This window comes from Podarcis erhardii, assembly GCF_964252035.2.
Source record: "Podarcis erhardii genome assembly, chromosome: 10".
NCBI lineage: Eukaryota > Metazoa > Chordata > Lepidosauria > Squamata > Lacertidae > Podarcis > Podarcis erhardii.
In genome coordinates this window covers 40,103,834-40,175,922 of record NC_138500.1, presented here as the reverse complement: position 1 = coordinate 40,175,922, position 72,089 = coordinate 40,103,834, and the positions used below count along the sequence as shown (strand labels likewise).

Genomic DNA, 72,089 nt, shown 5'->3' with positions numbered 1-72,089 from the left:
TCTCCCCCCCCCCAACACCCGGCCGCATTTTCTCTCTTCTCTCTCTCCAGGGCTCAGCTATAAACTGAGACCTCTTGAGAAGTCTTTCCCATACAAGGACATCACATCAATCCACAGCATAAAAATAATCAGTTTGTTCAGTCATGCAATCCCATACTACAGAAATGTCTTGGACATGGCACAGAGTCTGCATGAATAATAAATAAAAGAATTTTTTAGCCAGCATAACCTACTTTCTGCAGTTCAGCAGCTCAGTTCTTAGAAGAGGAATTTTGAGAGTATTTTCTATGACTGAGCAAATGTTTTACCATGATCAAAGATTAATTCCAAATGAGTGGATATTTGCTGGTTTTTAAAAGTTAATTGTCCATGACATTGTGATTTACTGAAGGGCTGCATATTCGTGGCATATCAACACTGCACACTGGTAGATGTTCCGTATTTAAAAATATATTTGTTTTCTTTTATTAATAATGTAAACAAGCACATATGAATAGAGGTGACCCACATAATTCACCCACTGCAATCTACCCACCAACCCATACAAAATTTTGTAGGCTGTTTGAACAAGCAGTCAGATCTAGTAATCGAGAAATAGAAGATGAAAAATGGCATACAGGGGGTTGGGGGGGGGAGAGAGAGAGAGAGAGAGAGAGAGAGAGAGAGAGAGAGAGAGAGAGAGAGAGAGAGAGAAGTGTAGCAACAAAAAAAATCTAGGTTAAAAAAAGAGTTACTCCTTAGAAAAATAGAGAATACCAATTTAAGTGTGACAGAGTCAAGCTTATTATTATGTGATCGTTTTCTTAGCATAAAGGTAAACTGCTAATACAGAGATCCACCAATGAGATTTTTTTATACTGTAAATTGCCCTGTGATCCTCAGATGAAGGACGGCATGGAAATTTAATAAATAAGCAAACAAATGTGGAATTTCCAGAACTGGAAAATGTCCCTTTTGCTCACCAAAACAGTGCTATAAATCCGAAGAGCATGGGAGTGTATTTTATGAGCAGACTCTGAACATGGAAGACTCAGCTCAGCTCGAGTTGATGGGAATCCCAAATGGGGTGAGCCCTGCTGTGCTCAGGTCTTGCTTGTGAGCTTGTGCATGAAATGCTAAGCAAAACTGAGGCTTGGAGAGGGAGGGGAAAGAAAAATATGCCATCAGATATGGACCAAGAGGAAAATTAATAGTCAATAGTTTACTAACAACAGTTAAAGTATGTCTAGTTTTGCATACCAAAATGAAAAGCTTGGACTGGAAATGATTTTTCCTTAAATGCGGTGGACATATGTGTGTATTTTGTAAGCAAATTCAAAACAGGTTGGGCATACATTTTTCTTGCAACGCTACCCAACAAACTAAATTAAATTAAACTAAATTCCCAAGCCATTTGTTGAATTTGGATATTGGTATGTATGATCCAGGAATGCTTTTTAATTAATGGTCACTTTGAAGGAGATTTTTGCTAATTAGGAACATGAGTAGTATCAGGTTTGCACATGAGACAGAAACCACTATAGTAAGAATCTCATTTTCCCATTGCGTTGCACATGATTGTATAGTTCAAGAATGATTTAGAATGGCTCGTGTGCAAACAACTAACAGGTCTATGCATGTCAATTCAGAAGTTAAGTTCCACTGAGGTCAATGAGATTTGCTTCCAGGTAAAGTTGTAGGGAATCACAGCCTAAAATAACCCTCTATTTTTTAAAAGGATCCTGTGTGCAAAATTACAGAAGTCTTACTGCGTGCTTACCTTTTTTGCCGATATAAGTAAATTTATTTTAATTTATTTGCACTTGGCAGCATTTCATTTTGACAGACAGCTAGCTGAGAAGCTTGAAATATTTTGACACAAGACCTTTAAACCCTTCCTCTCTCTCCCCTTTGCAATTGTTTTTAAAGTAAGTTTGCCTTTTAATTCAATGAGTTGACAGGATGTATAACTTATCTGTCAAAGAAGTATACATTCAGCGTCACATAAGAGACTTCTAAATGCTGGAAAAGGTTCTGAGGATTGTTCAATTTTCAAATACTTTGCAGAGACAGAAGGGATTTAAACTTTGTTTTCTGTCTGGCAGATAGGGGAATGGAAAATTTGGGAACAAGGCAGAGTCCAAAACAGTGTCAGGCTTCTAGGCTATAGCCCTTTACATCACTTTACAAGACAAAAATATATTATGGAACCCTGACATGTAGTTTCTTCACACACACACACACACACACCCTGTTTGAAGTGTTTTGCCTGAAAGCTGTTCAAACGCCTCCATAGCTTTTTCACTTAATTGGTTGGAATTATGTGTTTAGCCCACGATAAAATCTAAATGGCTTCAAAGCACTGACTGCAGAAGTTTAATCCAAGGGTAAGATTATGGGGAATGTTCTTGTTTAATAGACCTACGATTCCTTCTGCAGCCAATGCGGTTGCCAGGGAGGGCAGCAAGGATACTGGCACCTTTTGTTATTGAGTGCATGCACGCACTTGCATACACTGGTGTAGGGTAGGGAATGTCCACTGGGATAGCCAAATTGGTAGAGCATGAGACTCTTAATCTCAGGGCCGAAGGTTTGAGCCCCATGTTGGGCAAAAGTTTCCTGCATTGCAGGGGATTGGACTCTTGCTGCCTTCCAGCTTTATGATTCTATATGTCAGGAGCCAGCCGGCAGTAAATCACACTGTTCAATCTGGAGTTAACTCTTTATTAGCAAGTACACAATCTGCACAGACTTGACGGAGTGTCACAGCAGTTCATCCCTAGTAAGTCTTGTCCCATGGATGAGTTGCTGAGACCAAAATCTCTGCCTCCCCACAGTCATCAAAGCCCCCTCCTCCCCAGGGCTTTCCCCAAGCAATAGGAGGCTATGCCTGCCTGAAACCATCCTCTCCCTCACCCTTTTCATGCCTCTTCTGGTTCTGGGAGACGAAGAGAGAGATGAACTTGTCACAGAAGCATGGGGCAACACCGTGACTCTTCACCACTCTGACTCATCTCTGTCTCTTGGCCTCTCTACCCCATTCTCCTGCTTCTGCTTCTGCCTCTGAGTATGGACTTATCTCCACCACGGACTCTCACAGCTCACTAACCATACCCTCCGACGTTCCAGTGGTGAAAATAGAGATGTTCGGCCCATATCGTGCATCTTACCCCTCCCTGGATCCAGTAGTTATTTTGAGAGAAAACACACATTTTAATACATTTCAAATATGCATTTTTCCGATGAGGTGTTTTCTTGAAAAATCCTACATTTGAATTTAGATGCAGAGTCCGAATGGGATTGGGGTTAAAAGCATGTGAGTGTGACACAGGCCAGAAGCAGACAGATCGGCCCATCCTTAATTACATGATTGCATGGAGAAAAATGAGCAGCGTTTGTATGCTTGAACTCCCCTTGTGACCGGAGGAGTGTGTTCTATCAAAGGATGCACCACTTCTCCTCTGTCTGTTGTTGTTTATGATGTATGGAAGGTCTCGAGGCATTTACCCCAGCTTTGTTGGTTGCTGAGACATATTTCAAGCTTTAGCCGATAGCAATGAAATGCTACTAAGCACCCAAATGTTTCAGCTCTCTTTCCCCTGGAGCTTGTCCTTCTGACTGTGGCTGCTATCATCTTTGCAAATGTGACACATTAAATGCCCAGATCCTTTAAACGATCAATTTCTACTAGACAGAAGAAATGAAGTGCAAATAACACATAAGGCTGGAGCCCTAGCCAAGTGTGACACATGCTAACCATTTCAGTAAGCCCTTTGATATAGTGTCTCATTGAATCTTACTCTCCATATTCTCTGAAGTGGCAATGATAGAATCCCTCCTATTGGACTGGAAGACAAAGAATTGGGGGCGGGAGGGAGGGGAGAGGATGTTAATATTGAATTAAAGCTTCAGAGGGGTAGCTAGCAGGTATTTAGATACTTATTAAGAACATATTCATTAAGCTATATTTCTTACAGTATAATTGTGGCTATCATGCCTTAGCATATGTTATATATACCTCACATTGGGATGGGGAGAATGCATCATTTATAGGGAGGAAAGTGGCATGTGACAAAATTATCATGTATCAATCCTCCTTTGGTGCAATTGTTATCAATTAATGCACAGAACTACATGTACAAAATGATCACAGCTCAATTCCTTTTGCTGCCTTACTTCTACCATTGTGTGGAGGCAGGCAAGCATCCTCTAGAGGAGGATGCTTGCCTGCCTCCACACAATGGTAGAAGTAAGGCAGCAAAAGGAATTGAGCTGTGATCATTTTGTACATGTAGTTCTGTGCATTAATTGATAACAATTGCACCAAAGGAGGATTGATACATGATAATTTTGTCACATGCCACTTTCCTCCCTATAAATGATGCATTCTCCCCATATCTGAAGAAGTGTGCATGCACACGAAAGCTCATACCTAGAACTAACTCAGTTGGTCTTTAAGGTGCTACTGGAAGGAATTTTTTTATTTTGTTTTGATCCTCTAGAGGAGTCATCTTTCATCAAGAGAGTAGCCACATACCATAGACCAGATGAACATTACTATGGCCTTTGACACTTCAGGTGTATATTTCTATAACCCAGCTATTTCTGTGATTTTTAAGTTGCTTTGCTTTATTTTTAATGTTCTGCTTTAAATTGTTCTAACTAGCCCTGGATGGGTAGCAATTTGGGTGGGAGCTTTATGTATTTTATTTTAATGAACAGTATGTGATATTGTGCAGTCATCCTGGAGAAGAGTGACTAGTGGGGTGCCACAGGGTTCTGTCTTGGGCCCAGTCTTATTCAACATCTTTATCAACGACTTGGATGATGGACTCAAGGGCATCCTGATCAAATTTGCAGATGACACCAAACTGGGAGGGGTGGCTAACACCCCAGAGGATAGGATCACACTTCAAAACGACCTTGACAGATTAGAGAACTGGGCCAAAACAAACAAGATGAATTTTAACAGGGAGAAATGTAAAGTATTGCACTTGGGCAAAAAAAATGAGAGGCACAAATACAAGATGGGTGACACCTGGCTTGAGAGCAGTACATGTGAAAAGGATCTCGGAGTCTTGGTTGACCACAAACTTGACATGAGCCAACAGTGTGACGCGGCAGCTAAAAAAGCCAATGCAATTCTGGGCTGCATCAATAGGAGGATAGCATCTAGATCAAGGGAAGTAATAGTGCCACTGTATTCTGCTCTGGTCAGACCTCACCTGGAGTACTGTGTCCAGTTCTGGGCACCACAGTTCAAGAAGGACACTGACAAACTGGAACGTGTCCAGAGGAGGGCAACCAAAATGGTCAAAGGCCTGGAAACGATGCCTTATGAAGAACGGCTAAGGGAGCTGGGCATGTTTAGCCTGGAGAAGAGGAGGTTAAGGGCTGATATGATAGCCATGTTCAAATATATAAAAGGATGTCACATAGAGGAGGGAGAAAGGTTGTTTTCTGCTGCTCCAGAGAAGCGGACATGGAGCAATGGATCCAAACTACAAGAAAGAAGATTCCACCTAAGCATTAGGAAGAACTTCCTGACAGTAAGAGCTGTTTGACAGTGGAATTTGCTGCCAAGGAGTGTGGTGGAGTCTCCTTCTTTGGAGGTCTTTAAGCAGAGGCTTGACAACCATATGTCAGGAGTGCTCTGATGGTGTTTCCTGCTTGGCAGGGGGTTGGACTCGATGGCCCTTGTGGTCTCTTCCAACTCTATGATTCTATGATTCTATGAAATGTGTTTACAGTGGTGCCCCGCAAGACGAACGCCTCGCAAGACAGAAAACCCGCTAGACGAAAGGGTTTTCCGTTTTTGGAGGCGCTTCGCTAAACGAATTTCTCTATGGGGTTGCTTCGCAAGACGAAAAAATCTTGCGAGTTCCCGCATTTCCCCCCGCTTTTTTCCGCCCTTTCCCTAAGCGCTAAGCCGCTTATCAGCTGTTCCGCTGATAAGCCGCTTCTCAGCTGATCGCTAAAAGCCGCTAGACCGCTAATAGCGCTAATCCGCTAAGCTGTGAATGGGCTTGCTTCGCAAGACGAAAAAACCGCTAGACGAAGAGAATCGCGGAACGGATTAATTTCGTCTTGCGAGGCACCACTGTATAGTATAAGAAACTACTATTTATGGTTATGCTTTCACTACGCTGTAGATCACTTACATACCCTTTGTGCAACAAGTCACTAACAAGTGTGATTACTGCTGTAGCCAAAGGGACGCCAGCCCCTAGGGGTTGACTTCTATGCATTCCCCCCCCCCCCAAGACTAATGGGGAAGTGGATTACAGTTCACAAAAAAGATTGCAAATCAGAGAAGACTTAAACAGCAGAAATCCAAGGACATACATCATGTCAGCAGCATTCATCTTTCCTGCTATGTTTGCTTGTTAGAGCCTCCCTAGACTGGGTCCTTGTTCTGTGTATGTAAGTGTATCCCATCCTTTGTATTTATGAATTAGGGTTAGTGTGCTAAGCGGAATGATTCCTTCACTCCATTCTCTATTCACATTTTTTCTAGGGCTTTTCAGATCTTCAGCTTCCAGCACCTTAACAAACTAGAGTTCCCATGATGTTCTTAAGTCTGTAATTTTATCAGAAAAGGTTACTTGTTGTTTCCTGCTGTACCATGAAAAAAAATAAAAACAGCAGATAGATAGATAGATAGATGATAGATGATAGATAGATAGATAGATAGATAGATAGATAGATAGATAGATGATAGATAGATAGATGATAGATAGATAGATAGATAGATAGATAGATAGATAGATAGATAGATAGATAGATGATAGATAGATGATAGATAGATAGATAGATGATAGATAGATAGATAGATAGATAGATAGATAGATAGATAGATAGATGATAGATAGATAGATAGATAGATGATAGATAGATAGATGATAGATAGATATAGACAGATGAAAGATAGATAGATGATAGATGATAGATAGATGATAGATAGATGATAGATGATAGATAGATAGATAGATAGATAGATAGATAGATAGATAGATAGAGATAGATAGATGATAGATAGATAGATAGATAGATAGATAGATAGATATAGATATAGATGATAGATGATAAACAAAACAAATTCCTTCCAGTAGCACCTTAAAGACCAACTAAGTCAGTTCTTGGTATGAGCTTTCGTGTGCATGCATACCAAGAACTGACTTAGTTGGTCTTTAAGGTGCTACTGGAAGGAATTTGTTTTGTTTTGACTATCGTATCTGAAGAAGTGTGCATGCACACGAAAGCTCATACCAAGAACTGACTTAGTTGGTCTTTAAGGTGCTACTGGAAGGAATTTGTTTTGTTTTGACTATGGCAGACCAACACGGCTACCTATCTGTAACTGTAGATAGATGATAGATAGAGATGATAGTAAGGTGTGGCTCTGCCACAGGATTCTTCGAGTATTACACACAAATTCATGTTTTTTCTACCATGAAATAAAGAATATTTGCAACATGTGCATACCCCCAAAGGCAATAATTTCTGATTAGTTTTCAGTCCCGGAAGCACTAACTGCACGTAGAAAATAAGTAGTGTTAAAGGGTGAGGGAAGAACAAAGGATGCACAATCTGCAGGCCACCTCTCTGCCAAGCTATTGGGTAGGCATTACTCACTTGTAATAGCTGAGCTTCACAGTCTTGAGTGAAAATCTTTGGCCATGACATATCTATTTGATAAAATAGTATTATAACAGAGAGGTGCTGGGTGAGGAGGTGGGGGGGGGGAGTTCCTGGAATGGCAAAGAGAATTGAGTCGATATTATGGATTGCTGGGAGGGAGAAAAGGGTGGTGCACAGCTGGATATGATGGCATGGGACAGGTGGAGTTCAGTTACATGCAGCCATCCTGACCAAAGACACTACTCAGGTGATTTTGTGGGTACCAATGAAGGTAGAAAACAGATAATCTGTACGCATTCAAACTTTAAACTATTCTGTACAATAAATGCATGGCTTACTACTGCCACCAACTGAGCAATAAGATATTATGCACCCAGAATCATGCTGTTGATGTGCAATACAGTGAAATTAACTAACATTTCCAGTGCATTGTAAGGCAATGTTTTTTTCTATATAATGCAGATTGATTTGATTAATAAATTAACTAAAGCTTTACTTTGCAACATCAGCTTTAAGGGCAGGAAACTAATTCCATCAACATTTGCAAAAGCGTCCCAATTCATTAACAGCAGTTTTCAACCTGGCACTCACCTGAATAATCTCTTCCATTTCATTTTGTTTTTATTTCCCCTGACTTCATGCTGTCCAGTGATGCCTTGCTATTCTCATTCATTCCACTGCATAGACTTATTCTTTGCATTAAACATTTTACAACATGTGTTGCCTCCTCCTTTTCTCCCACCCCACAAATGTGATCTTATTTTCCATAAATCATATACTCAGGATCTTGTCAGCAAAACACTGTTTTGTTTTGAAAGTGCTATGTAATAGAATGAAGTATGCATGGGAGTGCCTGCCAACATAATGTGGCATGAGTTTCATCACCCAAACAATGCCACTTTTTAAACAGGGTGTCATTCCTCCCTCCCACCCACCCCTCTGATTTTTTCCCCATTTTCTTTTTTCTTCCTCTCAGCTCTATCAGATGTCTGGCGATTTCTCCCACCTACCCATGATTCCTACCAAATTTGGAATCTGCTGGACTTCAGAAAAAGAGATGGCTGATAAGGGTGACCTAAATTGACACACTGCAGTGTGGAGTGTTCTCACTGAGCAGTTATGGGAGGTGTTTGCCCCTTGGCATTTTCTCCAAAATTGTCCTTTCCCAAACCTATGGATACCTCCCTCTTATGTGTGGGTGGTGGCATTTTGGCTACATACACATCTACACTCAGAGAATGAATTCAACAAAACCATGTGCCTGACAGGTCAGAGCAAATTGCAGCATAGCTGTCAAGTGTCCCTTATTTGAAGGGACAGTCCCTTATTCCAGCGCCATGTCCCGCTGCTGTCCCTTATTGATGGATGTCCCTTAAATGTCCCTTAAATGAGGTCCCTTAAATTTCAAAGGAAGCAGCTCCTCTCCCTCCCTCCCTGCCGGCCAGGGAGGAGGGAGGCTCCAACTGTGTTGCTTGGCTGTGTTGCTCACCCAATAAGAAGTCTAACAATGACTGGGGGGTGGAGCTTGCATGCCTTGTGTGTAGCTAGTTAATGCAAGCTGAGGGGGTTTTTGAATGCTGGATGCCATTTTGTTGCACGTGCTGCTGCAGACTTTGCAGTGCAAAGCCAGGCTGGGGAGCCATCTTAAGTTGAGGCTGCATAGGCCTTGTGGTGCATGTGATTCAGATTCTATTCAGTTGAACCTCTGGTTACAAAGTTGGTTGGACAGTGTTCTCGGAGCTACCCAGCATGAGTTTGACCAGACTGCAGAAGGACAGGAAGACTGAAGTGCCTGGAACAGGTGAGGCTTCAGGTCCCTTATTTTGGCTGCTGGTCCCTTATTTTCAAGGCTGCTGGTCCCTTATTTTCAAATCTGTAAATTGACAGCTATGAATTACAGCCACAATAAGAATTTTGTCATCAGCAAAATGTGCTACAGAGCATATAAGATCTGGAGAGCACATTTAGGAGAGAACTGAGAGCTGGGAAAAGCAGTCTTTTCAGGAGATATAAAAATTTTAAATACCAAAATGTTTCAAATTTAGATTGAATGGAGAGCAAGAGATTTGGGTAAATTTTTAACATGCTCTTTTGCAAAAAGCACATTGGGGTCATGTGGAAAAGACTGAGGTTTTAAAGCCATTCAGTGGATGTTAAAAATGAAGTGAAGGCAAAGCAATTACTTTTGTAAAATATTTAACAAGAAGAGGTAGTCCATGGCTGGGAGAAACCTAACTCCAGTTTTTAATTATTAAATGATGGGGAAGCACTTTGCTGCTACAAAGTTAATGTTTTAATAATATTTAGCACTTTAAAAACGCTTGACACATAGAAGAGGAGCAGCTGGTTAAACTGTATAATAGATACAACTGTGAAAGGATTCTGTGGCAGAGCATATTATTAAACTTGTTTAGTGACTGGAGTATAGCATGCAAAGTTGTTTAAACATTAAGAAACTTCCCATGGCAACAGCAGCATTTTAGGAATGGGAAAAGTTGCCTTATTTTGAGACATTCATTCATCAAGCTCAGCATTCTCCCCACCTTCCTGGAAATGCCTGAGATTGGCTTGGAAGCAGATGGTCTCCCATGAACCACTATCCCTATTTTGAAGGTGGAATAGGGCTGTCATTCTAAGGCTCAACAACTTTGGGGTTTACTTTTTGAAATATGGCAACCCTAAGGGTTTCTTATTCCTGCCAACCTAGCAGTTTGAAAGCATGTCAAAGTGCAAGTAGATAAATAGGTACCGCTCCGGCGGGAAGGTAAACAGCATTTCCGTGCGCTGCTCTGGCTCGCCAGAAGTGGCTTAGTCATGCTGGCCACATGACCCAGAAGCTGTCTGCGGACAAACGCCGGCTCCCTCGGCCTATAGAGTGAGATGAGCACACGAGCCCAGAGTCGGACACGACTGGACCTAATGGTCAGGGGTACCTTTACCGTTACCTTTTAAGGCTATTATAGCATGATGATAAAATCAGAACAGGATCCTACCAGCATGCTGAATGTCCCTGATGAGATTGGGGAGCAACCTTCCCAGATTCCCCAGATATCCTGAATGTTTGTATTGGGCTGCTTCCAGTTCAGGTCACAAATGCAGCATAGTGCAGCCTTCTGAGCTGGTACAGAAGTACTACATTAGGCAAATGTATGGGTCTTTTTTCAGGACATGTGGGATATATGCCAATTACCGTCATCTCCAGAACTCAGGCGATGGAGTGCCAACAAAATTGGAGCCGACACTAAACCACTGGGGGGTGCTTCACTTTGTCTCAATGGTGGGCCAGCTCTGGTTACTGGTTCCTCTGCTCTCCTCTGCGAAGTTCCTTACTTCTAGGTGTTGGCTAGACTAAACTCTCCCACTTACATGCATGCATTTGGTCCCTTTCATTTGAGCACCAATTGCATGTATTAGCCAGGCAAGTGGCCGGCATGTATATTGGCATCTAGGGTGCAAGGCTACTCAATCCACTCTAAAGAGCCCTTCTTTGCATTTGGTACCCACAGATGCTGAATGGCTGAAGTGAGCTGGTATCAGATTATTACATCAGTTCTGTTAAATCAGTTGAAGCATGTAATGTTGTTCATGGTGACAGTTCTGTGATTGTTTTACTAACCAAGTTGGCTGCTTTGTCACCTGTGTAAATGTTTCTGTATTGTTAAACTATGAGAATATAGAAGAATGTCAAATGTACTGTAGTTAGTTCTTAAAAAAAATTCATTTCAAGCATGCTTAGTAGTTCTTATTGCACAAATAATCATAATAATGTGCTTTATCTTTACATTTTTCTTAAGTGAAGCAGAACTGAACCAGTTGGTTCATGTGCATCAACCTGATTTTAGAACTTTAATCGGCCTGAAACAGAATGAAACAGAACAGCTGCAATGGAACCTCTAGTGAATGGGAAAGTATTGCCCTGATTGAATTAGGATGTGGGTCTCCTGAGCTTTGAAGTGATGTTGGGATCATACTTGGATAGGCAAGCTCTGATGCAGAAGGAAAGGGAAGAAGAAATAGAGGGGGGATGAATTGAGAAAACCTGGGTTGGGCCTTCCCTTTCCACCCCAACTTCAATCACTTTGGAGCAGGCATGCCATATTCCACCCCATGTTGTGGGTGCCCGGTGTGCACATATGCTATCACACACATTGTATGCATGACGCCACATAGTGCACCGTGGTGTGCACATGATGTGCTTGTTGTGCCCTCCAAAAGGCCCGGGTCTTTCAGAGGGCACAACGGGCTCCATCAGGTCTCAGCACACTGTGTGATATCATGTGTGCACCATGTTGGGGCACCCAGGGCTCCTCAGAGATGGTGCCTGTACTTTGGACAGGAAGCAGGAGTGCTAGCTATCCCCTGTGACCTTCTTGCAAAGCAGAGTCTCAATGGAGGCTGGGATGGGCTTTGATCAGCAGAGGGGAAAGCCAAAACAGGAGGCGGAAGCAACTGGATAGCAGCTGAACAGAAGGTTGCAGCCTTTTCACCTAGAACAAGGCACTGCTTTCACAGATGGGAACAGACTCTCAAAATCTTAACATTCCCACAAGGTGAGAGAGTATTGCACATGAGCACACCACACAAGCTTAGCAGGAGGATGGAGGGGGATATTGGGAAATCTGTGTCACTTCCATCCAGTTCCAAGCTTCTTGGGTACTCCTCAACTGTATTTTGACTCCTGAGTCCTGTGCCTGCTGCAGAGCCTGCAGAGTCTGTCTTGTTACTTGCCGGAATGAAGTAAGAGCATCTGTCTAATGTGTTTTGCACTGGAACCAAGGTGGGGGGGGATTTGGGCTTGGCATAACAAGCCACTGCCTTTTCTGCAGTGGTTCCCCATTGGTAGAATGCTTTCCCCAAGGAGGTTTGGCTGGCACATTCCTCTTTAACCAGGCCTTTGGGTGCTTGACATCTGATGCCATTTTAAAATGTGCTGTGGAAGGGGAATTATTGGGTGGTGGTTGTTTTTGTTTTTATTATGTATTTTCTGTTTTTTATATTGTGATTTTATGTTGTAAACTGCCCTGAGATCTACAGGTATAGGGCCTTATACAATTTTAATAAACAACAAGAAGAAGACAACTTCCATAGCTCAGGCTGATTAGGGTTAGAGCTGGCCACCATTTAATGGGGGGAGGTGTAATGATGAAAGCTTGTTTGAGCCTTGCTGTGCACAGTGGCAACCCTCTATTGCTACACAGAGCACAATGGCCACTGATCAAGGCCAGCAGATACTCCATGCTTCCCGCTGCCTAAATACTTTCCACTGAGAGACCAGCGGAAAAGAGGGCCACAAACTGTGCACAGCCTCTGTGCAAAAGCCAGTGGCCTGGAGTTTAGGCCAGGCGGGATCCAATCTTGCAGTCTTCTGATGTGAAGTCAGACACAGTTTGCTTTCCTTCACAGGCCCTTTTTTGCTGAAAGCAGCTTCACTCTACCTCTAAATATCAGAGCAGGATTTGCACAGCTACACAAAAGCCTGGCTATTTGGAGACAGGCCCAGAATTCAGCAGGCCTCTTTTCCAGCAATCAAGAACACAGACACATTGGTGGTTCCATTCGTCTGAGTCTGTTTTCAAATATGCAGCTTCTTTGTTCAGCCTGGCTGTCCTGCAGCGACATTGGTACATCCCCTACACTGCCTAGTAGATGTATTAAGTATGAAAGGCCCTATCAGTATTGGCATTCTGCTGGCTCTTGAAGACAATGCCTGTATAGACAAGCAGTTCCCTGATCTCCAAACTTTAACCTCTTGTTTTAATTGTTTTCATTGCTGTTTTAATTTATGTGCTGGTTTAATGGGCTTGTTTGTTGTACATTTTAATTATGGATGTTTAAATAGGAATACTTAGCTCCACGAACCTGGGCCAGCTAGGGGCCACCTGCCCCAAATCCAGCCCCAAATTTCCAGAAAGTACAAAGAAAACACCTTTCCACACTCTTTATTCCTAGATTAAATGTAATGGTATACAATTTTTAATTATCACCGACTTAGGAGGGGATTTCTTTTTTGCATAAAACAAGCAAAACAGAAAAAAAAACAGGTTTAAAGCCATCTTGCTTCAGGGTTTGAAGCTGTTACATACAACATTACTATACATATGTACATTACAAGTATATTATATATAAATATAATATATATAATCTTGTAACCACAATAAATATTAGGAAGGGTTTTTATTTTTATTTTAGGCACACAGCTTAGAAAAATGCAGAATCTGCACAATCTTTTAAGAGTCTTGGAGCGACTCAGTCTTACATAATTTTCACACTGAAAAAACCAAATATAGTATGTAAAATACAGCCACGCCATATGCAGTTCCCCAGAGTGTGAGGAATTTTGTGTTTCCAGCATCATTATACTTGGTTTTCTAATACTATTGCTCTATACAGCTATTACATGTAAGAAAATAATCTGCAGGGTTTAAAATTTGTTTGTTTTGCTTTTTTTTACTCAGCTAATAGCCTAAGGAATTGCGAGTGCTTAAAAAAAGTACAGGATATCTACAAAACGTATGTACAAATAAGTGCAGTCAATACAGGATTGGCGAACTCTTTGGAGCTAATTTTTATTTCCAATACTGGGGGGAGTTAACTTGCAGGAACAAAGAAGGAAATTCCAGTTACAGCAGTAGAGAAATATGAATTCACTTAAAAAATTGTTACAAACTGAGGTAACACCTGTACTTTAAAGATAGAAAACTTTCAAATTAAATGCAAAAATAATTCTTTAAAAAATTGGCAATCCTGGCAAGGCTATGCCATCACTGACTGATATTTTTATGTGCATTCCCTTCAGTACAAATGGAAACCAGAAAAAAATCAAGCCAAAGGGAATTGTCAAGCTGTTTGTTTGTACCACATGTCAGGATGTTTTTAAGCACAGAGTCATGGGGCACCTGAGATTGCACTCTGGTAAGTGAGGCTGACCACTTCTCTTAAGAGAAACAAATGTTCCAAGAACAGAGGCATCAACACTGCATTGCAGCTACAAGTCAGACTCTGGCATATCCGACATGTTTGCCATTATGTAACCGATACCATAGCGGCCATTGGGGGCAGTGTCCACAGTTGGAGAACCAGTCTGTTTCCGGTATATGTTTTTCCCAAAATTTGGAGATGGCACCTCGCTTGGACTCTTGCCATGGATCAGGCTGGTGTCATCTCCCTCGAGATTCACAGGCTCCTTTATAATACGCCCCCTTTTGTAGGAAACCGCTGCCAAGCTGCCAGAGCTATCGTCGATAAGGTTGCAGCGGCGAATCAGGTAGACTACCGGGACAGGGAGCATTGCAAAAACAATCAAGGACACACAGACTATCAGCCCCCAGGTTGGGTAGTTTTGAAATTCCTCGGTCGCCTGCATAGACCAAGAAAAAATTCAGAAAGATCATTCGCACATCTGCCTTCCTTAAGCCTAGCCTTGTACTGCTCTCTCAGAAACCTTTCTTTTTTAAGTTGTTTCATTAATTCCTCCCCAAATTGTAAGTGCAGAAATAGAGGTGTTTCCAAAATTCTCCTTATCCAAATTTCTCCCTGGTTTTTGGAATTCCAAAATTCCCCTGCCCCCCCCCCAGTACAAGCGATCCATTAAGAATCTTCTGTTCTTCTTCTTTTTTATGTTGCAAACTGTGTGCAGTTGTGAACTATGTGCCCACAGTCTGCCACACAGTTCCTTCCATTAATACAGATCTTTTACAACCTCCACACCACCAATGCACATATATGAGCATTAATAAAACACTTAAAAGACAACCTTCATGCAATTGTAGGGTGATTAGATCAAGTCCCTTTTTGTGCCATATAGCCTTGTATGTAACAATTCATCTCACCGCCATTGACAACAAGGGATTCATGCAGGCAAGTGAGGAAGCTGATAGAGCGGGTGGATGCCCCCTTCTAGATCATTCTGTCATTCTTTTGCAAGTCCTCTTGGTTTCTGTGCCAGTAGCAGAGGAAGATAAGTCTCTTCCTTCACAACAAGCATGAAAACACAGTAAGCTAGTGGAGGAAGAATGGATCACTCCATCTCTCTCTCACAAGTCTGTTTTCCAGACTGTTAAGATGTCCTATTCTATGTTTCCATTCTGGCTACAGAGGAGGAGAAATGTCCCCTTCTCAACAGCTACTATAAAAATACAGGCTATTAATCTCTCTGCAGAGTTTATTTTATTTTTGTAGGGTTATTGCTGCAGTGATTTAGCAGCACTGAGCACTTTGTGTGCATTTATAAAATACAATGCAAAAAGAATCTATGTGGTCATATACGCACTCTATATGCCTAAAACTTACAGTCATTGATGATGCATGTTCCTTTTTAAAAATAATCACTCACCTTATCTTCAATCCATGCATTGTAACCAGGGGGACTTAATATCATTTGGACAATGCTAGCTACCAGCAAAGATAACAAAACAATTGGGGAGATATATTTCCATGTATAGTAATAGTACGGATTTGGCGAAAAGCCAAGCATATCCTTTAGGTCTTCCATGAATCTGGAGTGGGAGAGGCAGTGGAGAAAAAAGAACATCATTAGCTCCAGTGGGCTGCTGCTAATGTATGGTTTTGTGATGCTCATAATTGCCAACAATGTTAGCTATATGAACAACTCAAGATGTGCACTTACTTGTCTATCCCGTAAACATAAGACATGGCAATGTTCTCCAAAATGACGACAATAAGCAAAGGCAATGTGGCTGAATAGTCATCAAACATAGTTACAAAGTAGTTACCAGACCGCTGTACAAATATTAAGCCAATGCAAAAGGCCAGAAGACAGCAGACAACTGCAATAAAGCACATAAGTAAGATAAGGGAAGAGATATCAAACATCCATTCATATTCTTGATATATTCTAGATACAGTGCTTCTCAGATTATTATTATTTTCTTGGGTTAGTGGATATGGTATCTTTTCCTCTTGCATGGAAGTGGCTATTGTAAAGTAAGGGTCTACAAGAGGATTGTTCTCTCATTTCTTCCCTACTCTTCACCTCCAGATGTGGTGAGACTGAGAATGGACTTGAGCCTTTCCCCACTCTGACCCTCACACCCCTCAAAATGCTAGAAGTGAACACCTGACATGGGAGATTTCATGATTAAGTGAATGTGGTACCTCCTCTAACTGTAAAAATGATCATGCTCAACTTGGCCATGGTTTGGGTTGGATTTGGATCTGCTGTTATATATATATATATTTATGGATGAGCATTTTATGTTCCTATTTTATTCTTGCTCTTATGCTTGGTTTCATGTTGTATGAAGAGACACAAATACTGTAACTACAGGGTGAGTCTTTTAAAAGAGGCCCTGTGGAACATGTGTACTCCGTATCCACTGGGCCTCTTTTAAAGGACCTACCCTGTATAAATAAGTACAACAAACAAGCAAACAAATGTAGAGATAGTGGTTTCAGTATCCAGAATTGTGAAGAGGGGTACTCTTGCATTCAGAAACAAAACAAACTACTATATCTCCTAGCTGCCAAGTCAGACCATTGTGTACACATCCAGCCCAATATTGTGTACACAGGTTGGCAGTGACTCTACAGGGTTCCAGACCAGGGGCATGCCTAGCCCTCCCTGGAGGTGCTGGGGTTTGAACCCAGGACTTTATACAATGCAAAACAACTGCCTTACCATTGAAATATGACCCTTCAACTAAATAGTTCAGGAATGGATGAATGGTAATCAGAACAGGAGAAAATAGCACTCTGCTTTGAAAAAGAAAGATTTCAGGCTTCTGTACTAAATTATGTCCTTGAATGATATATCCATGTTTCCTTTGCCCTTTACCATGTTTCTGAACAAACCACTGTCAAATATATGAGTTCAGAATATGTGGCTCACTTGTCACTCTTTTTAATATAGGAACCCCTAATATATTTAGGTCTCGTTTATTTTTATTTGTGAAGAATTATGGGTGCAAAATTTTGGCAACTTGTTTTGTGTTGGTAGAAATGGAATTTTATGCCACCATGTCTCCAAGCGGATCATTTTGATTGTTAACATTTCCTAGAATGAAGTAGAACTGAAGAAAAGAAATCCGTAACAACTCACCAGTCAGAATTTCTTTTCTCACTTTGAAAGTATCAACTATTGGTGTCGTAATGCCTTCAATGGTTCCAAACATGCTTCCAAGCCCCAAATTAACCAGCATAAGGAAGAACATCACTGACCAGAAAGGAGAAGCAGGAAAGTGGGTCATGGCTTCTGTAAAGGCAATGAAAGCTAGACCAGTTCCTTGAACAGCCTGTCAAGGAGAAAGCCAAAGGATTAAACTTGGGTGACAAAACAGGGGCAAATCAAGTCAAAATATTGTATAAGGTGGGCAAAATCAATGAAGAGAGAAGGAGGAGGAAAGAGGGAGCAGAACAATGGAGTCAGAAAAGCTATTAGGAAGTGGAAATATATATATAAATATCAAAATTGTCCTGCAGTCAATAAGGATTATTAAAACATTCTGTAATCTTTGCATCAAAGATGGAAGTGTTACTCTCACCTTGTCAAGTTCATCTTCAATCTGGCAAGGTTTTAGACCAAGGGGAAACTCTTCTTCTTTGACCTTCCGGATTATATCATAAACCAAATTATAATCTTCTGCTGTGATGCTCGATAAATTAATATGATGAGGTATAATAGCCTTGCTCAGATTGCCGACATTCAGAAGATTGACAATCTTCTCGGAATTTCTGCAAAACACAAGGGAATATAGGCATGCACACCATCAATACAAAGAATTGCTGTGGGAATTCCTAAGTGAAATATACTATAAAAATGGATAAGGAAATGAATATTCATACTGGATAATGCATTTCTCATTTATGATATTTGCTTTGAAGCCCAGAACAGCAAACACCACCAAAGTTGCCAGCACAGAAGTGAAAAAATTGATGAAGGACACCAGAACAGCATCGAAATGGCAGTTGTTGTCTCTCTTGTTGTAGCTTGAAAAGGCAATGACTCCACCAAATCCAAGCCCTAAGGCAAAGAACACCTGAGTAGCAGCTTCTCTCCAGACCTTGGGCTCCAGCATTATTTCAAGCTGTTTGAAATTAGACACAATACATGTCAGCTACAAAATACAGCATTTCTCCTAAATGGAGAGGCAACAAATAATCCAGGAAGAAAACCCCCAGCACCCTAAATTTTACACTCAAATGTTCAATCCACAAGCTGAATTTGCATTCTGTACATTGTCTCATTCTTTTGCATTGCAGGTTGGTCAAAATGTATCACAAGAAATATATCAATCAAAAATCAATAGATTTGCTAATCACACACACTTTAAAAACAGCTTTCATCAATGTCAGTCAACAAGGGTTTTGTGCAGCTGTGTTTATAAGCAGCAAAAAAATATTTAGACAGTAATGCATTATTATTAATTCTATGTTGTTAATTGAATAGTGTGCAAATTATCATCGCTGCCAAAACAACAGGCAAACTATCATTCTGTTTTCCAAGCATTATAGGAATGCTATTGTTTTAATGTACTGTACTGGTGTTTGACTGTAAATTGCCATGTGATCATAACTGATGAAGGATGGTTTAGAAATTGCACATGAAAATACAATAAATAAATAATGAAACTAGGACAGCTAATGTTGATGTGAGTATGTGAGATTTCTTCTATGAAGGTCAAAGCAACTAAACAAATTTTTAGCAAGATAAAGGATTAAGGTGAATTTTAAGATATATTTTAGATGTCATTAGTATTACTATAATGCAGTACTATGCACTCCTACTTGGAAGAAAGTCTTACTGAGTTTAATAGGTTTTCCTTCTAGATAAGCCTTCTAATAGTAAATAGAGAGTAACAAAACAAACCATTGTTCCATTATTTACATCTCTATTAGGCATTATGATTTCTATTAAAAGCAAATGTTTCAGCTTTACAAAACTTTCTAAATAATCTCCTAAATCTTTTCCACAGCTAAAACGAGATTTTTCTGTACTATAAAGTATAATTAAAAATATTTAGACAGGAAACTTTCTCCACTGAAACACTACACAGTGCCACAGATGAGGCAAATCATCACCGTACAGTTATAGCAAAGTTTGCTCACTAGATGGTGCTAAATATACATACTTCATTCTGTTTGAATTTCCACCGGAGGTTAACTGGGATGTCATCCTTCTATATGCCCACTGCTTTGAAGAAATCTAACTAAGGCTTGGGGAATTATACATGTAATTGGAAAAGCTCTCCCTAGCAATTTTGCCCTAAATGAGAAGTTTAGAGGAATGGTTTAAACCTTCCCTCCATATCTAGAGTCCTCATGAAATCTTCCTGCTTCTTATGCAATTAAAATTAGGGAGGGGCTCCCATTATCACTATAGGCTTAAATATCCCCTCCCAGCAATCTTGATACACCATGCTTGTTGTTGTTATTACCACTAATCACATCTTTAATGTCACATGTAGTTAGGCCCCAGGTTTCTGGGCCCTGGGGCAGAGGAATGGAAGGGGTGTTGATAGAGGTTGCTTTGCAAATTCTTACCAATGTTTTTGTTTTTGTTTTCTTTCTTTCTTTTGCAAACTTTTGTTTGCTTGACCCTTTCGGGGGGGGGGGGCAAGCAGCAAAAGGTCAGAAACATTCTTTGTTTCTCTCCTTCTTGAAGACAATGGAGAGGTAAAATGAAGAGAGGGAGAAGGAGCTACCTTGAACTCCTTGGTGGAAAGGTGGGATCTAAATGTAGCTAGAAGTAACTAGAAGGAAAAGCAGCATTTTGTCAAGGAAGCAGTTTACCCAATGGATTTTGCGATCAGCTCTGTCTGCCAAAAGACCATTACTTCTCTGTAAACCTGTCCACACAAAACTACTTGTTTAAGGTGTGCATAGAAAATGTGAAAGAAAAAAATTCTTACATACTGTCAGGAGTTCCCATCTACAGAGGGATTAGCAAGATCTCAGTTCAATCCAGCTGCGGCTTGAGACTTCCCGTGTGACTTTTCCTAAATCTCTTAATCATTCTCTGGCTTAGTTTTTCATCATTAAGACATGAGTAATGCTCCCAAGTCTTCTACCATGTATTTGTCTACAGGGAAGGGAGTGTCTTTTTAACAGACACTTGTGGCTACTTTGTATGAATGATCTTGACTAAGGACTTGTGAGTTTTCCGCAACAGAAACTAGAAGATAGTGAGTAAAACCAACCATTTGAATACACAAGTAGATTTTATAACTTCCTAACAGAACAAGATTTCCAGTGCAACCTCATTCATGTCTGCTCAAAGGAAGCTCCACTGTGTTCAATGGGCCTTATTCCCAGATTACAAGTGGGGAACCTGTGACCCTCGAGAGTTTGTTGGGCACATATTAGCCCCAGCCAGTATGACCAATGCTCAGGAATGAGGAAGACTATAGGCCAGTAACATCTGGAGGGCTACAGGTTCCCTGCTCTAGAGTCTTGCCATCATTTTATCGTGCTGTCCTCTTCTGGACTGTGGGAGTGGAATGGTCTCCCTTGGGAGGTTGTGGACTCTCCTTCCTTGGAGGTTTTTAAGCAGAGGTTGGATGGCCATCTGCCAGGGATACTTTAGTTGAGATTCCTGCATTACAGAGGGTTGGAGTAGATGGTCCCTTCCAATTCTATGATCCTACCTGACGCTTTCACATGAACCCATTTTGTTACAGGACAGAGAACACATAAGCCTTTGCGTATGCAGGAGTGTGTGGACGTAGGTGAATAAGCACAAAACTGAGTTGTGAGGCACATGTGGCTTCTAAACAGTGCAACTGAAAATCCTGATTTCTTCAATAAATGCAGTAAAATAAGAGAAAATGTTTCTAGAATGTATGTAATGTGGGAGCATAACTTGACCCTTCCCCTTTGGCAAAGTCAATGAGATTGTTGTTTGAGTGGATTTTGACATGCTAAACCTATTTCATGTTTCATGAATGATGCAGGAAGCCTCCATATTCTAAACTAAATATGAAACCACTCACGCTATGGTCAGGGGAGTTCAATCAGTCATTGGTCACGAGGTGAACATGGCCAAGTCACTACCTTTCAGCCTACCTCACAGATTGTTATGAGGATAAAATGGTATGGGGAGCAGATCCATGAAAACTACCTTGAACTTCTTGGGTATTGAAATATAATAAATAAAACATCACATCCTTTTTGGCCAAGATGAGGTGGGGCAGCCATTGTGGAGAGTGAAATTATGAGATGAATGCTGAGAAAAGGAAGAATTGTTGGATGGGAATTTTCCAAGAGGGTACTGCATGGAGGCAGAGGCTTTGTGTTTTATGGGTCATGCTGTGGGTCACTTTTGATATTCCCCTCTTAGAATCTTTGTCCAGCACTAGCACAGGAAGCACTTTGTACCAGAGGTGAATGACTCTGCCTGGCATAAGCAACTGTCTGTAGAACCATATTCAAGACTGTTGAATTAGTTACCCCATGCTACCCTACTATGTAATCCCAATCAGATTGACTGGATATGTTTATGGAAGAAGTGGAGGCTGTAATCTGAAGTAGGTTTCCTACACACACACACACACACACACACACACACACACACACACACACAGAGCAGCTTTCCTGTTGTGTGATCCCGCACCACTGGCATGGGTGTGAATAAAGTCGCTGTGCAGACAGTGCTAACTGGGTAGAAAAGTCCCTATTCCCTGTGGGCTGAGACTTTGGCAGTGTAGACATTACCAGCTTAAAGCACAACTAGGCTGTTCCTTTTCTCAATTCAGATCTAAACTCTTAAGTGGGAAATGCATCAAAATGCAGTACCTCGTTGTTGTTTTTAAAAAGGACATATAACTGGATAGATATAGATTGTGGCTAACAACCTGTGTACACTGCTTCCCAAACCAGTGATGGGAGTGTATTTGATGCAGAGTAAATGGTAGCATGTACACAGCCTTGGTTTGAATGGTGTAAAAAGGATGAGATTTTTATTTACTTTTTTGTTAATGGAGCTTATGTTGTACAGCAGATACACACCAACTCAGTTGACTTGTTCCACCTAACTGCAATATAATCTGATCTTGAAACAAGAGTTCATGCAAACTATTCAGGCATGAAACGAATGTCAAAAGCAATCAAACATAATAGGCAGAAACCAAGTACATACCTTAGGTGTAAACATGTGACGAATGCCATCCAGTGATCCATTTAAGAGCAGCCCTCTGATTAGAAAGCATATAAGTACCACATAAGGGAAAAGGGAGCTAAAGTACATTATCTGAAAAATACGAAAGGAATGTTAAAATAAAACCCATTAATGGCCCTTGTCTTCCACAGTCTAACCACATCCGCAGTGCATTCAGAAACCTAAGGTCATCTGACATTCCCAAAGCCCGTCATGGCATTGTGTGCTTGCTTCAGAGATCTGAAGAATTGCAGAATTATAGCTTGTGGATTCATTGCTCTTGTTTATCAGAAGAAACAAATCATGTGAAGTAAGAAATATTTTGAAACACTTGGAAGTATACCGTGCCACTTGCGGTGCTATTAAGAAAGGGACTTCAACGTGAAAGGATATGAATGCATTTTAGTGATTTGGCCATGAATTTGACCAATGCATTATTTGCAACAACTCCTTGTTTTCTGACCAAGGCTCCAACTTTATTCAAATACTCAACAGGAAAAGGAGGATCCTTGCGTTGTATTCAGCACATCAACATACATGTAAAGCACAATTTGCACATTGGGAGTGAACACCAGGAATGTGCTCCTTGACCCCTTTTCTTTCCCATTCCTACCTTTCTAGAGTTGTTTCATGCTAGATGGATAACAACCAGGGCTAAAATAAACCATCGCTCCCTGAGGGGTTGGAATCATGGTTCAAAGTGGGACATTGTAGTTATGAGGGAACAATGTTTGCATTTTACTATGGTTTACTTCAGTGCACATGTAAATTGTAGTGACAGTTAATACAAGGAAGGGAAAGGAAATTGTTGCTGAGATGGGAAAGCAATACACATCCAAAGGGTGGCACACAGGAACCTCTGGGTTAAATCTAAGGCCACATCCACACCATACCTTTAAAACACTATTATAACATTTTAACAGTAATGGGTTCCCTCTAAGAATCCTGGGAATGATAGCGTGTTAAGGATGCTGATAATTGTAAGGAGGCCCCTATTTCCCTCAGAGCTACAATTATAATAATAATTTATTATTTATACCCTGCCCATCTGGCTGGGTTTCTCCAGCCACTCTGTGCAGCTTCCAACAAAATATTAAAATACAATAGTCCGTCAAACATTAAATAGTAAAAAAAAAATTATTATTCCCAGAGTTCCCTGGAGAAAGGGTTTAATGAACCACTTTGGAAATTATAGTTTTGTGAGGGGAATAGAGAGTTTCCTAGCAACTCTTAACAAACTGCACTTCCCAGGACTGTGGGGGGGGGGGGAGCTGTGGCTGTTTAATGTGATATCATGGTGCTTTAAATGTACGTTGCAGATGTGGCCCCAATTTCCCCTTGTTTAATGGAGGGACTCTTGTTCCAACAGTAGGATGCCTTCTGTCAGGAGAAGGAAGCTTTGGGTCCAAGACTGTGGCTAAGGATTTTGTTCTGAGCAGAAGTCCTTTAACTCTGCTTTGTGTTACAAACAGGGAATTTAGGAGTTAAGGCTCTTGTGACTCTGAGGATGGAAGGAGTGGGAAGAAACTTGATATTATAATCACCACCTGGTAAAAAATATATTTAAAAAGTCTGCCTTTTGAGTCTTATCATCATCATAAAACAACAACAACAATTTTGTACTAGCTATATTTTAGTTAAGAAAATAAAATAATAACAGAAATAATAGGAAACCATTTCTGTACTAGAAGTTATATTACTGCTGAAATAAGAGTTTAGCAACTGTTCCACCACAATCTCTTATATAAACTAATAATCTGGGAAGATGAAATTGAGAAGCTGAATTTTTAGGGATGTGAAATAGTATACATCCCCACATGGGGATTTAGTTCCATGAAAGTTAGATTGCATTGTACAGTCACGAGTCTTGGATCTAATGGAATAATCTGTGAGGGACTCATAATGTGTAAGTTCCACTAAAAATGAAGCTTGTAAAAGAGAATTTCCCAGTGAATTGTGCTTATCTGAAGCACCCTGTGAAAAATAATAATAATAATAATAATAATAATAATAATAATAATAATAATAATCTGCTTTTATTTGCCACTAGTTTTATTATGCCACATTCTGGCATGACTCAGTCCTCTAGCCCTAAGGGAAGGTGGCCATGACAAGAGTTCCCATGTGAGTATTTTCACCCAACTCATTCTGTGAAGACATCACTCATTTGACTGGTGAGTCAGGACCACTTGCAGAAAGAAGAATCAGGGCAGGGTATGTATGACTTCCCTGGCAAACTCCTATCTTCAATCTGGGACATGTCACAGCAAAAGTACATCAAAGAAAGTATAGTATCTGCACATTCCATAAAGAGCACCCCCTCCCTCTGCATCTCCTATTGCAATAGAAACAAACAAACAAAAAAGCCAATCCTAAGCTTTAAGTAAACTGTCACATGGTCCAAAACAGTCATAGATGGATCAAACATCGGGCATGTGTATTAGCAATTTAGAAACTGGCAAATGGCAGAGGAAAAGTAGGTGCAGAGACTGTGGAGGCTCACTCTGTATGAAATTATCTTCAGATCAATTTTGTCATTCTTACCTTGATCCCCAGAAAATTATGGTTGCATGGAATGTGCAATGAGAAAGGTGCAATAGGGCTGGACATTTTTGTGTGCAAATGCTGCTGGAGATTCTACTCATCTTGACCCTCTGCTTCCCCTTATGCCCTATGTGGTTAGCTCTGGCTCCAATGCTGAACTCACATCTCCACTGCTTCTGCTTTTCTTCCAGAGCAACCATGCCTCTGAAAACCAGGCCTCTATCCTTGCCTCATCCAATGCCTCTGCTGCTCTGGGCTACCATATCTCACAAGCCTCCCATACACAACTGGTATGATCAAATGCTTTTTAATGTCCATTTCTCCACTTGCAGACCACATGAAGAATCACAGTCTAGCATGTGGTTCCCTGTCTTCCTTTTAGGTGTCTCCTTTGGGCATTGACATCCTGAACACTTAATCTTTGACACTTGGCCTGGCAATTTGTTTCATGGACGCAGTCCAGATCCAGAAACAGAAACAGAAATCCATCCTGAGAAAGCCAACTACAAATCCCATTTCTTTGTTGTGTTTTCTTCCTTTTTCTTTTTTAATTACACACCAAGATGCAATTATAAAAATTATCTATGGCAAATGAAAACAAAACAAAGGTTCTCATACCGCAACACTCCCTCTCTTTTTATCCAAGTATGATTTCTGTATTTAATAGACTACGATCTTAATGTTGATGTGCCAACATTTCTCCACTGGAGAGATTACAGAAAAGCATGGTGAGTCATAGCTGCCAGCCTTTCCATGCAAACTTTATGGGAGGATAGACAAAGGGGTGTGGTGGAGAAGAATTCAGGTGGCAAATGTGAAGAAGACTTAAATCAGTTTTAAAGAAAACAAAAAAGGAACTACTCACTTTGCCTGAAGACTGGATCCCTTTAATCATTGCTAGGCACACCATAACCCAAGCAGCCAGCAAGCAGATCGTCATTTTCCAGTTTAGACCTCCACTCTCTGAGATAGAGCTGGAAATATTGAGTGCTTCTCTGTACCAGTAATACGTTGTTGCAGAGCTTTTTTCACACTCTGGCTCCACAACTGATCAGAAAAGGAAAAGGCAATCTAAAATATTAATTGGATCCTAAATAGAAAGCAACATGTAGACAGTTCTACAAAGCATTCTAATTCCTATAATTTGTTATCATGGTACTGCCACTTGTGGCTTATCCAGACACACACATTGGAAAATGCTGGTCAAGTGCTTTGGTTTTTTCCATTCTTTTGAATCAGTACAGCACCACATCTGCAGGTATGCTATCTTGGCTGGGGGGGGTTTTTTAATTTTTAGCCTTCATTGAATATGTCCATATTGTAAACTGACAAGGCACACACAAGAAGATATCACTGGTGCCCAGGACCAATATCAGCACCTAGAGTTTTCAGGGGAGCTGTCAGGGCCCACCCCCAATGCCTGCTCTGCCACCCCCCCCCCCTTTATCTATTTTTTCTTGGTCCAAACCTGAGCAGTGCTGATTAAAAGGATCTAGACACTTGTAAGTTTCCATGTTGAATCTGGCAAGGCATTATTCTGAAGAATTGGGGGAAATGAAAATGGTGTCGTCAGTCAACTGCTCAGTGTTGTGCAGACAAACTTGTGAGGGCCCATTGACAGAGGAAGGGAGCCCACGAGAGGATAGTTTGACTGGGCCCTACCTCATATCTGGAATTAGTACTTTTAAGGGATCTATAAAAAAATGAGATTAGCACATACAATTTGTAATGTAGGAATGAGGAAAGCTGCAGCTGCTATAATTCCCTCTTCTGCAGAACTTTTTAAATAGTTCTAGAAGTTCCTAATGTTTTTAAATAATTTAATTTTTAGAAGGTTTTTTGGGGAAAATTGCATTACTTTGCTATTCTGCTGTTTGCTACCCTTAGTTGAGGGGAAGGGCAAGATTGAAATGCAATCAATCCATCCATCCATCCATCCATCAATCAATCAATCCAAGAGCCCTGGTCTCCAAAGCAATAAGTCTTCCTACTATGGGACTGTGATCATGACAAACAGGTATTACTGTAATTCTCTAATAAGTGCTTTTTTAAAACCTTGCTACTAAAACAAGACCTTGAGAAGAGTTTCTACATTCATTTACTTGTTGAACAGCAAGACATATACACTCCATCAGACTTCCTTTCAGTTACACCACCACTACAACTATTAGCAACAGCAATGTAAGGTAAAGGTAAAGGTACCCCTGCCCGTACGGGCCAGTCGTGTCCGACTCTAGGGTTGTGCGCCCATCTCACTTAAGAGGCCGGGGGCCAGCGCTGTCCAGAGACACTTCCGGGTCACGTGGCCAGCGTGACGAAGCTGCTCTGGCGAGCCAGCACCAGCACAGCACACGGAAACACCGTTTACCTTCCCGCTATAAAGTGGTACCTATTTATCTACTTGCACTTAGGGGTGCTTTCGAACTGCTAGGTGGGCAGGAGCTGGGACCGAAAGATGGGAGCTCACCCCCCGCGGGGATTCGAACCGCCAACCATGCGATCGGCAAGCCCTAGGCGCTGAGGTTTTACCCACAGCGCCACCCGCGTCCCTTAACAGCAGTGTAGCATCATCCATATATATAGTGCTTTACAAATGATGCATGAACTAGAACAAGAACTATATCAGACTTTGTCAAAGTCCAACCCTATAAATGTTTATTTAGGAATAAGTTCAATTGGGTTCAATGAGACTGTGTCCCAAGCAACTGTGCATAGGTACTGCAGACTTAAAAATTCCACAATGCAACTTTTGTCAAGAAAATGAGAATCCTGTACATCGGAAACTTGATACAGTGTTTATATAAATGCAAATGGTTCTTAAAATGTATTTATTCTGTTAGTACTATATTCTTGAACTCTGTTCCTGCAGGTAATTCCCATTCAGTGAGACCTCAGTTGAGATCCTCTGGAATAAGGAACTTAGCCAAGGGCTATGATCCTGCTATGATCACATAAATGTGAGCTTTGCCACTGAATTAAGCACAGGGTAGAGTGCAGCCAATTTTTAAAACCTCTTCCTGAAACTATGTATTTAATGTCAAGTTATTTAGAGAAGGAAAGTCTGTTACTTTACAGTAACCATAATCTCTGTTTGCGCTGGGAACATTTGAGTACTGAGACGTAACAGCAAGCTAGCAAGTATCATGTATCTCATAATGAAAATTTGTGCAACAAACTGTCAAGGCAACTTTCAAGGTTGCTGGTATACTGGCTTCAGGCAAAGGAAAAAATATTATTAGAAATGCAATTAAGATTTGTTTCTCTTATTATTTGGAGATCAAGGCATGTGGTCACCAGGAGATAATTAAAGCCTAGAGATAGATTGCATTCTATTATGCTTCATGATATGCCAGAATGGAATTATTTCATTATGGCCATGAGTTATTGCCTAATTCCCGTAGATATAAAAGTAGACATAATATAGTCTGATTATTCACAGGTATTTCAATTGTCCTCTTGGGGTTTTTGTGTGTGTTTTTGTGTGTTTTGTTTTTTGCTTAATGTTTAGGAAAATCGAAAAAAATAGAATAAGGAAATAATTAGTGTGACATTCAATTACCCTTATTTATGTGTTTAGTGTAAATGTTGATAGAGCAACAGGAAATGTGTAGCATATTACACAAAAACGTTTCAGAACCTGCACCTTTCTGTTTCCAGCAAAAACAATGCAAATGCTACTATTAAAATTAGCTAAGTAAATTTAGAATGTATCTTTTAACCCTGCCCCTGGAGAAACTTTAAATAAAAAGTTAATCAATTCATCTGTTTCTGCTTTCAGAATTTTGAACTTTTAAGGACTTTGACTCCAGCTTAGAAATTCCTGTTATGTTCCTGCATGGGCTTACATTCAAAGTGGATTTATGTAGAGACTTTTCTGAACAGATGTGACTATCTCTATTCCTGTTTACTGAACTAAAACCTTAAAAACAAACAAACCATTAGAGTGAGCGATAAATGTTGATGCAACAGATGACCAATAGCCGAGAAGAGATGCTTGAATGTTATAGCTCGTAACATTTGGTGTAATATAGGTAAAAGAAACCAGTCCTCAGGAAGCCTGAGATCAAAATCCCAGCCTATATCCTGGGATAATGTAGCTGAGACTGACAGGTGTCTCAGGCTCATCATTCTGTAAACCAATGATGCAGGCCTATGTAACCGGGACATGTGGCAGTTGGGTCATCCACTGATCAGTGGTGGGCTATCAAGTGACCCCTGAGTTAAAATCATGTTTTGCAAAACATGTACTGTATTTCTGAGTCAGATCCATATTTTTATTTATTTACTTACTTAATAAAATCATTGGCTGGAATTCAATGTCACAATAAGGTGATAAGGACAAGCGTTTTGGCTTGTCAGATGGAATGATCCTCCTCTTTCCCCCTCACATTATGTTTTGGGGTTCTCCTGCCCCCCAAGCTGATTTTGGGGGTGCAGTGGAAGCCCCATTGCAAAAGCAGAAGCTCTTGCTCAGGGCTGCCACTAATAGAATTCACTAGTTGAATCCTCCCTTTTAGCCACAATTCAAAATCCATAGCATCTCTTCATATTTAAAACAATTTTAAGAATGTTTAAAATATGAAAAACATAATCACAAGTATAGTCGTACCTTGGTTCTCGAATGCCTTGTAACTCGAACGTTTTGGCTCCCGAGCACTGCAAACCCAGAAATGAGTGTTCTGGTTTGCGAATGTTTTTTGGAAGCTGAACATCCAACTCGGCTTCTGTGGCTTCTGATTGAGTGCAGGAAGCTCCTGCAGCCAATCGGAAGCCGTGCCTTGGTTTTCAAACGTTTTCAGAAGTCAAACAGACTTTTGTATAATACTAAGAAAAATTTAAATCTTTCCACATCATTTGATTCCTGTCACCGTAATTGGTTGATGTGACCTGCCAGAGGCAAGATCTGGGACTGTCACCTTCAAGATCCACAGTACTTTTCTCAGATCAAAACTGTCATGTTCTTACAACATTCATAAATGTGTGATAACATTCCCTGGATTTAGTTCAAAGTGGCATTTGAAGGTGGTTACCAAGTATGGGCAGTCAAGATGCTGGTGTCAGGCCAAGTCAAAAGAGACCATTGTGGATGTTCAGAAAGTGTCATCTTTAAGACAAACTCTACCATATCATAATTCTTTGATTTTGCTTTTCTGGCATGCCAGATACTCTCTCTCTCTCTCTCTCTATATATATAAAGGTACAATACTTTGTTACAATAACATACAAAATCTACCATAAGTATCTCTGCCAAACTAAACAAATGGAAATGTTTCATTTCCAGTACTGTACTATGAGTTTTAAAACTCCCAATAAGGGGAAATTGAATCAAGGAGCAACTAAATGTACAAGGAAATCAATTAAAGTGCCTATATGTCAAAATAAAGAGTTAGACCACCAACTAAAAAAACCTCTGGTAATATTATGGATTTTTTCCCCTTTCTAAATTAGAACATTGTTTATGCTAGCTATCAAGTGTTATTGCTAAGAATCATACTGGAAAAGCAGTATTTGGGGGAAGGATCAATAACTTAATTTAACAATATGAAACATTCCAGTTCAGCATGGTTGTACAAAACATAAGTGCTACGGTGCTCAAATATTCTTAATCTAAATGCTAGAGAGTCAGCAAACAATTCACTGGGTTTTGGACCAAAATATTTGCTTTCAGTGATTTCCTCTTTAGTTTGCTTGGTTTTTGTACTCTGTAGCATTTTTAAAACTTCTAAAATGTTTTCTAATAGAGGGTAGAAGAGAGGGGAAGGAAGGAAGGAAGGAAGGAAGGAAGGAAGGAAGGAAGGAAGGTTAATACACTGGATGCTTACAAGTATGTGAAGAATTTTTCACCAAAGGACATTGGTCCCATGGCAACGGGTGCTGAAAGGACTGAGAAAAGTAAAACAAACTCCATCCAATGATGACATTGTAGTATAGGGCCACAAAAAAGCATACCTGTGGGGAAAGTAAAATCTTTTCAGAAGCAATTTTCCTAGTATTGGCATAGAAAATAACATTTTTAACATGGCTCTCTAGTTGCCAAGTTCTATTATCTGATGCAGAAACCAACTTTGGAAACAACATGTTGAAGTCTTGATGCATCATTTATACCAGGCATCCCCAAACTCGGCCCTCCATCTGTTTTGGGACTACAATTCCCATCATCCCTGACCACTGGTCCTGTTAGCTAGGGATGATGGGAGTTGTAGGCCCAAAACATCTGGAGGGCCGAGTTTGGGGGTGCCTGATTTAGACACACTCTTCTGCCATGGGGCTGCCTGAAGCAAGTCGCTTCATCACATCTTGTGGCAGGACCAGGCCTAAGTCATGAGCTTACAGTGTGCCATAAGGGTGGGAAGCCTCAGGCCCAGGAGCTAAATGTAGCCTCCAAACCACTCTGTCTGGCAGTCAGAACTCTCCTCATGACAAAACAAACTCTTCCCAACATTGAACCTCACTGGCCCTGCTTCAAACCCTAAGCGTCCCCCCCCCCTTCCTAGCTGGATATCCTTGCTTTTCTAGATAGAAGACAGGAAGGGGTACATGGCAATGTATACATACTAGCCTATGATACAAAAGTAAAATTACAGTTGTTACTCTGCCTTTGTCTCCACTCTGCCACTGGCTTTTTGCCTCAGCACAAACCAAGGAGCTAAAAGAGATTTTCAATCTATATAACGATTGCATGACCAGGTAATGCACTTTAAAAGATAGACGACATCTGCAGATTCCAAACATTTTAGGTGCATTTCCTCTGTTTTAAAGTTATATTCCCTTCTTGCTGAGAGGTGCCATCAGCATTGGCATTCTACCAGCTCCTGAAAACACACCTGTTTGGGCAAGCCTTCCCCTGAACTTGAGTTTCCTGATCTAATTGTTTTAGTATTTTTAAAACTGTTTTAATGGTTATTCTTTTTAACTGGCTTGTTTTACTGTGTATTTTAGTTATGTATGGAATTTATCATTGATGTTATACTTGTAAACCACTTTAGAAGCCATTTGGGCATGTAAGCAGTATAGAAATAGATAAATGGTCTTCTTTAGCACCTTACCTGCTTAACCCAGCCTTCCCCAACCTGTTGCTTCCATTTGTTTTCGACTACCGTTCCCACCAACAACATGCAACTTTGACAGTGTCCAAGAATTATGAGAGTCATAGCCTAAAACATCTGAAGGGCACAAATTCAGGGAGGCTTCTGTAGTCTAAACAAGTGGCATACCAGCTAATTAGTTTCATAGTTATGTGGGCACTGAGACAGATCCCTTCCTTAGTTTTAATATATAAATCTTAGGTACTCTGCAAATCACAAAGCTAATCCTTCAGCATATTAGCTCCTTTTTAAAATAAAAAGGTATTTAGAAAACTCACGGTATGCACTAAGGCTTGGGAAACAGGTCACATTACCTACTATGCAAGCAGTACTTACTACACAGCTTGCAAATCCAATTCCACCAAGCTTGGGGCTGATATAATTCCATACTCCAATGCTTCCACGCCGAATTCTCTGACCCACTGAAAGCTCCAAGAAGAAAAGCGGTATGCCGATGACCAGCAGCAAAATTAAATATGGCACAAGATAGGCACCTGTCAAACCAAGAAGATGTTGAGAAATATTGAGATTACAGAAATATATTTTAGAAAGGAGTGCAGAACAATTTGCATAAATATCTGTTATGGTGGTGTTTGCATATAACCATCAAGCAGAGTTGCAAAGGCTGGAACAAAGGCTGTACAAACTAATAGGTGGATGCAATAAGCTATCTCCAGTATCAAGGCCTGAAAATCAAAATCACTTTAGGAGTCAGTGTAGCTCAGCGATATCGAGGAAATGTGTAGAACATTGTAGTGTGGTGGACTTGGCATAGAAAGAAGTACATATAATTAATGAGTGAGGTATGTGGACAAATTACTGTTGGAAAGGGCTTGTAAACAAGGCCCTGCAGTATAATCTTCATCTTGAGTTCTTCAAAGCAGACTGTTGTATATCCATTCAGGATCAGGTGCATCCTTGTCCAGGTGACCAATCAACACTCCAGAGACATGCCTGGCTATAATATTGGCTGTAGGGACTCTGATCAGGAATAGCTACTGCTCTGGGTCTGCAGGACAAGAAGATGCCACCTTACCCATAATCTACCCACTTTTTATATGGGAAAGCAACTCTTTTCATGTCAATCTATATCTTACGCTTTCAAGATTTTATTTCCACTCAAAGACTCAAGATTCATTTTTGATTAACAACCACACAGTTTGGAGATATTTGGAAATTAAGCCACAAATTCATGTATTTTAAAGCACTCTTTTGTGTGTGCATGTGACCTTTGTCTAAATTTTGCCAAAGAAAGCCTGATGGTGCTACATTTTCCATGTGAATTCAGAATCTGAAAGGGAAGTGATTATTTAATCAGCTCCCCCAACATTCTTTATCTTCTTGTTCCATATCCCTGACTACCTAAAGCAAAGGTCTGCAACCCTGGTGCCCTCCAGAGGTTGTTGGTCTACACCAGTCATGGCCAAACTTGGCCCTCCAGCTATTTTGGGACTACAACTCCCATTATCCCTAGCTAACAGGACCAGTGGTCAGGGATGATGGGAATTGTAGTCCCAAAACAGCTGGAGGGCCAAGTTTGGCCATCACTAGTCTACACCTTCCATCATCTTTGACCAATGGCCATGGTGGCTGCATCTGATGGAAGTTGGGATTCCAACATCTGCAGGGCACTAAATTACGGAAGGTTGATCCCAAATATGTTGAGTATAGGGCACACCGCTATTTTTGTCATGTTGTTGATTTTATGGGATGCCCTGCTAAATGGAAATGCACCAGGCACCATCACTGCTTCCTTTGGTAGGTAGCCGACAGTTATCTATTTCAGCTGTTATTTTCAGACACTGCTTTTCATATGGAACTCTTGATTGCTGTTGTTTCAATTGATCTTGCTTTTTATGTAGTTTTAGCAGCTGTTCACTGCTAACCATGCAAAGCAATCACTGCTGGGGAGACAAGCTTAGCTGTGGATGTTTTGACAAGTGACTATCTTGTGCATGCACATGCACTCACCCTTTGACAACTGCATCGTATGGAAATAATGGTGCCAACCTGCTTGCTGAGATAATGTAGGGGAAATCACTTTGGCAGTAAAGGACTTCATGTTGCATTACATAAAAATTTGTGATGCTTCCTCAGTGGAAGGCTGATTGTAGTAGTCTGCCACCTTCCCTGCCACCATGGGGTAAAAGACACTAATTTGAAGCTTTTGCTTTCGATTTTCAGACTCCCATATCAGTCTTATATTGAGGAATCATTGCAGTTTGTTAACTCAAGCAGCAGCATAGCCTTTCCTGGATCTTCTTGTGAGTAAGTAACGCTGTGATGCATTTGCTCGCAATTCCTGTGCTGTTTCATTACAATTCCTGTGCTGCTGAACTGCAGCATGTGCCAGAGTAACAGAAGTGTTTGCTGGGGTAAGCAGGGCCAAACTCAAGAGAGCTTGTCCTTTCTTCTTCTGCTGAAAATGGACTGCTTCAAACATGAAGTGAGAATGATCAAAATGTTCTAGGATCAACTCTCTAATAATAACGTGGTTGGTTGTACCCAATCCTAGCCCTACTCACTAAAATTAATGGACCTAAGTTAGTCATGTTGATTAATTTCAATGGATCTACTCTAAAGCTGGAATTGACACAATACTTCCTATGGATTAGATATTTAGTTGCTATATTCCAGTATTTGTAGTGTAAAAATCAATGTGCTTTCTTTCTACATGCCTGCATGCATTGCTCCGATATCCAGGCACATTTATTTTTTTTCACATATTCACATTGCAAACCAAGCAACATGATCTGCAAATGTCCCCATTTGAAGAAATGACAGGGCAAGCCAGTAATTATGAGAAATCCAATAACTCTGAAGAGAAACAGGAAGTTTCGGAGGCCTGTTTTGCAGCTACAGGAAGAATAATTGCCAGTAATTTGCAGGACAAACTGAAGTTCATATATTGGCAAAGAAAAGAAATGCCAAATCAATTGTAAAGCTTTGGAAATACACTGGGGGGGGGGGATCAATTATTGAAATAATTTTAGCGGCATATCCTAACGTGTGTGTTTTTAACTTTCTCTCCCCACCCTACAACTCTGGGAGCTAATTCAGGGCTGGGGGCAACCCCAATTTGTTCTTTGGTGGCCACAAACTGTTGTGGACAGTGTGCAGATTTAGAATCAACTGTAGCATATCCATGGCAGCAGCACTAAAATTAAGGCTGCAATCCTGCAATGCAGCTTGTTTCTGAATAAATGCAATTCTGATTAGTGTTGAATTTGTTCAATAAGTAACTTTATGTCCGTTCTTTACTTGTGCTATGGATTTGTAGCAGTTGCTGTTAGCTCTTTTACTCCAGATCCCACATGGCAACGGGGACACCCTTTAATCTAGTCGTAATCCAGAATGATAGATTTGTGTCTCCAGTATAAAATCACTTAATTCAAGAAACTTGGAAGGCTCAACCTGTGATCAATCCTTTGCCCTCAGCTGATGAATTGATTATTTTACTTAACTGACGCAAAAAGCATGTTAACAGTGCCAATCTGTGGTCTAGAAAAAAGTTATCAAATGAATTATTACTTTTAGGAATAATTTAAACAAGAACAGAAAAGATTTTTCCTTGAAAGAGATGTATCCAGTGTCTAGAAAGAGATCCTGATACTTACATGATACCTGCTGTGATCCTGATATTTATCAGCCCCCCATTGCTGCTATTTGCTTTTTTTAAAAAAAGTGTGCCCTAAATGCAAATATTTAGAGTGCGGATTTAAAAAAAACAAGCTTCAAATATGAGGTTAGCATATAATCCAAGTTCCACTAGAAAACCCATTGAGGAGCCATTGGAAGTGAAATTAGTGGTTCCCCACCAGCAAAAAAAAGTATGTATGCCAATGGGTAAGTCCCTTGGCCCACAGAAATAGCCCAACCCTCTATCTGGCGCTGGCATAGTTAATGCCCTCCAATTATAGCCAATGGAAAGGAATAAGCTCCCCCATTTCTGCCCTGCCCATAGCAAACCTGTAGGGCAACAGTGGTGGTAGTAACTTTACCCCCACCATATATGTCCAGAAGGATTGTTCTGCTGATGTTACATCTGGTTTGTGTCTGGGAGACAGCATAGATTACTATAAGAGTAAAAATGGGATTCACAGACTACAGGGACCAACAGTCACAATCTTTACATAACCAAAGTCAACGAGCAAATATAGAGCCTTACCTCCGCCATTTTTTTGGCACAGATAAGGAAATCGCCACACATTCCCCAAACCTACAGAAAATCCAACTTGTGCCAGAATATACTGAAGTTTGCTGTTCCAAGCTGGTCTCTCATCTTCCACGTCAGATCCCTCTTCCACATCTACATCTTTGTCGTCCGAGTCATTAACCGACAGCTCGCTTTTCTTGAAAGCGTCTTCCACAGAGTCTTCGTTTGATAGGAGATCCTTAACTGACTCGATGACATCATCATCTATTTCTCGTTTAACCACTTTGCTGTTCTTAGGCATTTGCAATAAGGAATAATGTCAGATCACGTTCTCTTCAGACAGGCTATCCAGCCTCAGTTACTATCTCTATTCTGCCAAGTCAAAAATATCTGAATGTTTGCTTGAACTGGTTGAGTGAAGGACGTGTCAACAACGTCCCTTGTGAAATGTAATCAAGATGTTTGTAACTGCTTGTTGTTAACATAAATACCTGTGAAAAAACAAGTAATCAGATGACAGTAGAAAAGGGTACTTATCTCATTCTGTTAAAAAAATGATAGTTCTCTTTTTAGTCCTTTTCTTTACCCAAATGATGGCTAAAATATCCATTGCTAATATTTCTTGGCTGCATTATTCCATGAAAATCTCCCAAGACTGCAAAACAAAACATGTAAAAGAATGAAATTTCATTGTTCCCCAGTTCCTTCCCTCTTTCCTCCCCTCAAATCCATATTTCCTACAACAGTAATGTCTCACTCTGAATATGACTGATTTGTTTGAATGGTTCTATGATTAAAACATTGACTCTCTCTCTCTCTATATATATATATATATTCTATTGCTACTCATCACAAAAAATTAATAAAAATATATTTTAAAAAATAAAACATTCTGTGATAAATCTGAGAAACAAATGAGCCAACTAGATTTTGTGATCACATAATTGATGTGTGCAAGAAGAGCTCTTGCATGTGAGGGGGCTTATGGTTGGGCCTTGCACGTTCGGATAAATGCATCTTAATGGAGCATTCTTAACCACGGAAATGTCATTTAAAGTTGAAACATATTGCTTTCAACTTCTAGAAAGCCATATGGTGATTCCTATATGAATGTTAATTGAAATGTGTCACAAGTAAGACCATATTTGGTATACCATTAATGTATCTCTCCTCGCATTTGTACCATGTGTGAATATTATTAACGTGTACATGAATAATTTTTAATCACAAGACAATGTAAGATTTACATTTCTGTGACAGAATGGGAAATGTGTGAATATTTGATGTCAATTGTGCGAATGCCCCATTTTTTAGATAGGAGGTCGTATATGTAATGTGCTTTAGCAAAATTATTTACAATATGTCATGTCGTGAGAAGCTGCATCTTTACTACAAGTATATTCCTGCAGGCATAGAAGCATTCAAAACCCATGGTAGAATTGACTGGTTATAGCTTTATCACCCTTCATGAGTAAAGGGACCCCTGACCGTTAGGTCCAGTCGCCGACGACTCTGGGGTTGCGGCGCTCATCTCGCTTTACTGGCCAAGGGAGCCGGCATACAGCTTCCGGTTCATGTGGCGAGCGTGACTAAGCCACTTCTGGCGAACCAGAGCAGCGCACGGAAATGCCGTTTACCTTCCCACCGGAGCAGTACCTATTTATCTACTTGCACTTTGATGTGCTTTCGAACTGCTAGGTTGGCAGGAGCAGGGACCGAGCAACGACAGCTCACCCCGTCGCGGGGATTCGAACCGTCAGCCTTCTGATCGGCAAGTGCTAGGCTCTGTAGCTTAACCCACAGCACCACCCGCATCCCATCCTTTATGAGTAGATGTATGCTTTAAAATCTGACTTGTTTTTTTATTATTATCTTTCACTGTTCAGAAATGGTACTTTGCAAAAAACCAAATTGGCAATGTTTATATGTTGTCCGAGTCAGAGGCGGAGCTAGCTGCTACGGCACCCGGAGCGTCACACATGCCGTGCACCTGGGGGTGGGGCTAGCTGCCTATGGGGATAGAGCAAGTATCCCAGGGGCACTGCCCGCAGCGAGCGTCCCAGGGACAAGCCACCCATGGAGAGCATCCCAGGGGGGAGCCACCCATGGCAAGCATTCCAGGGGGCGCTGCCCATGGCAAGCATCCCGGGGGTCAGGGCGGCGATGTCAGCCCCCCTCAGGGATAACCCCTGGGCAAGCCACACACACACCCCTTCCTCCACCAGTGGCCGGAGTAGATTCAGAGGTCTGTGTCTGGCAAGAAGAGGTATACTCAAATAACTGCTTCAGCATGTGCTACAAAGAAATCAAAACAGTCCAAATGAATAATGGCGTAGTTTAACCCACTTTGAGTAGATTTGAAGTAGTTCACAGAGTGTATTGTAGAGAATGTGGGTCAGCTTGCAAAGGGACTGAGGAAGAAAGCTACCTGAATCCGCTCAGCTGAATCCAACTTACATGCTGACAACATTATAACAGCTCAGTCACTAGAGCATGAGAGTGTTAATCTCAGGCTCGTGGGGTCAAGCCCCATCTTGGGCAAAAGATTCCTGCAATGCAAGGAGTTGTACTAGATAACCCACATGGTCCCTGCCAACTCTCCAATTCTATGATTCTATTATCAGTTTGATCATGTGAATTGGTCCTAAGATTCTTGACTCTGCCTCATTTAAATTCTTAATGCAGGTCTGCCTTGCATTAAGAACAAGATAATGCATATGGGTAGTCAAATTTCCCAGGGTAACTTTGCAGTTTTACTAAGCAGGTGTCGTGCCCTTCAAGATACAGTCCTGAAACGATGGAAGTTATTTCATATGATGTGATCTACAGGAATGGTTTTGCAAGTGTTTTGAACTATAAGATTCACCCAATCTTGGCTTTGAAATTTTAGCTCCTTGGATTTCTGAAGAGCTGAATGTTTTCAGGCTTCTTCATCATTTCTACTATAATGACAGGAAAAAGCAAATTAGGCTGTTCCAAGGTAATTCCATTTATCTTCTGGCTTCCAGACCTTAATAATAACTGAAAAGTCTAGCAAGTTTCAGAAGCGGTTAGCAACAACATTTCACCAGCACCTGCCCCTCTAAAATGAAAATCCTGATTCCATTATTTGACTATTTCAAGTAATAAATCTCTGTAGTAGATAAAGTAGTTTTTAGTCTGAATTACATCAGCCAAGGGAGAATGAATAAAACCTGCCTGATTAATATAAATGGGAAATGTACCAAATATACCAAACCAATCAGGCATTTTCATAACACGGGAGATCATCAAAAACAAGGATGAAAACAAGATCTCATTTCAGAAACACTGATAAATGCTAGATCCTGGTACATTTAGATCAATGTGGTCTCAAGATAACTTGGATGAACCAACTAAAAGCTGGCAATAAAGCCAAATAATGGAAAAATAATAGAAAGTAGAGCTATTTACCAGCCAACTTCAATAGAGCAGCTTTGCCAAGAGAAGGGAATAAGAATTTTGGATTTGATATCCCACTTTATCACTACCCTAAGGAGTCTCAAAGCGACTAACAATCTCCTTTCCCTTCCTCCCCCTCCCCAAGCTGAATATGCATACCTTTTCTTTTTAAAATGTCTGTTCTGAGATGGGAGGTAAAGGCATGTCATGTGCATGATGAAATATTAGAAGAGCATAGATATTTCACAATTTACTATATGGCAAGGAAACAGAAGTAGCTTATTTAAGTAAATATTAATAGATATTAATAGCTATACAGGGGATCAACTATTTTTCTCTCTCACACAGGCAAGTCAAAGGCATGCTAATCCCAGTTGCCCACACTTGGAGCAGAGCTGATTTGCACTCTGCTGCCAAAACAGAATTAGCATGCCTCGCTATAGGAACGGTAAAATAGTTTCCTCGGTCAATTTGCCCATCTATTCAAAAGAAAAGAAAAAGAAAGTGAAAACCGAACACTACCTTCTCCAATGACTCAGGATTGTAAAAACACACATTACACAAGGAGTAATTATAACAAGACAAGTGTAAAATAATCATGAAAATAAATAAATAAATAAATAAATAAAAGCACAGAAAGTACCATTTTAATATAAATTATTTAATGTCAATTAAATATAATTTATATAAATATAAATTATTTAATGTCAATTGGTATGCTAATAATTTAGGGGAGAAGCTGTAGATCACTGGTAAAGCACCTGCTTTGATTGCAACAGGTCCCAGGTTCAGTTCACATCATCTCCATGTAGGAGCTGGGGGAAAACTTTGGAGAGCTGCTGCCAGTCAGTGTAAACAATACTAAACTATATAGGCCAATGGTTTGACTCAGAATAAGGCAGTGTTCTATGTTTCTATAGAAACCTGCTATTTGATGCTGGTGATATGTTTTTTAAAGTGTGTTCTCCCCGCGTCAGGGTTGTAGGGGTGGGTTTATTTGTTTTTCTTTATCGCTGCAGCATCTCCAGTTGGAGCTCTTTACTTTTTCCCTGTAAAAGGAAATGGCAATCATTCAGCTATGGAAGAAAGTAAAGGATATTGTTAGCATGGAAGCTAAACCTCCTTTCTACCCCATGACACTGAGCAGTGAGAATCAGGCCCCCTCCCACTTGAATATGCCTATCCCAAGATCTAGTTCTGATATTTTAATGGAGCGGACATCCATTAAGTAAGCTACTTTACAATAAAATAAGCTACTTATTACAACATGATGGTTTGTTTATTTATTTAAGACATGTGTATCCTGCTTAATCATTTGCATTTCTAAGCAGTGTACATAAAAACGATCCACAGAAAATGGGACAATAAAATAATAAATATTTATTATAAGACTGAAAACTACTTGTATATGCCTGCTGGAGCAAGAAAGTCTTGGTCATGCACCTGAAATTTAGCAGGAAGGTATATGACTAACCTCGGCCGGGAATGAATTCCACAGACTTGAGCCCATGAGACTGAATGTAAAACTTTGAGAAGTTACAAGCCATGCATTTGTCTGCTTCAATAGTCTAGCCAACAGCATTTTGCAGTCTGTGATGGAGAACCCACAATCTGACACTTTCTCTGTGGGTGTGCCACATCACAGAGGCAGCTGAGCTGAGTTCTGCAGTACAGACATTCCCTACCTGCTAACAATCAGAAGACTGGAACACTCACAGAGCATTTTGAGTAAATTTTGACAGCATCACAAAAGAATGGGCTTGCCAAATTTTTTGTTTTATTTTGTTTCAGAAAGGCTCTGAGCCATTCCAAAAATGCATTGCAGGTAGAACAACAACAACAACAACAACAACAACAACAACAACAACAACAACAACAACAGGTATAGCTGTTCCCATCACTGCCTCTCTCAGAGCTATGCTACTGTCTATTCTGCATTATGGAAAAACAAAAAAACTGTGATAGAGTGAAAAGATTCATGCTCCAGATAGGAATAGTTGGCTTCCTGTTGATCACTGCTGGTGCTGCTGTGAGCTTCACTTATGGTCTGCATGACAAAATGGTGGTGAGTGAACATTGTCTCCTGTGTGCATACTGAATGGCTGACTAGCTGCCTGTGAAAAGACGACAGAAATATGGGGCTGGTGATTAGTAATTGGTAGAAGCTGCAACAGTCACTAGTGGTTTCAGTCTTCATGAGAAAGTGTGAGAAAAAGGGTACTATCGCCTGGAAGCTCTTTCATTAAACATGCCTCAATCTAGCTTACAATTCCTCCACCATTAGTTCTCCTGGTGTCTACATCTGGAGGTTCACCTCTTGGAGAGGACAATCTTGTCATTGCAATAACAATGGAAAGCATGATCAATGCAACCACCCAGCCACTGTAAGGAATTGCACTGTTTGCCCCCTGCATCCTGGCTAACGTTCTGTAAGGAAAAAATTATGCTGTTTCTCCAGCAGTAGTGACAACTAGGGAAAGTTCCTGCCTTGCAGTATTGATTATCCCTTTCTGGATTGAGCCCTCCTATATGGCTTACCTGTGTAGTATACTTTGTCTTTGCAACTCAGCTGTAGCAGTTAAGTTTCCCAATGTGTGTTTGCTTCCAGAGCCAAGGTACCTGTTAAGTTTCTTAGATGACTGCCGTTCATTTCTTTTTTATCTGTCTGACAGTGTCTGCTGAGTGTTTGTTTTTGGTCAAAGTGCTCTTTGGGGAATGTGCCCCATCACCTTATGCATGAACACATAATTCTTTAGGTGTGCAAGCAGAATAATGTAGGCCCATGCCACTTATCCTGATATATGAGATCTTTGTTTCTGGGGGGGGGGGGGGGGTCCTTATATTGTCCTGGTCATGTACAGGAACTGGCTGCAGTGTTAGTCAGAATCTTATCTTCTGTTGTGACTGTCATCTTGGGCTCTCCAATAACTCCATAGAGAGTGAAATTTTTAGCCATCATTGGTGGTTGAAATAATGTCCTGCAGAAATACAAGAATCTACCAAGTCCTCCCCCCGCCCCAATACCAGTGTTGTTCCTCCAGCATCGGGGCTACGCAGGAGATAGCCTCCTACCAACGGCTGGCCCAAGGTCACCCAATGAGCTTTATGGTTGAGGGAAGGTTTGCATCTTAAGTCTCCCTGGTCCTTGCCCAAGACTTTAGCCACTACACTTCACCAGCTGTCAGTATTTCCACCAATGTAGAATCGTGTTCTACAAGTGCTAGAGGATTTAGGAGAAATTATTACCTAGGCAATGAATATTTCTTCTGGATATGTTCACACTGTTAAGGAATAATACATAGTCCACTTATGTCAGCTCCAAACTTTCAGTTTGTCTTCTGAATTATGTTTGTATGCGGATACCTCAAACAAACTTTAATGCAGTTCTGGAGTGCGACTGCTCTAGAATATTCTTTTTCTGAAGCACAGAATGTTGTAGACCTTTTCTTCATTGTATTAAAATTTCCACTTACACTACTATCTAAAATCTGCTATGGAAACCTGATATAGTCGTATCATACTGTCTCCAAGGCTACACTCCAAAACATATTGTCCCCCAACCTGCTAGAAACAGATGAAGACTCAAGCTGCATGTGATGTGAACTTTCACTAATGAAAGATGGCAAATGATCCAGATAAAAGTCTATTTCTTATATAACCTCACTCTGACATGCTTCTACTTTGAAGCAAAATTAACCCCTTTATATTAGTGCATCAAAACTGTTATCATAAATACAATTAAACTAAACCATCAACCCTTTCTACGTGAGTTTTCTGGAAAACTTTGGAAAGGTCCTAAATTAAATGTGGTTTAGCATGTCTGAATACGTTATTTTGTTTTAATTTAATTGGCCTGCTTGTTTAAATTACCTGCCTCATGTGAATGGAATTATTTGAAAACCCTGTTTGTTTTACTCATTTGTGAATATAATTTTTATTAAGCAATGCATTTTTAAGAAATGGGAATTTTCTGAAAATATTTCTATCAAGAACCTGGACACATCATCCAGTTACAGATAGGTAGCCGTGTTGGTCTGCCATAGTCAAAACAGAATAAAAAAATTCCTTCCAGTAGCACCTTAAAGACCGACTAAGTTGGAAGTAACTGGAAGGAATTTTTTTATTTTGTCTGGACACATCATGACATTCATCTTCATGAAACATGTCTGAACCATCTCATTTATTGTTTCATGTGTTCTCAGACGCTTTTAAAAGTTAGTAACTGAACCAGACATTAAGAAGTATTGATGAATGTGAAATGATTTTGAATCAAGTTTCCTACTTTACTGCCATGATAATTCAGAAGGGTTTCTTCTTTCCCCCCAATCACCTTACAAGTGTGTCAAGACCTTACAAAGATCATATGAAAATTTTAATAAAGTATAACAGATTTTGTTAGGTGGGAGGAAAGATCAAAATATATTAAATAGACCCCTTTTTTAAAAAAATAGCCTGCTATCATCAATGGAAGGCTGATGTGCTTCAGTTGACAGTCATCTTAATAGTCTCACATGTAGCCAATTTCCTAGTAACTTTCATACACATTAATACTCAAGGTTTTTTTTTTTAATGTACAGAATCAACTATTCTATTTTTTTAAAGGAACAGTTTATGTTCTCATACTTGAAAAGAGATTAAAATGGAAAATGCAGTAGGCAAAGTCAAATCACTCTACATTAATAACCATAAATAGTTTAGTCACATGAAAGACCTCCAGGGAGCTACATAACTGCCAGTGCTTTTGCCAGAAAAGAAAAGAAAAGAAAAGAAAAGAAAAGAAAAGAAAAGAAAAGAAAAGAATAGAAAAGAAAAGAAAAGAAAAGAAAAGAAAAGAAAAGAAAAGAAACCTGCTCCTACTAATAGTAATTTTATCCCAATACTTTTATGGCAAAAACAAATCAAAGTATCAAAACTTTTAATCAGAAAATGAAAACCATAGTGTGTGCGCGCACTAATTATTTGTTTAAACTGCAGCTGTTCATTTCTGCTCCACACAGAATTTTGATGTTTCCATATATAACAGAATTGCATCACTGGAGGCTTATGTGAGAAATCCTACTCAGCCAGATCCTGGCCCCAGTCTCAGACCTCTCAAAAGCAAACAGGGGTTTGGTATGTTTTGAGGAATACCAGCCATTGCATTTTGCAGCTTGAGCAACAATGGTCTCCATCAACTCTGTCAAGCCTTTAGGTATCATGGTTTTGTCCTCAGAGTCAGAGGAGAAAGAGCCAGCCAAGTCTATGGCTGCAGTGCCACTGGCTGAAGAGCTAGCCCAAGCTCCTGACATTGAACCTCAGCCTACTGAACCAGAGCCCACTGAATCGAAGTCACCAAACATCCTTCTCTTAGCCTGAGAAACCAAATGCCTGCACTTGACAGTTGTGTAGGTAATGGTACAGGTAGCAGGCCACAGAGCACAAAAGCAGCACACTTCTCCAGGTCAAACATTTGACCCTTTAAGAAGCTCCGGTGTTTCTGCAAGTACAGCAAACCTTTGGGCAATAAACTGGGAAACTGGCTCAAGACCTCACTCTGGCTCCAGCCATTGCCAGAGCAAGTTGCTCACTCAGAGCTCTCTGTGGTGCTGAAACCACCAGGGTTATTCCATCATAGATCATGGACCCTTGTCAGAACCAGGTTAGGACACTCAGACGAGAGCATAAACCCATGAAACTGTCAAGACGGGGGCACCGGTGGCGCATTGGAAGATGGCCGACAATAACATCTCTCCGACCAACACAAGGTACCGTATTTTTCGCCCTATAGGACGCACCGGCCCATAGGGCGCACCTAGATTTGGGGGGGAGGAATAAAGGGGGGAAATTATTATTTTTTCCCAGGTGCGGGGCTGGGGCGGGGAAAGCCCGAGCTTCCCCGGACGCCAGCCCCCAGAATGGGACCCAGAGCGATGCCGTAGCTGCCTGCAGCTTTGGCATCGCTCTGGGAGCTTGCGAGGCTGTGAGGCATCTAATCATAAGCCTGCATTTTTATCAAAGCTTCTATATGTTTAATCAGGGCTTGCATTTTAAAAATGAGCTTAAAAAAAGGATTTTCAAATGTTTCATGCCAGGCAAAAGACCAGCTGCCTAAAAGAACCTTGGCAAGATGTTTTTCCTCCTAAGACAAGAAGGGCCCCATTGATTTATAGTAGAAAAACAATTCTCAAAGTCATAAAAAGGGAGAATTACATATGCTGCCCCAAGGCTGAGAAAACACCATTAGGAATGGGGAAAGATAATACCAATGTGCCTCCCAGTAAAATGAGCCAGATCTTCTTTCTAAGGTTGAAAGGCCAGGAGCAAAAGGGAAAAACATTTAGCTGACAGAAAAAGAGAACATTTTTGAAGAGGCTTCTTTTAAAAGCTGTGTTTTATTGAGTTCCTTCCTTTTCACTTTGAGAAGCTTTATTCTTTTAAGAGGCTACCTATGATAAATGTATGAAATATATTAGCTTAAATATATTGGCTTAAATGTAATTATGCAAAGGATTTAAGGAATGCTAGATTCTTATTTCATATGGTTGTAAGAGTTGTATTTATCCTGAAATTAAGTCAGCCACCAGCCCCCCCCTTGCCAGACAGAAGACGCCATCCGGGCAGTCTTGATATATAGTTGTCAGGCATTTTGTTTAGAAACATTAAATGAAGGAAATCTTTCAATGTTTATGTGAAACTCAAGATCCTTGACATCTGTTGAACATAAAAATGTAAGATTAAACCATTTGTTTTAGAAGGCAATAGGGCAAGAAGGGCAAGAGGTGAGCTGGTAATTAAGATTCCATGTAAGATATATTATTACTTATTTGTCATTTATATATAGCTCTTTGTCTCCCATATAAGGGCAAGGAAGTGGGTGTATCTTTTGTGGGTGTATCTTTTGTGATTGGCTCTAGCAAACAGCCAATAGGAATTTCAACCAGGCTGATTGGACAGAGGCAGCCACAGGAGGAGCAAAGGGGGCTGGATTAAGGGAATATAAGTGCTGGCCAGAATGGCAGGAGGCCAGGCCAGAGCTTGGTAACCATGTACCACTGTGCCTCTTATTTATTTGTCTGACAAATAAATTACTATTTTAATTTCTCTATTGCTGCGTTGAATATTTCATTCCAGCTAAGCGTTAACCACAAGCAGGGTGCTACATTTTATGGTGCCCTGTGACTCGGATAAGTGGTCTGCTGGAACGCAGCCCCTTCGCCCTACTGGGCAGGGTACAAGAGAGAGGACAACTGCTTACCCAAAGCGCGCACTGGTAATTTTTTTCCAGGGGGAACGCAGAAGACTCGTCTGTCTGATACCCTGCTCACTGGCGGCGACGGACCGGGGGAAACAGGGAACCAACCAAGGGTAAGTGCACAAAGGGATTTTTGGCCCTCCAATTAATTGGGAGGAAGAGAAGTCTTGATCAAACTTCTGCGTCTCAGTAAGGGGAAACTGAGTACGCTAGGTGGTTGGGTACATCAGATGGTGATCTGGTGTAGGGAAAGGGAAGGATTGGGAGGTAGAGTGTGGTGAAGTATCCAGCGCATTGTATGTGTGAGAAAGTACAGAGCAATCTGTAGCTGACCTGAGTGTGGAGTGGGCAGTACTTCGATTCCTAGTGAGGCGACTCCATCTAGGCAAGGAAACCCACGAAGCGCGTCTGTGAGTGACTGAGTGGATACTTCACAGGGCCATACAATGGGAGTTGGGGGTTCAAAGGGGGAAAATACACCTCTTGAGTGTATGTTAAATAATTTTAAGAAAGCCTTCTCAGGGGCATATGGAGTCAAAATGACGCCAGAGCGCTTGAGAACGTTATGTGAACTAGAATGGCCAAAACAAATTACTGGATGGCCATCCCAGGGAACCTTTGATATAAATTTAGTAAGCAAACTTTGGACTGATATCGCCAAAGAAACTGGAGGGTGCCCAGGACAATTTCCATATATAGATTCCTGGCTGAGCACATTAAATAAAAATCCTCCATGGATAAGGGAATGCAAAGTCAAACGATGCAAATTATTGGCTGTAAAAGCCGAAGCTAGGAAAGGAATCTTGCCAAATAAACTCAAACCCATTTTTGAGGGGCCAGAGGAAGAGGTGCTTCCACCTCCACCCTATGCTCCACATCGAAGGGAGCTTAATCCAAACACTCCACCAGTTGTAACCCCAAGGCAAGAAACTGGAATGAATAATGGGAGTGGAGTCACAGAGCTTGATTCCTTGATAGATTATGATAAATATCTTCAGGAGGCATTGGAGTTCTATAATAAAGCCCAAGCAGAAGTGGTTATTCCACCTGTGACTCCTAATAGACCTCCATCTACAGTCTCCTTTAGTGGAACAACTGATTGCCCACCCCAAACCCCTGTACATCCAAGTCCCAGAGAAATGTTACAGAAGTTACAGGGAGACCTTGCTCGGTCAGCAAGCAATACAGCCAGGCGTATAAAGCTGCTAAAAGAACGCCTTGCGACAGATACCATCCCCTATGATTTGAGGCCCCTAGAGCAAAGTGAAGAGAAAGGTCACGTAGTAGCCCCTCTTAGAAGAGTATTTGATGCACTTGAGGAGCCTGCGCTGGTTAATGGGCAACCCGGACCACGGCCACCTCGAACTTCGACCCTGCAATATATTCCATTCACAACTACAGATCTGATGAATTGGAAAACACACACCCCATCTTTTGCAGAAAAACCTCAGGCTATGATGGACTTGGTGACTTCAATAGTAAATACTCATAGCCCTACTTGGACAGATTGTCGCCAGCTCCTAAATACTCTGTTCACCACTGAGGAAAGGAGAGACATAATTGAAAAGGCACAGATATATTTGCGTGAGCAGGCCAGAGCGGGAAATATTTATAATGTTGACCGTCATCTCCAAGATAACTTTCCCTTGGAAGATCCTAATTGGGATCCAAACAATGCAATTCACCTGGCCAGACTCACCACCTACCGCCAGACACTTGTGCAAGGTATCCGCAGGGCATGCCAGAAGCCCACTAATATGTCTAAAGTCTCAGAAGTAGAACAAAAACCAAATGAGAGTCCGGGAGACTTTTTAGAGAGGCTGCAAGAAGCCTATCGTATATGGACTCCTTTTGACCCTGAAGCCCCTGAAAACAGTAGAATGATTACTGCTACATTTGTGGCCCAGTGCGCTTCTGACATTCGTAAGAAAATTCAGAAATCAGAAGGATGGGAAGGGATGCTGATGAGCCAAATTATGGCCATTGCACGCCGAGTTTATCGGAATAGGGATGAGGCTGAGAAGCAAGAGAAGAAGAAGTGGCAGAAGGAAAAGATGGTAATGCTAGCCACAGCAGTGAAGCAAGACCACCGCCCCTTAAATGGAGGGCGAGGGCGAGGAAGGAATCCACCACTGGGAAGGAATCAATGTGCAAATTGCAAGAAGGAGGGTCATTGGAAGCGGGAGTGTCCTGAACCCCTGAGGTTGGAAGAAGTGCGCCCAGGCCCAGGCCCAGGCTCCGGCCCAAGAAACCAGGGACGGGGACGGGGAATGATCCGAGATGGAAGATATCAGAGACCAGGACAGGGACGGAGTAGAGACAATTTCATTGGACTGGCAGAAGAGGATTTTACCCAAGACTAGGAACGACCGGACTCCATAAAGTTAGGCTTCCAGGAGCCCACGGTCACGATTCAATTAGGGAGCCATTTAATAGACTTTATGATTGATACTGGGGCTGAATACTCGGTACTCCCAGAACTATTGCAGAAAAAGGCATCTAAAAGTGTAGTCATTAAAAGTGCCACTGGACAGTCAGCTAAGAGGTCTTTCCTCCAACCTTTGGAATGCCAGATTGGGGGACATCGTTTAACCCATCAGTTTTTGTATATACCTGAGTGTCCAATACCTCTCTTAGGCAGAGATATGCTGTCCAAATTGCAGGCCCAAATCACTTTCACTCCTCGAGGTCCAGAAATGAAACTGCCATCAAAAGCAGCAGGAATAATTACCCTCTCAGTACCTAAGGAACAATCATGGCGCCTAATGTCAGCCTTGCAAGTCCAACCCACATTGGATACAGAATTAAACAAGCTCCTCCGAACTCTACAGGTGCCACCAGGAGTATGGGCCGAAAATAGCCCACCAGGAATGGCTAAGAATATAGCTCCAATTGTAGTAACCCTAAAACCTATGGCTACCCCTGTATCTGTAAAGCAATATCCCTTACCCCGGCGAGCAGCGGAGGGCATCCAGAAACATTTGGACCGCCTATTAAAATATGGTCTGCTTAAGCCTTGCCAATCAGAATGGAACACACCCCTTTTGCCTGTTCGAAAACCTGGGACAGATGAATACAGGCCAGTGCAGGACTTGAGGCTCGTAAACCAGGCTATCGAGACCTTGCACCCAAATGTGCCAAACCCATATACCTTGCTGAGTTTGATCCCACCAGAAGCAACATTTTTTACTGTATTGGACTTGAAAGATGCATTCTTCTGTTGCCGGCTGGCACCACAGAGCCAACCTATATTTGCCTTCCAGTGGGAAGACCCTTTGACAGGAACAAAAGGCCAGCTAACCTGGACAAGATTGCCCCAAGGATTCAAAAATTCCCCAACTTTATTTGGCACTGCCTTGGCGAGGGATCTAACAAGTTACCCCTCAACACCGGGAGAAAAGGTGGTTCTGCAATATGTGGATGATCTTATACTAGCTGCAAAGGATTTTGATACCTGTAAAGAAGGGACAGAGGAACTGCTCCACTTGCTCTGGGAAGCTGGCTACCGAGTTTCCCAGAAAAAGGCACAGTTATGTTTAGAAAAGGTCAAATATTTGGGCTTTGACATCTCACACCAACAACGAGCATTGAGACCAGAGAGGAAAGAAGCTATTTGCCTTATCAAGGAACCTACCACAAGAAAACAACTTAGGGGATTCCTGGGAACAGCAGGGTTTTGTAGACTATGGATACCTGATTTCAGTAGTCTGGCCAAGCCCTTACATGAAAGCACTCGAGGTGCAGAAAAGGACCCATTCGTATGGGGACCTGAGCAGAAACAAGCCTTTTTAGTTATCAAACAGCGACTTATGGAGGCACCAGCCCTTGGATTGCCTAATTCGGAAAAACCCTTTCAGCTGTATGTACATGAACAGAATGGGATTGCAGCGGCAGTCCTGACCCAGAGATTAGGAAGTTGGAACCGTCCAGTAGCTTATTTGTCTAAACAATTGGACTCAGTAGCAAAAGGATGGCCTCCATGCCTAAGGGCAGTAGCGGCCACTGCGAGCCTTGTCAAAGAAGCTGATAAATTTACCTTTGGCCAGACGATGTATGTGAATGTACCTCATGCTGTTCTGACACTCATGGAATATAAGGGTAGTTATTGGCTAACGAACCCAAGGATGGCTAGATACCAAGGCCTATTGTGTGAAAATCCCAGGATTCATCTACGAGTAGTGAATATGCTCAATCCAGCGACTTTGCTGCCCCTACCAGAGGTAGATGATGAGGAATCACATGATTGTCTCCAAGTAATGGATGAAGTTTATTCCAGTAGACCTGATCTGAAAGATGAACCATTAAAAAATCCAGATGTTGTATATTATACTGATGGTAGCAGTTACCTGCATGAAGGTGCCAGACGAGCAGGATATGCTGTGGTCACCAATGAGGAAGTTGTGGAAGCTGAAGCTTTGCCTGCTGGCACCTCAGCACAAAAGGCTGAACTTATAGGTTTAACTAGAGCTCTGCAATTGGCAGCCGGATGTAAGGCAAACATCTATACTGATTCAAAATATGCCTTCTTAACCCTGCATGCACATGGAGCTCTATGGAAAGAAAGAGGTCTAATCGGAGCCCACGGGAAGGCTTTGAAATATGGACCTGAAGTAGAAATCCTGTTAGAAGCAGTATGGGCTCCAGAACAGATTGCTGTAATGCACTGCAAAGGTCATGGACGAGGAAGGGATCCAATAACCAGAGGAAATCATGCTGCTGACAAAGCAGCCCGAGAGGCAGCCCAAAAGCCTGTGGGAGGATTTATAGCAGCCCTCATACCAGAGGTAGTTCCAGAAGATGTTAAACCTCACTATACCCCAGAAGAGAGGAAGTGGGCTGAACAGGAAAGAGCAGTTGTGAAGGACGGTTGGATGATCCTGCCGGACAATAGGATTTATGTACCTCATCATCTAGCAGGTACAATTGTAAGAAATTATCATGAATCTACTCACCTTGGCGGTACTGCAACTAGAGAGAGTCTCAGTCGGAAGTTGTATATTATTAATCTATCACAATTAGCAACTTGCATTTCACAGAAATGTGTTCTTTGTGCTAAAAACAATCCCAGGCAGGGACCGGTACAACCTCCTGGAATTCAGCATGTGGGATACGTCCCCATGGAAAGCCTAATTGTGGACTTCACAGAGCTGGTCCCTTCTAAGGGATTCAAGTATCTCCTTGTGTTTGTAGATACTTTTACCGGATGGGTTGAAGCTTTTCCCACCCGAACTGAAAAGGCACGAGAGGTAACTAAAAGACTCCTCACTGAATTGATCCCAAGGTTTGGATTACCTAGATGCATTGGAAGTGATAATGGGCCAGCGTTCATTGATCAAGTAGTACAAGATGTATGTCGAGTCCTACAAGTAAAATGGAGACTGCATACAGCATATAGGCCTCAGAGTTCAGGGAAAACTGAAAGAATGAATCGGACTCTGAAAACCCAATTGGCAAAATTAACCCAGGAAACGGGATTGGGATGGGTAGATGTGTTACCCATAACACTGTTTCGTGTTCGGTGTGCACCCACAAAAAGACTTAAGTTGTCACCTTTTGAGCTCCTGTATGGGAGACCGCCCTCCTTTGTTCAGGATATTCCAGCTGACCTTAAACAAATAGGAGATCATGTGACACAGGAACAAGTGCAATCTCTCTCCCGTGTTTTTGTTTCTCTTAACAGGTGGGCCCTCGAACGCACGCCATGCAGCATTGCCGAGCCGATTCATCAGTTCCAGGCTGGCGATAGCGTATGGGTGAAAGAGTGGAAACGTGATCCACTTGCACCTAAGTGGCGTGGACCTTACACCGTCTTGCTCTCTACTCCAACAGCGGTGAAGGTAGCTGAGGTGACCCCCTGGATTCATCACTCTCGTTTGAAGAAGTCTGAAGGCAGTTGGACGTGCAAAGGTGACCCCTCTAATCCTTTAAAACTAACTCTCTCCAAAAACCCCTGTATCTAGCCCTACCGGGAACGGGCTAGGTCACGGGCAACATTTGACGACCGGCCTGCTGCAGCCACAACCTGGAAGCTGGCTGACCTGCGCACGCCTGAAGCTTGAGGAGCGTCTGAACCAGCGACTGTGAACGGAAAGATTCTCTAATACAATTGATTGACTGCCCCCCCTTGTGGAACAATTATCAGAGATATTACTCATTGGGGATCCTCGGGATATATGTTTTGGTCTTGGTGGTTCCCCATTTCTGTCACTGGGGGAATTATATTTGCTATCATAATAAGGTAATCTTTTGTGGAAGGAATGCATATACTAGACATCAACATGATTTTATTATTAATCCTGATCCCTTGGGAAGGGGAAGGGTCCTTGAATCTGACCAAATTGGCTAAATATGGATTCAGCCATGACCACAATATGTGGGTAGGTTTAGCTGAAATGGTAGCTAATGTTGCAAATAGGACCAATTGCCTTGTTTGCTCTCTTGGGCCAGATGATTCAGAGGGAGGTATGCCCTTATTACCGATACCATTAGATGCCATTGGTATGGTAAGCGAAATGCCACACCAAACTGAAATACAGAATTTCCCCGGATGGAACTCAACTAAACCATTACGAGTTATACCTGTACAAGGGGAATTCTGTGTACATAAATCATCAGATGCAGCTGATTCTCCCATGATAGGCTCTTCTCATTGTCACTATACTTGGGATTATAAGAAGAATAGTCATACCTGGGCACACGGTACTACCTATCGAACTCGGAATGCCTTGCCCTGTGCACCTCCTTTTATTCATGCATGGAAAGTGGTGTGGAACATAACTGTGACAGAAAAAGGCAATCTAACATACTGCACTGTGAACTCTCTACCCCTTTTGGTATTTCGCCTTCTGTACTCCCCGTACCAAAAACCTCAGACCCGATGGTTGTGGTGGATATGTGGAGAATGGGCATACAAGAAACTCCCTTCCAAATGGAGTGGGACTTGTTTCTTGGGTTGGGTATTACCACCAATGTGGATTATGCCCACTAGTTCGGCCAGGCGAACACGAAGGAATGCTGATATTTCTCATATAGCAGGAGGAAGTACCCAAAGTTGGAGCGGTACTGATGATTGGCCGCCAGAGCGCATTATAGCCTATTATGATCCTGCCTCCTGGAATCCTGGTGAGCTCATACAAGGGGCACGGGATCCTATTTATAATCTAAACAGAATAATTCGATTGCAAGCAGTAGTGGAACTTGTAACCAATGCAACGGCCCAAAGTTTGAGACTTATTGCACAACAGTTGGATGAAAGTAGAGCCGCCATTTTGCAGCTGAAAATGGGAATGGATTATGTACTTGCCAGGCAGGGAGGCCTATGTGGAGTCTTGAACTTGACAGGGAATGCCTGTTGCTTTAACATTTCTGATAATGGTGAGGCAATCCGTGTGTTGGCCACAAAGATGGAGAATATAGCACATGTCCCAGTACAAACATGGGAAGGATGGGATATGGGATGGCTCACCAATTGGTTACCTAATGTCACAGGACTCAAAGGGATACTATTGTCTTGCTTGTTTTTCTTGACAGTAGTAGTATTGGTTTTATGTATGATGCCATGTATCATTTCATGTTTTAGAAGTACAATTAGCAAGATGGTTTCAAATGAAACTCTACCTCATATCATGGCCCTATACAGAGCTTTACCTCAGGAATGTGATGAAGGTCAAGCTATCAAGGACACTTGGGATGAAGGTCCTTGAGCTTGAAAGGGGGGAATGAGGCATCTAATCATAAGCCTGCATTTTTATCAAAGCTTCTATATGTTTAATCAGGGCTTGCATTTTAAAAATGAGCTTAAAAAAAGGATTTTCAAATGTTTCATGCCAGGCAAAAGACCAGCTGCCTAAAAGAACCTTGGCAAGATGTTTTTCCTCCTAAGACAAGAAGGGCCCCATTGATTTATAGTAGAAAAACAATTCTCAAAGTCATAAAAAGGGAGAATTACATATGCTGCCCCAAGGCTGAGAAAACACCATTAGGAATGGGGAAAGATAATACCAATGTGCCTCCCAGTAAAATGAGCCAGATCTTCTTTCTAAGGTTGAAAGGCCAGGAGCAAAAGGGAAAAACATTTAGCTGACAGAAAAAGAGAACATTTTTGAAGAGGCTTCTTTTAAAAGCTGTGTTTTATTGAGTTCCTTCCTTTTCACTTTGAGAAGCTTTATTCTTTTAAGAGGCTACCTATGATAAATGTATGAAATATATTAGCTTAAATATATTGGCTTAAATGTAATTATGCAAAGGATTTAAGGAATGCTAGATTCTTATTTCATATGGTTGTAAGAGTTGTATTTATCCTGAAATTAAGTCAGCCACCAGCCCCCCCCTTGCCAGACAGAAGACGCCATCCGGGCAGTCTTGATATATAGTTGTCAGGCATTTTGTTTAGAAACATTAAATGAAGGAAATCTTTCAATGTTTATGTGAAACTCAAGATCCTTGACATCTGTTGAACATAAAAATGTAAGATTAAACCATTTGTTTTAGAAGGCAATAGGGCAAGAAGGGCAAGAGGTGAGCTGGTAATTAAGATTCCATGTAAGATATATTATTACTTATTTGTCATTTATATATAGCTCTTTGTCTCCCATATAAGGGCAAGGAAGTGGGTGTATCTTTTGTGGGTGTATCTTTTGTGATTGGCTCTAGCAAACAGCCAATAGGAATTTCAACCAGGCTGATTGGACAGAGGCAGCCACAGGAGGAGCAAAGGGGGCTGGATTAAGGGAATATAAGTGCTGGCCAGAATGGCAGGAGGCCAGGCCAGAGCTTGGTAACCATGTACCACTGTGCCTCTTATTTATTTGTCTGACAAATAAATTACTATTTTAATTTCTCTATTGCTGCGTTGAATATTTCATTCCAGCTAAGCGTTAACCACAAGCAGGGTGCTACAGCTGGGGGCAGGGAAAGCAGAGCTTCCCCCTCCCCCAGCCCCCAGAACGGGACCCAGAGCGATGCCGAAGCTGCGTGCAGCTTTGGCATCGCTCTGGGAGCTTGCGGGGCTGGGGGAGGGGGAAGCCCTCCGCCAGCCTTCTAACCAAGTTGGGGGACAGCGGGAAAGGCACGCTGCGCCTCCCACTGTCCCCCGAGTTTGAGGGACTGGCGACGGGGAGCAGCAGGCTTCTCCCCCCCGCCAGCCTTCTAACCAAGTTGGGGGACAGCGGGAAAGGCGCGCTGCGCCTCCCACTGTCCCCCGAGTTTGCAGGGCTGGTGACGGGGAGGAGCAGGCTTCTCCCCCCCGCCAGCCTTCTAACCAAGTCGGGGGACAGCAGGAAAGGCGCGATGCACCTCCCCGCTGTCCCCCGAGCTTGAGGGGTGCGCACCGACCCCTCTCGCTCTCCAGGCTTCAGCGAAAGCCTGCATTCGCCCCATAGGACGCACAAACATTTCACCTTCATTTTTGGAGGGGAAAAAGTGTGTCCTATAGGGCGAAAAATACGGTAATTAAGAGACTGCTATGGGAAGTTTGCAGCCTTCCCGGCCCTTCCAAGGAGATGGGGGGACTGCCTTGCCAGCGGTGTCCATAATTCACCCCCGGATTCAAAAGAAGGGGGTGTGGACACTTGGCACAAGCCCTCGGGTGAAGTTGGCTCTTCCTGACGCTGTCTCCAATCAGCGCACTGGTTCGCTTTAGCTCAAAATATATAATTGAAAATATATAATTGGAAAGAAGCTAAAGCACATACATCAAGCAAAGATTGGGAGTTAAGACTGCTGATTAATGGATCTCTGTGAGCGGAGCGACAGGTGGGACAAATAAATCAAGTGATGAATCACCATTAAAAGACTGGTATGTTTGGAGTGAAACAGAAAGGGGGTGGAGCGAAAAACTTTTCTTTTTTTTGCCTTATGTGAGTATTAATAACCCTCCACCCCAGAGAGAAGAATCGTTGCAATTTATTAATCACAAGCAGGAATTCAAGAACTGTGTGGAGTGAATTATTGATCAAAGAGAGGATTGGTAAACATCGGAGAATGGAGGAAAGTTTTATGACGCAGTTTTAAATGGTGTCTTGCCAAGACAGGCTTGCCTAAGAAGGACGGGGGGAGGAGGACCAGGGTCATCGGAATGTGAATGGTGATCAGAATGTGACCTAGACCTGGCAGAGCCCTCTGAGATATGCTTGGCAAGCCTGGGAAAATCAACGGACAGACTGAGGGAAAGTTCTTTACGGAGGTGTGGAAATGGCGTCTGTCCTTATGTGATATGATTTTTGGAGAATGTAAAACCCACACTGAGGATGTTTGTTTTCAACCCGCTTGTGAAGATTATCAGAGATCGCAAAGAAAGGAATATATGATAACAACAAGAAGATGAGGAAAGTAACAAAGAGACTATCTGGACAGAAGTGGATAGAACTGTCTAATTAAAGCAGCAATATAAGTGATGTTTGGACCCCTGTTCGGAGCTTGAAGTATGGGTACCCCCAACAAAAAAATAAAAATCTGGCTGTATAATTTGGAACTAATGTGTTTTGATTGTCCTGTTAATAAAAATTATATTTTTTTTTAAAAAAAGAAACTGTCAAGACAGGAAGCAAGTCAAGCTGGTTTCTTAAGAGGCTGCAGGATCTCCACTTACAAGGGTTTTCCTTGGGAATGAGACAGCAAGCATACAAATTCCATGCCCATCATTCCAGTTTGGAGGATCAGAGTTCCTTCTGTTATCAGCACTCATTCACTTCATCCAGCACTTGGATGAAATTGCTGGATCTGGTGCTTCCCACGTTTCTCTCAGTGTGTGGGCACGGTTCTTTAGGTCCAGGACGAACTTTTTTTTTCTTTTGGTCTAATGCAAGGGGAAGTGAGACAACCTTGGCTAAGAATAATCCCCATTGCTCATGCTACTGATTCCTCTCCTAAGAGCACCGGTCATAGCTGCCTCACAACTGTGAAGAAACTTGGTGACTCTCTTGCATCAGCTTTCACATCAGCCTGCCCTAGTGCCTGCAGGATCCTGCTCCCAGCCCACCACCTGCTGAAATGGGGACTGAAAGAGGCCTTCAGACCCAGTTATGGCATGGGAGGGGACAGAGAGCCCTTATGTCCCCAGCTGTGACCAAATCACCCCTCCCCTGCTTTAATGAGACTTGGAAAAGCCTTCTATTCATCCCAAGAGAAAGCTTTCCAGTGAGCCTATTTGTTGCAGTGTGGGGCAAACTTCCTGAAGATTACAGCTGGGAAGAGAAGGTTAACTGCTGCAGCAGCCTCCAGAAAGTTTGGCCCCATGATGCTTTGAAAAAAGTGAAAACACATTTTTCAAGCTTAATTTATGGTGGGGAGAGTGAGTGTGGTGGTATCTGCACATGCATGTGTGTGGTGTGGTGGTATGCGCAGGCTGCACATGAAAGATTTGCTGGTTTGCAAATGTACCACAGGGCCCTAAAAAGGTTGCCAGCCCCCCTAGTGACTAATCCCATACACAGCTTCTAATCTATGTCAGTTTCAGTTCTAGGAGAAACGAAGAAAGAAACCTTTTCTTGAACGGTGAGGGAGAAAAGTAGTCTCATACTGTTTTGTTTTCTTCTTACATGCTTTGTGAACACTTCTATGAGTACATAGGTAGCTATCACATCGTTAATAATTTCAGTAAGTGTAGTAAGTCTAGTTTCAAAACTACCTCTGGCACGGAGCTGGGTGAATGTAACAGTTCTGACAGATGCCCACAACATTTGCATGCAAAAAGGCACACATATGTTGATTTCAGCATCACGGGTTGGGGTTCTGTAATTTAGCTTTGAATGCAGCTTGAGGTTCTATGGAGACTTCTGAATTAGTTTTTTTTTCTTCTGAAGGACAATGAAGAACATGGATACCACAGCCAACAACAGCTCCACAAAACTGCTGCCAGCACCGTTAGGAACTATTGCCTCAGCCCAGTCTAAACTGACCCCTCCTCCTTTCAAAAGCATGGCAGCAGCACAGCAGCCAAGAAGGGTCTCCATACCCACAATCTATGCAGAGTAAAGCAAATGCAGCCAATTCTGTGAAGGCATTTTAAAAAGCACATATAAAATAATAAGGAAATTCCATCCCATCATCCACATCCATCATCGGAATTCCCCAGCAGCAAAGTGCCTTTGAGAACATGGGTCCCCTGCCCATCATTTGGGTCCCATTCAGTGCCTTTTCTCAGGGAACTCTAACTCTGTCTCCTCCAAAGGCCATGATAACTGGGGAGATGGATAGAAATTAAGCTGCTGTTCTAGTTTCTATCGCATCTTTCCTAGTTCTAAGCAAGGCCCCTTTGCTCCTTTGCCCTGTCTTGATTCTTGAACGCTAGATGTGATGGGAACTAGATGTGATGCTAACTGCCTACTTGAATAACTATCTTAGACTAGGAAGTGGACAGAAAAGAGTCTGGGATGGCAGCAGCTAAATGGCTCCCCAATTCCCTCAGGTAATCAGGCTTTTCTACCCTGGTGCTAAAGGGTGCCTTGCTGAAGATTTCTTCTGTGATACAGTCGTTCTTTGGAAGTTGAATGGAATCCGTTCCGGAAGTCCGTTCAACTTCCAAAAACTTTGAAAACCAAAGCGGAAGCTCCTGCAGCCAACCAGAAACCGCGGAAGCACCGTCAGACGTTCAGCTTCCAAAAATAGTTCACAAACTGTAACAGTCACTTCTGGGTTTGTGGCGTTCGGGAGCCAAAACGTTCAACTCACAAGGCATTTGAAAACCAAGGTATGACTGTACATTATTTATAGATGTTATCTTGGAGGTCAAGTGGAAAAGAGGGAGTCTGCATGTTTTCATCTACTATAGGGATGCTAATATATTGCACCATTTACCAATACCCCTTTCCTCCTAGTCTACGGATTATGGAGTGGTCCGATATGTACATAACTCCCCTCCCTCCACAAGTTGGTCTTGCCCCATATCCTGGAATACACTGGTAACTCGAAGTCCAATACAGAAGAACTTGGGAGAGCCAATCAGAGTGCAAGCAAGCCACTCTATGCCCGCTTTTGCTGCATGTGAGAGTTGGGAAGGCATAGGGTAGAGTCAGAGGCCAGCTTTAAATCTGAGTCAAGATATCAAGTCTGCAGCAAAGCAGCTCATGTGAGTGGTGCACACAATGCCAACTTCTAAAATTGGAGCATAAAGACACTGCTGCAAAATATATTTAATTAAGAAGCATGTTGTGCCTCTCCCCCAAGCATACTGTTGCTATACCTGCTGTTTCAGGGGAAAGAATTCAGGTATTATAAAATTGGGGCGAGAAGTACAACACCAACAAAGCAAAGATGACCTAATTAAAATGTGGACAAAACACAGTTCCCATGACAATTAGAATCCAATCATCAGAGAATGAAACAAAAGAAAGAAGCAATCAATGAAAAAGGAGACAAGTAATGCCTAAACTTAAAAAAACAACAACCCATAACTGACATTATTTGAGTATAAGAATAAAACTATTACCACAGCATTGCTTTATTGCGAAATATGTATTTTTACAGGATAAAAAAAACCTATTTGCCTGATTAAAAGTGCCCATTTTTAGTTCTTCATTAGTTGATATTCATGCCTATATTCTAGGGAAGAGGAAGGGATTCCCAGGCTCAGAGGTCAAATGCCCTCCAAACTCTTCCCAAGCCATGCCCCTCAAAGACACTGGTCAACACTCAACAGCTTTGGCCTGGCTGGGATGCATCCATGAACTAGGATAATGCTTCTTGCTTGGATGGGTGGAGAGATGGGTGGTGGTGGTGTGTGTAGAAATGTATGACTTCTGCATGGCTGGAATGCAGCTTACAACACATAGTTAAGAGTTATATCTGTTGCTCCACCCACTTTTTGCTTCTGGTCCTGCCCACATTTAACCGATGTCACCACCCATTTTCTGCATCTGGAGCCTTCCACTGTCATGGTTTGCCTCACCCATGCCCTGAAGGTGGCCCAATAGGTAACACAGCCCTCAGGTTGAAAATGGTTCCCTGCACCTGTTCCAGAAACCTGCTGAGAAAGGTGCCTGGAAGCGCATGATAGTAATTTGAGATACTCCATCATATCAATTTGATGATGGAGTTAGAAAAGAATCAGCTTAGGTGACTTGGCTTCTGCCAGAAAGGCAGTGGTTCAGTGATCCAATAGGATGGAGAACACACCTATCACAAGGGTCAAGTCTCCCCTAGATCCTGTTAGCTTCTGTTCTTCTCTTCCTTTTTGCAGGGGGAGAGGGAATTATTGAGCCACTGCATTTTAATAAAACTAACATTTGCAAAAGCATTGTAGAAGGGTCCAACTCAAATCACTACTTATACCAGGCCATATTCATCTTTCTTGGTATGTTTCTAACTTTTAAAAGTTTGGGGGGAAAGAAATCTGAAAGGAACAGTTTAGATTCTGTATAAGAAAAGAAGACAGATACCACATTTTTTGCTCTATAAGACTCACTTTTTCCCTCCTAAAAAGTAAGTGGAAATGTGTGCGTCTTATGGAGCGAATGCAGGCTGCACAGCTATCACAGAAGCCAGAACAGCAAGAGGGATTGCTGCTCTCACTGCGCAGCGATCCCTCTTGCTGTTCTGGCTTCTGAGATTCATAATATTTTTTTTCTTGTTTTCCTCCTCCAAAAACTAGGTGCGTCTTGTGGTCTGGTGCGTTTTATAGAGCGAAAAATATGGTAACTTTGGGGTGGAGAGGAGATGTGATGTTGCATCAGTTGCTCACTAGTTCATGCATACAGTAGCTTGCAGTTTTGTCTCCTAGGTTAAAATTGCTTCCTGAATTTGCAACTGTTCAGGCTCAAAGGAATGTGGGTGTGTATTAAAAAGAAAAAACACAACGCTTCCCGGTATTCCAGATAATAATAGTGCCTAACAACTATTATCTGAATTACCTGTAATTACAAGGGAAGAGCAAAGTGACATTTTGGCAGGATCATGCTTAACAATTAGTAACCATATATTCTTGCTGATACCAAGAATATTGATGCTATAATTCTAGTGAACAGATCTTCAAAAGCAAGTATATAAGCTGATGAAAGCAAACTGCTGATGCAATTTCATGCTATGTTTGCAGAATAATCTGCTTTTTCATAGGAAGTAAAATCTTTCTCTTTCAATTTCCTTCCATTACAGAGTAAGGGAAATCCCCAACAAATCTTAGTGCATTGTCACAGCATAGCATAAGATCTGATGAAATATCTTAGACTTATGTCATCAATTTTCTACTTTAAACACATCACAAGAGAGGCAAAATTTAACTGCCGTGTCTTCAGATGGACATAGCAAGTACCTTCTTATTTTCAAGTCTCAATTTTCTTCAACATATACATCTTATAACCCCACTATGATAAGTATTTATCAATGCTAAATACTATCTAAAATGGCTCATTTGTCCCTCACTGACTGCCATTGAATGCAATAACTTAAAAACAAGACATTAATGTTGCCCAGGAAAATCAAAACTCTTTAATAAACTGAACCATTTTACATCTTATCAGTGAGAGGTGGGTCTGTTTATAACAGCTTCAATTGTAGCCTCCTTTCTGTGAATGGTACACAGTTCACCAACACAGGATGTGGCTTTCTTATTGCCCACATCCCCCCTGGAGCAACCTGTGTTCCCTGAAAATCTGCTCCTGCAGACTGGGGAGCCCTTCGGAATGGTGTATGATATAGTGCAGCTGCTGAGCAGAAATTGCCCCCTTCCTTGTGTGAATGGAGAAACAACTAACAACACAGTCCTGCACACCTCTACTCAACAGTAAGCCCAGCTGACCTTATTGAGACTTACAGGTAAATGTATTTACTAGGAAGTAAGGTTCATTGAGCACAATGGAACTTCTAACATTCACAGGACTGCACAGTAAGGATTCAAGTCAAGTCTTTCTCATCTTATTGGTGGCAAATATGTATGCACAGAGAGAGAAAAAGAGAAAGCGAGAAATAATTGTGTGATTATATATTAAATTGATTTATATAATTGCATTCTAAGATAAGATAATACATATGTGTGTGGTTTTGTATTGTAAATTTCCTTCAGTAATAAATATATATAAATTATATATATAAAATTCCTAGACAGGCACAGCTCGTAGCAAATACATACTGGGTCGTTCTGAAGGCTTACAAGTCATGCCAAACAATAGCAACACAAGCCTGTTTTGGAATACCCCTAAGTAGACAACAGGCATCACTGAAAAAAACGGGGTCTATAGCAACATGGTAATTGCAGAAAGAAAGAAAAATATATTCCCTTTATTTGGGAACTATAAAAGGGGTGAGGTTCACAATACCGCAAAAAAGGAAAAAGCAAGCTCTGTAGACAGCGAGCAGGGCTCCTCATTAACATACACACCCAAACATGGTGACGTCACCCCGTGCCAGGCTTGCGCCCGCCCACAATTACTCCAAGCAGGCTGGGATTAGGGATGCACTAGGAAAGCAGAGCGTGTCCTTGTAGCGAATTGTCACCGGTTACATGTCATGGAGAGCAGAGCATCAGCCACTGGAGCTCTTCCCCTTCAGACACCTCGGAAAGGGTTGGTCTTTATTCCTCTTCCCGATTCCAGAAAAAAACAAAAACAAAGCAAACCCCGTCCCTTTGTGCCTAGTTATCCTCTCTCTCCCACTTTCCACCTGCTATTAAATGAAAGCTCTGGGAAGCGATGCAGGCGTCCTTGGAGAGGCGTGCCTCATCCTCTCGGATCGACAAGGATCGCCTGCCCAATTCACACCCGTTTCCTCGTAATAAGCTCCGGAGACACCCAAATAGCTCTGCGTGCGAGTCCGTTCCTCCGAGCGAGCGAAGCGCGGGGGTGCACCTCTCCTTAACCATCACAAATCCACAGGCGGTGTGGATTGGGGGGTGGGGGGCGCAAGTTCATCAGGCATTAAGTTCAGCCTGATGGGGGGGGGGCTTGAAATGGCCCGCTTTCCCACCCGATGGCAATGAAAGGAAGTAAAATGCCCGCCACGCGTCATTGCGTAAAATGCCGGATTCCTTCTACGGGCGATCCAAACACACACCTTCACCTCCTCCCACAAAAGGAAAATAAACGAGCACGAGGATTTCGGGCCACGCTTGGCAAGACTGCCAAGAGGGTGAGAGGATATGGAGATGCTACTTTCTTACAGCAGGATCGCCAGATAGGAACGAAATCGATTTGCATTGGGCAGATGGATATATTGAGGGCGGGGCGGGGGGCACAACACAGACAGCAGCGCTACCTCAAAATCCTGCTAACCTACATGGCTCTTCTTTTCCTCTTTCCCTCTGGCCAGCCTCCAGCCCGCTGCCTCGCCACGCCTCGCCCAAGAAGGATGCTCAGTTCATGCTGGGTACCCGGAGCCCAGGATGCGCTGCTCATCTTTCTGTCTGCTGGTGATGGTCCCAGGGTCCAGCTACGTAGCCTGCGCTTCCCCATAGCGTCTTCGCCGAGGCCATCATTGCGCCTTTCTATGCCACTAGGGATCGAGACAAGGGAGGGGGGGGAATCTCATGCCTAGACTCCCTTGTACGAGACGGTGCTGGAAGAAGCGAGGGCGACAGGCAGTGCCCACCATGGATCCAGACTATTGCCTGGTCCGGGATTCATTCCGCCATCCCTGCAAGCCCGGCCTTGCAGACAGACACACGGGGGCTTCTTCTGCACATGATGGCGCGTGGCACCGGCCACTACCCATTGAGGAAAGTGCCATCGACCGAGTCAAACCACGAATCTCTCTAGCTCAATATACACCATGCCCATTCTTCAGAAACCAACGAGATTTCCTTTTGGGGGGGGGTGAAGATTATTATTCCCCACTCGATCGATCCAGAGTCCACGGATGGCAAAGATCCCTCCTCCTTCCCATCAAAGAAACCTGTCTGTGGCGCTCCTCGGCGACCACGAGGCTCTCCAGCCCAGCCATTTCTGCCCCCCCCCCTTTGCCCCTCTCACCCAGATCCGGGGGCTCTCCTGACTGCACCCCCGCCTCGCCTTACCTCCTTCCGCGCCCGGGGTGCCCCGCCTGCTTCGGCGACTCGACAAGCGGCAGCCCCTGCAATGTGGCGGAGGGCGGCGAGAGGAATCAGCGACTGGCGGAGCCGGCAGGCGGTCGGACGCGCGCGCGCGCGCGCTTGTGTGTGTGTATGGTATCGAGCTATTTAAATATATATTTCTGCGCGAGGGAGAAGGGACATGTGCGCGGCTCTTCCTATGCAGGGGCGTTTAAAGACTCGGAGGGGGGAGGGGGCGGGCGCGGGAAAGGCAGGGCGAGAAGAGCCGCCCCTCCCTTGGCGCAGCGCAGTCTGCAGCAGCAGCAGCAGCAGCAGCAGCACGCCAGAGCGCGGCGGCGGGCATCTCCTCCCCCTCCCAGTGGCGTAGCGTGGGTTGTCAGCACCCGGGGCAAGGCAAATAATTTGCGCCCCCTAACCCGTGGATTTGCGCCCCCTAACCCGTGGATTTGCGCCCCCTAACCCGTGGATTTGCCCTAACCCCAGATGTTGCGCCCGGTGCGGCCGGCCCCCCACCCCCACCCCCCACGCTACGCTACGCCACTGCCCCCTCCCGCTCTTCCCTCAGCCTGTGCGGAGCGTGCGCCTTCTCTCCCGCCGGAGGGAGGCTCTCCGCCGCCGCCCCCGCCGCCGCTCGGAGGTGCCCCCCCACCCCCACCCCCCGGTAGCGCGCAACCCAGCCCGGAGGCTTTTGTTCCAGAACAAAGCGCAGCGACTTCCCGGCCGCCGGTTCCCTCGGCCGCACCCCACCCTCGTAGGTAGTTCTTCCAGCGGGACGTTGCGGCACATTCCGCCTTTCCAAGAGGGCCATGTGCTCGTGGAGGAGATGCGGCGGCCGCGGCTCCCTCACAGTGCGCATGTGCGCCCAGGCCGGCTCTCGGGCTTTGGACGAGAGAGAGACTGGAGAGACGTATGTGTGTGAAAGCAGCCCTGCGCGCAAAGGGGATAGGAGCCGAGGAAGATAAACGGAAAGTTGACATTCAGGGTTTCCTCGGAAGGGCCTTTTACGCATATCGGCCCATTGCTGGCGCTTCTTCGTTTCCCGATTCTCCCAAGTGGAGTGTGTGTACCGGAATGTGTTTCATCCCTTAATAGTCAGGAACAATAGATCTGAATATGGCAGGTCATCGTTGGTCAGTTCTCGAATGCCTGTTTCTTGATGGGGAGAAATGAACACAACAAACCAGAGCGGGGATTAAGTGTTGATTCAACAGAAGGGGAATTAGTAGCAAGAATTAGTAGCAAGAAAGTGTAGCAAATTTGTAGGGAGTCACTGAAAAGTGCTGCATATGCATGAATGAATTTGCTCTTGTACAGCTATCACCTTTGAGAACTTTCCTTGAGCTAGGTCAGGACCAGCTCTTCCACTGGGGAGACTGAGGCAGCGGTGGTGAGCTGTTGGAGAACACACTGTGTGTGCTGCTCAGCCTGCTCTGTAGCCTCCGATCTGAACTGCTGCTCAAGGGTGGTGGAAGGTGTTGGCATGTATGAGTCAACTACTAGTTCTGTTGGCTTTAGGACATGGTGAGGTTGCCATCTGGTCCTTCATTCCAAGTAGTATATACAGTGGTACCTCGGGTTACATATGCTTCAGGTTACAGACTCCGCTAACCCAGAAATAGTACCTTGGGTCAAGAAATTTGATTCAGGATGATAACAGAAATTGTGCTCCAGCTGCATGGCAGCAGCTGGATGCCCCATTAGCTAAAGTGGTGCTTCAGGTTAAGAACAGTTTCAGGTTAAGAATGGACCTCCGGAACAAATTAAGTACTTAACCCGAGGTACCACTGTAACCCACACTTCCATGCAAATATGTCAGGGAAGTATACAGCATATAGGAATGATATCAATAATACATTGGTCTGGAGAGGCTGATTTGTGGATCCATCCCTACCTAGAGGCTAGTGGCCTCCCATCCCCTTCTGGCAGAACCAGTCTTATCACTTAGCAAGGCAAAAACTGAGAAACCAGGCAACACTAGACTGTAAATCCCTATTGTGTTCTGAAGCCATTTCACATGCAGAAGAATAGATCCTATTTAGAATATGTATAAAGAGATAATTAGTATGGGATTCGACTGAGATCACCAGCAGGAAGGCAGTTCAATTAGTGTGAACATCTGTTGATTTTCTGGCACCTTATCTACCAAATGCAACCCTCTATGTGGATATGGTAAATTGCCATCATAAAACCTTATCTGCTTTATAAGTGTACACTTGGTTTTAAAGGCAGGCTTAATGAAAGGAAGAGGGTTTTTTGTAGCAAAACAAAGTGATGGTCAAAAATATTGTTTAGATTTCCCAAGGCTTCCTAATTGAAAATTATTTGAAATAATTTACCGGCCCTTTTTCACCAGCACAAGTAAATCAATTAGTCATAGGCAAATGTGTGAATATATTTCAGAAAATCTTACAGATGGAAAACACTGTGGATTTGACCACTGGTTGCTATATGGACTTATCATCCATTGAATAACCCTGCTATTACACCTCTCAGTGTGTGTGAATCAGTATTTTAAAATCAGTGCAGATTTGTTTAGTAGTGTTGGGGCCAGGTTTGGGATTTGGATGACAATCATATCCAAATCCCAATATGGGATGGGTATTTTCAGTCCAGGTTATTTCTACAACCTATAACTCAAACTCAGAACTGAAGTGCAACAGGTAGAGGATACTGGGCTATTGATCAGGCAAGAGATGAAACCAGTTTCCTGGTATTTATATACATGACTTGGCCAATTTAGAAGCTTCATCAGATTTTCTCGTAAGTTAGACAGGGCGTCCTGGCAAAGCAAGGGGCTTACATTGTTTTCCTCAAATAATGGTTGTGGGGATAACCATAGTTCTCATACTATTAGAAGTCAAGGCCATCCTGAATGTTGAAAGATGAAAGGAAATACTTCTTCACACACCACATGGGTAAATTGTGGAATGTTCTCCCAGAACCACCAAGTTGGAATGGAATTAGACAAAATCATGGGTAATAAGGCTGTCAATGGCTACTATCCATGATGGCTATGTTCTGTCTCCCCCGTTGAAGGCAGTACAGTATATACCAATTGCTGGGAATCACAAGTAGGGAGAGTGCTATTGCACTCAAGTCCTACTTGCAGGCTTCCCATGTGCATCTGGTTGGCCACTGTGAAAACAAGATTCTGAACTAGACATGCCTTTGATCTGATCCAACAAGGCTTTATAGTCTTACAGTATTTAGAATGTCCAGTGAGTTTCATGGATGAGTACATTTTTCATTCTGATTCGCTCCTCCAGCTTGATCTACTACACAATTGTTGTTATATGAATTAGAAAACTGTAATGAACATGCAGCACACTCTGACACAGAAACATCTTCACATATGTGCAACAATATATGGCTAAGAAAATTTTGAAGAAAGCCAGGAGAGCAAGGAGTGGTTCATATCTAAGTCATCCCATGAACCAGCATATCATGGACACACCTGATCTCTATCTAGCCATCCTGGATGCACCTTCGCAAAGTTTGTAGTCAAGCACAGGGACTGAGGGGTCAACACTTTGGTGCCCACGTGAGTCAAATTTCAACAGCCAACAAGGACACAACGGATAAGTTGAATTTATAGCAGAACACAAATTAAGGCACCTACCCAAACTAAGTGGGATATGGGTGAGCAAGTTTGGATACAGCAAAGAGAATTACAGAATAAAGAGTAGAGGAAAGCTGACGTCCAAAGCCATGTGAACATACACTGATCCAAGGAGAGAACAAGCCATGAGAAAGAATCAAAGGAACCTGTGCAGCAGCAGCCTTCCATTGCACACTCAGGAAACTCAGCTGCAGGGAGCCAACTTCAGGAGAGAGAAGATGCCATAGCTCATCCTCAGACTGGAGCACGGATGTAGCTAGGATTTATGTGGGGGGCAGGCTTTGTGTTAGGGGGACAGAACCTCAGTTAGTTAAGTATTTTTTATTGATTCACTTGATTTGGGAGAGCAGCAGCCCCTCTCTGTCCCCTGGCTATACCCATGAACTGGAGCGAGCCCAGATTATCTTGCCCAAGTGAACAAGAAGAAGAAGAAGAAGAGTTTGGATTTGATATCCCGCCTTTCACTCCCTTTAAGGAGTCTCAAAGCGGCTAACATTCTCCTTTCCCTTCCTCCCCCACAACAAACACTCTGTGAGGTGAGTGGGGCTGAGAGACTTCAGAGAAGTGTGACTGGCCCCAGTGGCGTAGCGTGGGGGGTGCAGGGGGGGCCAGCCGCACCGGGCGCAACATCTGGGGTTAGGGCAAATCCACAGGTTAGGGGGCGCAAATCCACGGGTTAGGGGGCGCAAATTACTTGCCTTGCCCCGGGTGCTGACAACCCACGCTACGCCACTGACTGGCCCAAGGTCACCCAGCAGCTGCAGGTGGAGGAGCGGAGACGCGAACCCGGTTCACCAGATTACGAGACTACCACTCTTAACCACTACACCACGCTGGTTCTCACACTGTCTCACACAAGAGACTCCCAGCAAATCTCAGCCTCCTTTAGATTCCACAGGTGCCATCTATCACCAGGAGATAATCTGCCAGAAAACAGATTAACACATGGGTAGCTTGATTGCAGAAATCCCGTCATCTGTAAGACTATGAGTGATAGCCGACTAAATCATACTCTATGTAGAAACCAACTGAAACCAGTGGACTTGATTTAAATGGGTGTTCTCTATGTCTAAACTCTTTTAAGTATATGTGGGTCTGGTCCCCATGTTGCCAGTTTTAAAATAGTACTCTTTGTTAAAGTTGTTAAAGGAAAGGTGTACAGTGGTACCTCAGGTTAAGAAGTTAATTGTTCTGGAGGTCCGTTCTTAACCTGAAACTGTTCTTAACCTGAAGCACCACTTTAGCTAATGGGGCCTACCACTGCCACTGTGCCGCCGCTGCATGATTTCTGTTCTCATCCTGAAGCAAAATTCTTAACCCAAGGTACTATTTCTGGGTTAGCGGAGTCTGTAACATGAAGCGTCTGTAACCTGAAGCGTATGTAACCCGAGGTACCACTGTATCAGTGTAGGAACTAGGCAGCAGAGATGGGGTAGCAGCAGGCAGAGAAAGTAACCTAGTAACCCAGATGGAAGGCACAGGTTGAGTGGGCAGCTACTGTATCATGAATTAACTCAGCAAGCAGCAAAAAGACATAGCTGAAGCGACACAAAATGTGAGGAGTTAAAAAAAAGGAGCTTGTTTTATGTACCTCCTGCCAGATTCTTTAGCAGCTGCAAACACTATTTGAAACAACATGCAAGTTAGTCATGAATTAATTTCCTAATCAGCAAGCATAATTGTCACATGCAAAGAAAACTGCACAATAAGTGCAAAAATTAAATGTAATTATGTGTGCCGGTGCTAATCTACTTGGAGCATATTGGGGGGAAACTACCTAGAAGTGGAGGGACATCATTTGACTGAAGAGAAATTATGCGAGGGGATGAATGAGCAATATTTTCTTTATGCATTTTTTTTTAAAAAAAGTATGCCACACATTTTAAACACCTTACATGCTCGTTTGAACTTTAATTAAGTTCTGCCTTGAGCTTAGGCATCTAGCGCACAATGGGATTTCTTTTTTCTTATAATGGAAGGTTGGCTTGCCAGGTAAATTTTTACAAATGCGCAAAGCTGTAATCAAGGAGGCACACAATGAAAGGATTAAGAGAAATTGTTGGAGGAAGGGGAAATGTATTGCTTTATTACTCACCAGGTAGCCCTGTATGTAGGTCCCCCATCACAGCCACCTTTGCCCTCTTGTACAAAGTAGTACTGTAAAATCCAGTGCACAGCCAGTGTAATCTTAGGGATACAGAACACAAATTTTGCATGCAGAGACCACAACTTCTCCACTAATCACAACATTGTATCCAGACACTGCACAGGAATACCACTAATTCAGATGTGCTGTGATCACATTGACCTTAGAACTACAATATAGATTCTTATTATCTTCATAATAAATGAAAGCTGGATCCCCTTACACACTTATCTGGGGTTCATCTCTGAGCAGACATGCATAGGATTGCACTGTAAATAACTAATAATTTGCTGCCCTTGCACAGCATTCAAAATCAGCTGCCTGAAGTAGGGGACAGCAGGAAGCAATACAATCTTCTTCACTGCATACAAGAATTTGACACTGACATCTCTAGTACCATTGATCAGTGGATGGAATATGAGTGCACCCCTTTCTTCCCCCACTCCCCAAACAGATCATCAGCATGGTGAGAGCTGATTCAAGTGTGCAGTGATAGGAGAGGATGTACATAAGCATCTTTGGGTTGGACCCATTCATTGCCTTTCTGTTCTTGCATTATTAATCAAGGATTATGAAGCAGCTAGACAAAGCAGGTGCTTCAGTTAATGGGCAGTCTTTCTTTCTTCGGCTTGCTACTGCTAACTGAGAAGGGGGAAATGGCACACTTAGAACTCTAAGTGTCATTGTCATAATGATGCTCTGGTGTGTTCCCAATTGCTGTGAATGCTTTGAACTTTGATTTAGGAACAGTCCCTGAAGATAGAGGCAGTGCTCCATAACTATTCCTTTATATTAGTACTTTCACTTGCTTTACTACTATGCTAAAATACTAATTTTTTTTCCATTTATGCTTGCTTGTCAATAGGCCAGCATTATCCATCTTTAAAATGTGCAGTCTTCTTACTTATTAATAGCTGTGATGTCTAGTCTATGATACACAGTTAGCATGCTTTCTGTAGTTACAGGTATGTCCCGATAAAGTCTTATTTTATTATTTTCTATTAGAATTTAATCTTATTTGTCACTGTCACATCTTTGCCACTTGACTATAGGTTGGTACATATATATATGCCCCTCATTTGATGACTGTAAGAATGAAAGCCCTTGTGGTGCAGTGGTTAGAGTGCTGGACTAGCACCTGAGAGATCAGGGTTCAAATCCCCACCCAGCTATAAAGTTCATGGGATGACTCTGGGGCCAGTCACT

At 42.3% G+C, this 72,089-nt stretch overlaps 1 protein-coding gene across 3 annotated transcripts; it reads right to left on the bottom strand.

Annotated features, from left to right (window-relative positions):
* Positions 1-13,543: 13,543 nt before the first annotated feature.
* Positions 13,544-65,394, bottom strand: SLC6A15 (solute carrier family 6 member 15). Of its 3 annotated transcripts, none has more exons than XM_081878242.1 (12): positions 65,104-65,394; positions 36,527-37,005; positions 32,695-32,852; positions 31,096-31,222; positions 26,139-26,320; positions 22,712-22,822; positions 18,421-18,662; positions 18,120-18,309; positions 17,678-17,870; positions 16,247-16,406; positions 15,953-16,115; positions 13,544-14,977 (listed from the first exon to the last, which is right to left on the bottom strand). In XM_081878242.1, exons 2-12 carry the CDS (start codon positions 36,813-36,815, stop codon positions 14,606-14,608), a joined length of 2,187 nt encoding a protein of 728 aa, XP_081734368.1. In that variant the 5' UTR covers positions 36,816-37,005; positions 65,104-65,394; the 3' UTR covers positions 13,544-14,605. The 3 variants fall into 3 exon arrangements, with proteins under 3 accessions (XP_081734368.1, XP_081734369.1, XP_081734370.1); XM_081878243.1 differs by lacking the exon at positions 65,104-65,394 and adding an exon at positions 64,364-64,542; XM_081878244.1 differs by lacking the exon at positions 65,104-65,394 and adding an exon at positions 63,475-63,713.
* Between the last annotated feature and the right edge of the window lie 6,695 nt (positions 65,395-72,089).

Coding starts and splice junctions, on each gene's coding strand:
- SLC6A15 (XM_081878242.1), bottom strand. CDS start 36,815: ATGCCTAAGAACAGCAAAGTGGTTAAACGAGAAATAGATGATGATGTC. Junction 22,823..26,138: donor GGATCCAGTCTTCAGGCAAA/GTGAGTAGTTCC, acceptor CGTATTTTTCAG/ATAATGTACTTTAGCTCCCT. Junction 18,663..22,711: donor GTCACATGTTTACACCTAAG/GTATGTACTTGG, acceptor AATTTCAAACAG/CTTGAAATAATGCTGGAGCC.